Raw genomic sequence first — 72,089 nt, forward strand, 5'->3', positions numbered from 1 at the left:
TACTCCGCAATGAAGAATGATAAATTTATGGCATTTGTAGGCAAATGGTCGAAATTGGAGAATATCATGCTAAGTGAGATAAGCCAATCTCAAAAAACTAAAGGACAAATGATCTCGCTGATAAGCGGATGAGGACATATAATGGGGGTTGGGAGGGGTTAGCATTAGGTTTAGGGTTAGGTTTAGAGTTAGGCTAAGGAGAGCGGTAAGAATGAAGGAAAGAAGGACTGTATAGAGGGAAAGAGGGGTGGGAGGGGTGGGGGGAAGGGAAAAAAAAATAAACATCATTACCCTATGTAAACGTTAAAAATAAATAAATAAACAAGAAAAAAAGTATACGAGAACAAAGACACATCATATCAGAATCTCTGGGACACTATGAAAGCAGTACTTAGAGGAAGATTTATTTCATGGAGCGCATTCAACAAAAGAAGTAGAAATCAACAAATAAACGACTTAACACTACAGCTCAAAGCACTAGAAAAAGAAGAGCAGACCAATACCAAAAGTAGAAGACAGGAAATAGTTAAAATCAGAGCCGAAATCAACGAAATTGAAACAAAAGAAACAATTGGAAAAATTAAGAAAATAAATAGTTGGTTCTTTGAAAAAATAAACAAAATTGATAAACCTTTAGCCACACTAACAAAGAGAAAGAGGGAGAAAACTCAAATTACTAAAATTAGGAATGAACAAGGAAACATCACAACAGACATGAGTGAAATACAAAACATAATTAGAAGCTATTTTGAAAATCTATACTCCAACAAAACAGAAAACCTCGAAGACATCAACAAATTTCTAGAGACATATGAATTACCTAAACTGAACGGGGAGGACATACACAACTTAAATAAACCAATTTCAAGCAATGAAATAGAAGAGGTCATCAAAAGCCTACCAACAAAGAAAAGTCCAGGACCAGATGGGTTCTCAGCGGAGTTCTACAAAATCTTTAAAGAAGAGCTCATTCCAATACTCCTCAAAGTATTCCATGAAGTAGAAGAGGAGGGAACCCTCCCAAACTCGTTCTATGAAGCCAATATCACCCTGATACCTAAACCAGACAGAGACACATCGAGGAAAGAAAATTTCAGACCAATATCCTTAATGAACATCGACGCAAAAATTCTCAACAAAATTTTAGCAAATCACATACAAATATATACAAAAACATATTAAAAAGATTGTGCACCACGATCAAGTGGGTTTTATCCCAGGGATGCAAGGTTGGTTCAACATTCGGAAATCAATAAATGTCATTCACCATATCAACAGACTTAAAGTTAAGAATCACATGATTATTTCAATAGATGCAGAAAAAGCATTCAATAAAATACAGCATCCCTTCATGCTCAAAACACTAGAAAAAATTGGGGTAGTGGGAACATTCCTTAACATTATAAAGGCCATCTACGCTAAGCCCATGGCCAATATCATTCTAAATGGTGAAAAACTGAAAGCGTTCCCCCTAAAAACTGGAACAAGGCAGGGATGCCCTCTTTCACCGCTTCTATTCAATATCGTCCTTGAGACTCTAGCCAGAGCAATTAGACAAACCAAAGAAATTAAAGGGATACGAATTGGAAAAGAAGAACTCAAACTATCCCTATTTGCTGACGACATGATTATATATTTAGAGGAACCTGGAAATTCCACCAGAAAACTTTAGAACTCATAAGTGAATTCAGTAAAGTAGCAGGTTACAAGATCAATGCTCATAAATCCAATGCATTTTATACATAAGTGATGAATCTTCAGAAAGAGAAATTAGGAAGACTACCCCATTCACAATAGCATCGAAAGAAATAAAATACTTGGGAATCAATCTCACAAAAGAGGTGAAAGACCTCTACAATGAGAACTACAGAACACTAAAGAAAGAAATTCAAGAAAACCTTAGAAGATGGAAAGATCTCCCATGTTCTTGGATAGGCAGAATTAATATTGTCAAAATGGCCATACTACCTAAAGTGCTATACAGATTCAATGCAATTCCAATTAAAATCCCAATGATGTACCTTGCAGAAATCGAGCAAGAAATTATGAAATTCATCTGGAAGAATAAAAAACCTAGAATAGCTAAAGCAATCCTAAGTAGCAAGAATGAAACCAGATCTTCAACTCTACTACAAAGCAATAGTAACAAAAACGGCATGGTATTGGTACCAAAATAGACAGGTAGATCAATGGTACAGAATAGAGGACATGGACACAAACACACATAAATACAATTTTCTCATACTAGACAAAGGTGCCAAAAATATGCAATGGAGAAAAGATAGCCTCTTCAACAAATGGTGCTGGGAAAACTGGAAAACCGTATGCAACAGAATGAAATTAAATCTCTATCTCTCACCCTACACAAAACTCAACTCAAAATGGATCAAGGACCTCGGAATCAGACCAGAGACCCTGCATCTTATAGAAGAAAAAGTAGGTCCCAATCTTCAACTTGTTGTCTTAGGATCAGACTTCCTTAACAGGACTCCCATAGCACAAGAAATAAAAGCAAGAATCAACAACTGGGATAGATTCAACTAAAAAGCTTTCTCTCAGCAAAGGAAACTATCAGAAATGTGAAGAGAGAGCCTACACAGTGGGAGAATATCTTTGCCAACCATACTTTAGGTAGAGCGCTAATTTCCAGAATCTATAAAGAACTCAAAAAACTCTACACGAAGAATACAAATAATCCAATCAACATATGGGCTAAGGAAATGAACAGACACTTCACAGAAGATGTACAAGCAATCAACAGATATATGAAAACATGTTCAACATCCCTAATAATAAGGGAAATGCAAATCAAAACTACCCTAAGATTTCATCTCACCCCAATTAGAATGGCGATTATCAAGAACACAAGCAACAATAGGTGTTGGCGAGGATGTGGTGAAAAAGGAACACTCATACATTGCTGGTGGGGTTGCAAATTAGTGCAGCCACTCTGGAAGGCAGTATGGAGATTCCTCAGAAAGCTTGGAATGGAACCACCATTTGACCCAGCTATCCCACTCCTTGGCCTATACCCAAAGGACTTAAAATCAGCATACTACAGAGATACAGCCACATCAATGTTCATTGCTGCTCAATTCACCATAGCCAGATTGTGGAACCAACCTTGATGCCCTTCAGTTGATGAATGGATAAAGAAACTGTGGCATATATATACAATGGAATATTACTCCGCAATGAAGAATGATAAAATTATGGCATTTGCAGGCAAATGGATGAAACTGGAGAATATCATGCTAAATGAGATAAGCCAATCTCAAAAACTTAAAGGACTAATGATCTCGCTGATAAACGGATGAGGACATATAATGGGGTGTGGGAGGGGTTAGCATTAGGTTTAGGGTTAGGTTTAGGGTTAGGGATAAGGAGTGTGGTAAGAATGAAGGAAAGAAAGACTGTAGAGAGGGAAAATAGGGGTGGGAGTGGTGGGGGGGGAGGGAAAAAATAGTGAATCAAACATCATTGCCCTATGTAAACATATGATTACACAAATGGTATGCCTTGACTCCATGTACAAATAGAGAAACAACATGTATCCCATTTGTATACAATAATAATAATAAAAAAAAGGGAACCCAAAAATCAAAAAAAAAAAAAAAAAAAAAGAGGAGATTAGGGGTCTACTCTCAGGAATGGATTAATCTACTTATGGCTTACTGAGTTAATGGATTTTCTCCAGGGTGGGTGTACTATAAAAGCCAGTTTGACAAGGTTTCTGTGAGCCAAAATGAATTTATTTTCATTATACTTATCCAGTTTGTGGTGTTGTTGTTCTTAGCAACAGAAAATGAAACCAGGATACTGGACACCATCATGTCAGGGCATTTCTTTTGAGAACAAGAGCAGCTGTGAAATGTAAGTAGGCAACACTCATGGCATGAATGTGCTAGCCAAAATAGATTGGTCCAAAGCTCTGCAGGAAGTGCTATGGCAATACTTCAGAAGTGAGTTACAAAGAGATGCTCTTCTATAATCAGGAAGTCACTTGCTTCAGAACTGACCTTTCACAGCTGTTATCTATCAGTATAAAAAGAGGGGAAAAAATCCATACGCAAGGAGTTACAACCAATAGAAAGCAACTCTGCTGCTAGCATCACCTGAGTTGCTCTAATCTGCTTTAAAAAAATAAGGTGCTCTCTATACTGTCTCTTAATATCACAGTAATGCACTTCATGGTCCTTGGAGACCCCTGCTGACACAGCAAAGTGAGGAAAGTTCCCCAACTCTGCACACCAAGAGGAGCGATAAAAACAGCAAATCCACATCCTGTGTCAGTGCATCAGATTGTTACTGCTTTGACCTAACTGTAAGGAGCCTTAGCAACAATTTTATACTCCGTTTGCATCCTCATTCAGACAGGTGCACTAGAAGGAGGGAGGGTAGATGGTTAACCTCAGTTCACCAAATACACCTGCATTCACTCTCAATTCTCAGCATCACCAGTATTTATACTTCCAAAGACATTAGCGCCAACAGCTAACCCGAAAATACTCCAACTTCCCATATGAAACATCCTCTCAGCCTTTACATGACTGAAAATATCTTAATTTCACCTTCCGTCTCCAGTTAGCATTTTGTTGTACAGAATTACTAGTAGACAATGATTTTGAATCAACACACTGAAATTGTTCAGTCTTGTTGCATTTATTAGAGCTTGAGAAATCTGCTGCCAATCTAACCACCATTACTTCTGAGTTTTCTATTTTTTTTTCTGTCTAATAAACCTAAATCCCCCACATTCTGTTTGATAGCCTGTAATTTTTCTGTTTTTTTTTTTCCCCTAGGTGTAATTTGTTTTTCTTTTTCTTGTTAGACCTCTTAATGTACTCCTCCAATCTGAGACCCACCTTCAATTTTAGAATGGTCTCAGACATTATCTCTTTTAATACTCCCCTATACTCTATTCTCTTTCTTATTTCCTGGAATTTTATCAGCATTTGTTGGTGGGATCCTTTTACTTTGTCCTCTATGAATCTTTCATAATTTTCTCTATGTTTAATTTCTCTCTGTGTTTTTTCATTAATCTTTTAATTCAGAAATTATTCTCCAATTCATTAATTAGACTCTTCAGTCTTTTAGTTACATCATTAAAACTTCAGTTCAAATTTACTATTTTCAAATTTTTCTTTGTTTGTTTTCTTTCTAAAATTACCTGTTCTTTTATGTGTTGTCTAGTTGTTGCCTCTGCGGTCTCTCCGATATTTGTAGATATGCCATATGTGTTCATCCACGTGCTCTTGTCTATTGCACTGACTCTTGCTCATGTCTTTTGTCTCTTCTTCTTGTTGATCTCATACCCAGAGCCCACTTCTGGTCCTGATTCCCTCATCAGCCCTCACATCTCATCTAATTCATTGCCCTCACTTTAGGTCCTTGTTCATTTATTTACCTGATAATTCCCCTTTCTTTGGAGTTGCAATGTATCCCAAGGTTTGTTGCTTTTGTTGTTATATTTTATTTGTAATTTTTATGCTGAAATTGAGGATTTCCTTCATCTTCTGGGTCTATCATGGCAACCAAAAATATTCTGTCATTCACTTGTTCATCTTCTACATACTGAAGAAGAAAAAGATTCATCTTTCCATCTGTTTGACCAAGAGCTGAGATAATCAGCCAGTGAAGAGGAAAGGTTGATAAGCGTTTGTGGTTTTACAGGTGACAGTTCATGTCCAGGCAAACCCACTGCTTTTAGGTCTCTGGTGGGGGTACCAACTAGCAATGGCAAAGGGTGTGTGGTGGAGTAAAACTGCTCATTTCATGGCCAGGAAGCAAAAGAGAGGAAGAAGAAGGGACCAGCACCCAAATATCCCCTTTATTTTTTTTTTAATCTAATTTTCTTTCTTTTTTTTTATTGTAAACAAATGGGATACATGTTCTTTCTCTGTTTGTACATAGAGTAAAGGCATACCATTTGTGTAATCATAAATTTACATAGGGTGATGTTGGTTGATTCATTCTGTTATTTTTCCCCTCCCCCCACCCCTCCCATCCCTCTTTTCCCTCTAAACAGTCCTTCCTTCCCCCGCTCTTGCCTCCTTCCCTAACCCTCACTCTAACCCTAAAACTAACCCCTCCCACCCCCCATTATGTATCATCATCCACTTATCAGCGAGATCATTCTTCCATTGGTTTTTTGAGATTGGCTTATCTCACTTAGCATGATATTTTCCAGTTTCATCCATTTGCCTCCAAATGCCATAATTTTATCATTCTTTATGGCTAAGTAATATTCCATTGTATATATATGCCACAGTTTCTTTATCCATTCATCAACTGAAGGGCATCTAGGTTGGTTCCACAATCTGGCTATGGTGAATTGAGCAGCAATGAACATTGATGTGGCTGTATCTCTGTAGTATGCTGATTTTAAGTTCTTTGGGTATAGGCCAAGGAGTGGGATACCTGGGTCAAATGGTAGTTCCATTCCAAGTTTTCTAAGGAATCTCCATACTGCCTTCCAGAATGGCTGCACTAATTTGCAACCCCACCAGCAATGTATGAGTGTACCTTTCTCCCCACATCCTCGCCAACACCTGTTGTTGCTTGTATTCTTGATAATCGCCATTCTGATTGGGGTGAGATGGAATCTTAGGGTGGTTTTGATTTGCATTTCTCTTATTACTAGAGATGTTGAACATTTTTCCATATGTTTGTTGATTGTTTGTAGGTCTTCTTCTGTGAAGTGTCTGTTCATTTCCTTAGACCATTTGTCGATTAGGTTATTTGTAGTCTTGGTGTTGAGTTTTTTGAGTTCTTTATAGATTAGTGCTCTATCTGAAGTATGATTGGCAAAGATTTTCTCCCACTCTGTAGGCTCTTTCTTCGCATTGCTGATAGTTTCCTTTGCTGAGAGAAAGCTTTTTAGTTTGAATCTATCCCAGTTATTGATTCTTGCTTTTATTTCTTGTACTATGGGAGACCTGTTGAGAAAGTCTGGTCCTAAGCCGACATGTTGAAGATCTGGACCTACTTTTTCTTCTATAAGATGCAGGGTCTCTGGTCTGATTCCAAGGTCCTTAATCCATTTTGAGTTTAGTTTTGTGCACGGTGAGAGATATGGGTTTAGTTTCATTTTGTTGCATATGGATTTCCAATTTTCCCAGCACCATTTGTTGAAGAGGCTATCTTTTCTCCATTGCATATTTTTGGGCCCTTTGTCTAGTATGAGAAAATTATATTTATTTGGGTTTGTGTCCGTGTCCTCTATTCTGTACCATTGATCTACCTGTCTATTTTGGTACCAATACCATGCCGTTTTTGTTACTATTGCTTTGTAGTACAGTTGAAGTTCTGATATTGCAATACCCCCTGCTTCATTTTTCCTGCGAAGGATTGCTTTAGCAATTCTGGGTTTCTTATTCTTCCAGATGAATTTCATGATTGCTTGTTCTACTTCTGTAAGGTACATCGTTGGGATTTTAATTGGAATTGCATTGAATCTGTATAGCACTTTTGGTAGTATGGTCATTTCGACAATATTAATTCTGCCTCTCCAGGAACATGGGAGATCTTTCCATCTTCTGAGGTTTTCTTTAATTTCTTTCTTTAGTGTTCTGTAGTTCTCATTGTAGAGGTCTTTCACCTCTTTTGTGAGATTGATTCCCAAGTATTTATTTATTTTGAGGCTATTGTGAATGGGGTAGTTTTTCTAACTTCTCTTTCTGAAGATTCATCACTTATGTATAAAAATGCATTAGATTTATGAGCATTGATCTTATATCCCGCTACTTTACTAAATTCATTTATGAGTTTTAAGAGTTTTCTGGTGGAATTTCCTGGTTCCTCTAAGTATATAATCATATCATCAGCAAATAGGGATAGTTTGAGTTCTTCTTTTACAATTCATATCCGTTTAATTTCTTTGGTCTGTCTAATTGCTCTGGCTAGAGTTTCAAGGACGATATTGAATAGGAGTGGTGAGAGAGGGCATCCCTGTCTTGTTCCAGATTTTAGGGTGAATGCTTTCAGTTTTTCACCATTAAGAATGATATTAGCCATGGGCTTGGCGTAGATGGCCCTTATAATGTTAAGGAATGTTCCCACTATCCCTATTTTTTCTAGTGTTTTGAGCATGAAGGGGTGCTGTATTTTATCAAATGCTTTTTGTGCATCTATTGAAATAATCATGTGATTCTTGACTTTAAGTCTGTTGATATGGTGAATTACATTTATTGATTTCCGAATGTTGAACCAACCTTGCATCCCTGGGATGAAACCCACTTGATCATGGTGCACTATCTTTTTAATATGTTTTTGTATGCAATTTGCTAAAATTTTGTTGAGAATTTTTGCGTCGATGTTCATTAAGGATATTGGTCTGAAATTTTCTTTCCTCGATGTGTCTCTGTCTGGTTTAGGTATCAGGGTGATATTGACTTCGTAGAATGAGTTTGGGAGGGTTCCCTCTTCTTCTATTTCATGGAATAGTTTGAGGAGTATTGGAATGAGCTCTTCTTTAAAGATTTTGTAGAACTCCGCTGAGAAACCATCAGGTCCTGGACTTTTCTTTGTTGGTAGGCTTTTGATGACTTCTTCTATTTCATTACTTGAAATTGGTCTATTTAAATTGTGTATGTCCTCCTCGTTCAGTTTAGGCAATTCATAGGTCTCTAGAAACTTGTTGATATCTTCGAAATTTTCTATTTTGTTGGAGTATAGATTTTCAAAATAGCTTCTAATTATGTTTTGTTTTTCAATCGTGTCTGTTGTGATATTTCCTTGTTCATTCCGAATTTTGGTGATTTGGGTTTTCTCTCGTCTTCTCTTTGTTAGTGTGGCTAAAGGTTTATCAATTTTGTTTATTTTTTCAAAGAACCAACTATTTATTTTGTCAATTTTTCCGATTGTTTCTTTTGTTTCAATTTCGTTGATTTCAGCTCTGAGTTTAACTATTTCCTGTCTTCTACTACTTTTGGTGTTGGTCTGTTCTTCTTTTTCTAGGGCTTTGAGCTGTAGTGTTAGGTTGTTTATTTGTTGAGTTTTGCTTCTTTTATTGAATGCGCTACATGAAATAAATTTTCCTCTAAGTACTGCTTTCATAGTGTCCCAGAGATTTTGATACGATGTTTCTTTGTTCTCATTTACCTCTAAGAATTTTTTAATTTCCTTCCTAATATCTTCTGTTATCCATTCATCATATAATAGCATATTGTTTAATCTCCAGGTGTTGGAGTAATTTCTGTTTTTTACTCTTTCATTTATTTCTAGTTTCAATCCATTATGATCTGATAAAATACAAGGAAGTGTCTCTATCTTCTTGTATTTGCTAACATTAGCTTTGTGGCATAATATATGGTCTATTTTAGAGAAGGATCCATGTGCTGCTGAGAAGAAAGTGTATTCACTCTTCGTTGGATGGTATATTCTATAAATGTCTGTAAAGTCTAAATTATTGATTGTGTTATTTAGATCTATGGTTTCTTTGTTCAATTTTTGTTTGGAAGATCTGTCCAGTGGTGAGAGAGGCGTGTTAAAATCACCTAGTATTATTGTATTGTGGTCTATTTGGTTTCTGAGATTGAGAAGGATTTGTTTGACATACATGGGTGAGCCACTGTTTGGGGCATAGATGTTTATGATTGTTAAGTCTTGCTGATTTATGGTTCCCTTAAGCAGTATGAAGTGTCCTTCTTTATCCCCTCTGATTAACTTTGGCTTGAAGTCCACTTTATCTGAAATGAGGATGGATACCCCAGCTTTTTTGCTGGGTCCATATGCATGGTAAGTTTTTTCCCATCCTTTCACCTTTAGTCTATGGGTATCTCTTTCTAAGAGGTGAGTCTCTTGCAGGCAACATATTGTTGGATTTTTCTTTTTTATCCAATCTGCCAGTCTATGTCTTTTGATTGATGAATTCAGGCCATTAATATTCAGGGTTATTATTGAGATATGATTTATATTCCCGGTCATTGGACTCATTTGATTCATTTATTTGTTTATTTTTGACACGACCTGGTTCCTCTTTATTTGAGAGTTCCTTTAGGATAATTCCTCCCTTTGCTGATTTGCTTGTTTGTTTTTCATCTCTTCTTCATGGAATATTTTGCTGAGAATGTTCTGTAATGCTGGCTTTCTTTTTGTATATTCTTTTAGCTTTTGTTTATCATGGAAGGATTTTATTTCGTCGTCAAATCTGAAGGTAAGTTTTGCTGGGTATAAGATTCTTGGTTGGCATCCATTTTCTTTTAGGGCTTGAAAAATGTTATTCCAGGCCCTTCTAGCTTTTAGGGTCTGGATTGAAAAATCTGCTGATATCCGTATTGGTGTCCCCCTGAATGTAATTTGGTTCTTTTCTCTCACAGCCTTTAAGATTCTGTCTTTATTTTGTATGTTAGGTATTTTCATTATAATGTGCCTTGGTGTGGGTCTGTTGTAATTTTGTGTATTTGGAGTCCTATAAGCCTCTTGAACTTGATTTTCCATTTCATTCTTCAGATTTGGGAAATTTTCTGAAATTATGTCATTGAATAGGTTGTTCATTCCTTTGGTTTGTTTCTCTAAGCCTTCCTCAATCCCAATAATTCTCAAATTTGGCCTTTTCATGATATCCCATAGTTCTTGGAGATTCTGTTCATGATTTCTTACCATCTTCTCTGTTTTTTCAACTTTGTTTTCAAAGTTAAATATTTTGTCTTCAATATCTGAGGTTCTGTCTTCCAGGTGTTCTATCCTATTGGTTGTGCTTTCTATGGAGTTCTTAATTTGGTTTATTGTTTCCTTCATTTCAAGGATTTCTGTTTGGTTTTTTTTCAATATCTCTAACTCTTTGTTGAAATGGTCTTTTGCTTCCTGTATTTGCTCTTTTAACTGTCGATTGGTGCGTTCATTCAATGCCTGCATTTGCTCTTTCATTTCATCGTTTCCTTCCCTTATCATGTTGATTATGTACATTCTGATCTCCCTTTCTGACATTTCTTCTGCCATGCTGTCATTGGATTTTATTGATGTAACATCCAGATTTGTTTGAGGCATTTTCTTCCCTTGTTTTCTCATGTCGTTCAGGTATCAGTGGACTGCTGAGATGTTGCAGATTTCCTCTATTGACTTATAATGTCCCTGAAGATTGCTATTGTATCGCCTCTTATCCTTCAGTAGCCTGAAGTCTTAGAAGAAGTTGATAATGTGGTGTTCCCCTAGGAAGCTGCCTCTCTAGGGTTGGTGGTCTTCAGCTGGGGTATATTCCCTGCTAGTGGGCAGAGGTGCCTCTACTTGTTGACCAATGGTCATCCAAAGGGGAACTAGACTGCGGGCTGAGGCAAGGCCTGTTTGGGCCTGTGTCTCTGGTTTTATCATGCTTGTGGGAAAACCTCACCTGGCAGGGAAGACTCACCCAGTGGGGAGGTCTCGCTGGTCAGTTGCCCTCCTAGAGGTTCCCCTCAGTCCACAACTACCGCCTGGGCAGGGCAGCCTTCCCAGGCAACGTTCCCAGGGGCCTGGACCTACCTCCTGGGCCTGAGAGCCCTGCCCTTCGCAGAGGAGTCTCTTTAGGTAGCCCCTCCTCAGAGAAGCTGCCCGCAGTCCTGGAACCTTCGCTCTGCCCCTCGGCTTGTCTCTGTGTAGCTCTTTCAAGAAAAGGTGCCTAGGTCCCCAGACCGGACCGTGCTTTGCACCTAATCGCCTGGCTATGCGACCCCTCCTCTGGGCAGTCACTTGCAGCCTCGTACATATGCTCCAAGCCCCAGTGACCCGTCGCTCGTCTCTTCCTCCAGGCAGCCACCCGGTGTTCTGTGTGGGCGTTTGGAGACCAAGCAACTCTCTGCGCACCTCCACCTCCTCAGGACAGCCCCCTCCCTGTTGTTCAGGTGGTTGCTGAGTCCAAATAGCTCGCCGCCCAACTCTTTCTCTGGCAGCCGCCGGAGCCGCGGCAGATTGCTCCAAAACCAAGCGCTGTGCTGCGCGGCCTCCTCTGCAAAGTTCCCCGCTTTCCGAGTTCACTGCTCCAGCGGGGGGAGGGGTGTCTTGCCGCCTGGGCAAGGCAGCCTTCCCAGGAAAGTTCCCAGGGGCCCGGACCTATCTCCAGGGCCTGGGAGCCTCACCCTTCGCAGACAAGTCTCCTTAGGTTGTCCCTCCTTAGAGAAGCTGCCCGCAGTCCTGGAACCTTCGCTCCGCCGTTTTTTCGCTCCGTTTTTTCGCTCCGCTTCGCTGTCCGTGTTTACCGCTCCAGTGGGGGGAGGGGCGTCTCGCGGAGTCACTCTACTTCACAAAGTTCTCTGCATTCCGGGGCTACCGCCCCATCCGGGACACCTCCCCAATGGGAGAAACTCACCCGGCAGCTTTGAGTTGGTCCCAAGTCACTCACTATCTCCTCTTTTGAATCTTGAGTCCTGGAGCAACATGAAATGCAGCCACCCTCTAGTCTGTCATCTTGAAAACCCCAAATATCCCCTTTAAAAACACTATCCCCAGTGACCTAACGGTCTGCCACCAGCCCCCATCTTATAAAGGTTCCACCACCTCCTAATAACTTCACTCTGGGGATGAAGACTTTAACAGTTGAGACTCTGGGAGACATTCAAGATCCAAACTATGGCAACATCCCTGGTAACTTGAAGGACCAGAATTATCAGCCATAAGACACATTCTACCTGATAGATAATACCCAAAGAAAAGAAGAGAAATCATCATTATACCTTATTTCCATTAACACACCCTCAATTGTTACTGGTAAAAATCTTATTTGGAGGCCAGGTACATGGTGGTGTATACCTGTAATCCCAGCAACTGAAAAGGCTGAGGCAGGAGGATTACAGGTTCAAGGCCAGCCTATGAAAACTCATGAGATCATGTCTCAAAAGTTGAAAAAGGAAAAGAAAAAAGTTCTAGGGTTGTAGCTCGGTGGTAAATCTCTCTTGGTTTAATCCCCAGTGCCAAAAGAAAAAATGGAAATGAGAAAAGGAAAAAAAGAAAGAGGGTTGGGGGAGGGAGAGAGAAAGGAAGAAATCTTACTTGGAAGTAGGAAGAATAAAATATTTATGTCAAACATTTGCAGTTAGAATGCCAGTATTATACTATGGCAAAGTTGTAGTAAGGAAAAATAATTTCTTTTTGTTTCCTAAGCTATGTTGTTCATAAATAAAAAATTAATGAGAATAAGCTCAGTTTCTGGAATTCCCAATAATGTGAATATATTTCTCACATAAAGAATCATTTCATTGTCTTGTCATGCTTTGGCACTACCCCTCAGCCTCTCCTTCCTCCCTGGTCACCCCAAAAGTGACATCATGCAGATCTGCTTCATCTTCACAGAGCCTTGTCCTCCTAGTCCCAAAATAGCTGCTGATTGAGACAAAGCAGGCAATCACATGGTATGACTCATGAGTCTGCTAAGGGCAGGGGCCTCTGGGCTGTCTTGTGTTATTGCACTGAGAGTTCCTCTGATATTAGTTGCCTGAAGCTGGGAATTACAGTCCTCCCAGCTGGGCATAGTCCTTTCTATAGTATAGAAACCGCAGGACAGGGATGAGAGGGAGACTTTTCTCTATATGACATCAAGTCTTAATAATTTGCCCTCTTGAAAAGAGAAAGAAGTAACAAGTTAGCATTCTCATGGGCCTAAGAGTTTCTTCTACCTTTTGAACATATGGGTGCAGTAGGTTAATTATGAAGGTTTTGAAGTGGGGAGGATCTCCTCCTCATTTTCTATTCCTGATCTGGTTTTAATACCATTGTCTTCACTCTTGGCAGTAGTTAATTCACTATCTCTTCTTCAATCTTCTAAACATGCAATACTTGGATGAAGTAAAACTATCAGCATGTAGGAGGACCAGCAAACTACTCTTTCAAAATAAGTCTGTTTCTTTTGACATGAACCAGTTACACGTTTGCTGCAGATGTGCTGGCATTCTAGAAACATTTTAACAAATATGGTTTAGCCACTTTAATATAATACTAAATAAAGAAAAATACCACTAACATAAATGTCTTTGAATTTAAAATGACAACATTGTTGTTGCTTAATAGTGATCATTACATAAAGAATTAAGTAATGTTGGAGGACAACAATATGCCCTGACTCACCATGGAACACCAGGAATTTTTCTTATCCTAAAATGAAGCTTTGAAGCAACTCAGTTCTCTGTTCTAGGGGAAACGCACTAAAATTTGAAAGCCAGCCACGGGTAGTTGCTTTGCAAAGAGATATATATTGTCTTTGAAAAATTACAATTTGAATGTATCACAGCTGAGCTATAACTCTGAGGTATGTTTTAGAAAATACTTTTTCCCTAAGTGAATTTAGCTATGCTAATCCTCCATACTAAAATTTATCTTCTTGAAATGTGTGCATGAGACTGGCCAAGGAGTTTCTCAACAGATACCAATAAAAACCTGAGTCTCTCCTACCTACCTGATCATTGATTGAATATGGAAGACAAACTTCAAGAAAACTGCTTGGTCTGGTTAGGTGTCCTTCAAAGACTCATGGAGTGAAGGCTTGGTCCCCAGTCTAGGGCACTTTTGGGTGGTGGTGGAAAACTTAAGAGGTGGGGCCTACTGGGATGTCTTCTGGTCACTGGGGATGTGCCCTTGAGGGGAATATGGAACCCCAGCCCCTTCCTCTTTCTCTCTTTCATGCCCTGACCACAAGGTGAATGGTTTTGCCCAACAGTCCCTGCCATGATGTGCTGCCTTACCACAGACCAAAAAGCAAGGGGCCAACTAACCCAGGCCTGAAACCTGAAATTGTGAGCCAAAATAAACTTTTAATCTTTTACATTGATTATCTCTGGCATTGTTACAGTAATAGAGAACTGACCAACACAAAAAAACTAAGTTGGGTTTGGCTACACATACCGTATATGACTCAGATATCATTCTAGGTAGAAAAATAAAACATTTCAGGTGCCAAACCCTAGTCTAGATTCTGGGGTCAGTGCTGTGGTCTTACCCTGGGACTCAGACAGTCTACTTTCCAATGGGAGAGACAAAGCACAAGTAAACCAATAAACACACACAACACAGGAATGTCAAAGACAGTGTGAAAAGATAAGTGGAAGTAAGGGGCTATTGAGATTGAATACTGAAGGACAGACTCTTTAAAGAGATGCTTCCAGGCTACGGATGGGCTGTCAAAGAGCAGTCAGCCATGAGAAGATTCAGTAGAACAGTCCAAGCAGAGAACAGAAGCACAGACCAGAAACAAGTTTAGAAAATTGAGTAATAGAAAGAAGATCCATGTGATTAAAAGCTCAGGAGGCTGAGGCAGGAGGATCTCAAGTTCAAAGCTAGCCTCAGCAACGGTGAGGCACTAAGCAACTCAGTGAGACCCTGTCTCTAAAGAAAATACAAAATAGGGCTGGGGGTGTGACTCAGTGGCCGAGTGCCCCTGAGTTCAATCTCCAATACAAAATTAAAAAAAAAAAAAAAAAGTATGGGCAAAGGGGAAGGTGGCCGCTAATGGAGATTGGAAGGTGGACTGCAACTAAACTATGTAGGACCTGGCACATGTTGGGAAGACTTTGAACTTGATTTTAAATGGAACAAGAAGTTGCTTAGAGGTTTTAAACAAGAGATTTCCTTGACCATATTTATATAACCCCAATATAAATTAGGATCTTCAGCTATGATCATTTTTGACACTTGTGTTTTCTTCATAGCATTTTTATAACAGGCTCATTTGTGAGGTTATTCTTTAAAAAACTATCTTCTCCCCATGAGCTCCATGAGAATAGAGAAGAGTCTCTTTAGTTTAAAACTAAATATCCAGAAGCTGCTCAGTGTTTACCAGGTGCATGGTAAGTCCTCAACATGTAATGGTTGAACGAATAACTAAACATTAATTGTGTGTTTACAATTTTTTTTAAGGTCACAGGATAAGGAAATAATCCTTTCTGTATTATGAGAGCTACACTAAGTGAATCAATTCCAGGCATCATCCAAGCTTGCGTTGCACAATTATATCCAATGAGCCCAGAAAAAAAAAAAAATTGTGTGTGTGTCATTCTTAATATTTTAAATCAGCATTCAAATAAAACACAGCCCAAAGAATGTTTTTTAAAATTTCTAACAACAAATGCCTACAGTCCTTCACTCTACCAACTGGGCTACTGAGGGTATAAACATGTACATTTTTTTTTTTCTTGTGGTGCTGGGGATAAAATCGGGGCCTCCTCTGTGCCAGGCAGACACAACTGGAGAATATCATGCTAAGTGAAATAAGCCATTCCCAAAAACCTAAAGGTCAAGAGTTCTCTCTGATTTGTGGATGCCAACCCAAAACAAGGGATGTTGGAAGGGGAATAATAGAAATCCAGTGGATTAGACAAAGGGAATGAAGGGAAGAGAGGTGGGAGAAGAATAGGAAAGACAGTGGAATTAATCAGTCATAACTATCCTAGCCTTGTATTTGAATACAGGACCAGGGTAACTCTGCAACATATATGTCAAGAATGGCATTCTAAAATAGAGAAAGTTATACTCTGTGTATGTATAATTTGCCAAAATACATTCTACTGTCATGTATAACTAAAAATAATAAATAAATTAGTCAATTTAAACAATTTTTTAAAATAATTAAAAGTCATTTAAAAAATTCACACACACACACACACACACACAAACAAAATAGCATTAGGACCTCAGTAGGTAGTATTTTGGTGTCTCTCGTTTTATATGGTAAAAGCTTTAAAATGGCTTTTGTCTGTAATGGCTAAAACTGAAAATAAGGGAACTGAAAGGATTTTATGACCATTTCCTTAAGTAATTCCGTCCTGGATAGAATCATTACAGACTAAATTTTTGGAACAATAAACCCAGTGGCTTTGTTCAAAGCTTCTGCTCTTAAGGTATTCAGAACCACTTCCATGTGTCAAGCCAGAGTCTTCCTAGAAAGCACATTAAAGTGAGCATTTCCATGGCCACTGCCCAGCATCTCTCCTCAGGTGGCACCAAGCTGACTCTAACCAAACCTCCAATCTCTGTGTGTGGGGCTGTATTGCTGAGGTGAAGTCCAGCAGACTGTTTCAATGCCTTATTTTTTTAAGTACCAGCAACTCATGTTTTAAATAACCAAGAGCGACCACTGAAAAATCAATAACAGGTTGTAAGCACATGTACTAAGCATTTACCTTTTGTGATTTCAGGGACATAGGGGGAATGCTTATCACCAAAAATACCATTCAATCAACTAAAGTTCTTTTAACTGAATTGTCCATTAGAGTCAAGATGAGTCCTAGTGGAAAAGGTAGTATTATTTCATATATTCACATAGGCTTGTTAAGGTAGGCTATGGTTTACCAATCAATAAATGGGCAAAGGAACTGAACAGACACTTCACAGAAGAAAGATGAATGGTCAACAAATATATGAAAAAATATTCAACATCTCTAGCAGTTAGAGAAATCTAAATTAAAACTACACTGAGATTCCATCTCATTCCAGTCAGAATGGCAATTATCAAGAATACAGGTAACAACAAATGTCGGCAAGGATATGGGGGAAAAGTTTCACTCATACATTGATGATAAGAATGCAAATTGGTGCAACCATTCTGGAAAACAGTATGGAGATTCCTCAGAAAACTTGGAATGGAGCCACCATTTGACCCAATCCTCAGTATATACCCAAAGGGACTTAAAATCAGCATACTACAGTGACACAGCCCCATCGATGTTTATAGCAGCTCAGTTCACAATAGCCAAGCCATGGAACCACCCTAGGTGCCCTGCAACAGATGAATGGATAAAGAAAATGTGGTATGTGTATATATATATACACACACACAATGGAATATTACTCAGTCATATAGAACAATGAAGTTATGGCATTTTCCAGTAAATGGATAGAACTGGAGACTATTATGCTAAGTAAAATAAGCCAATCCAAAAAAACCAAAGACTGAATGTTCTTCCTGATATGTGGATACTAACACACAATAGTGGGGAGCAGGGGAGGAGGGAGATTAGAAATTCATTGGATTAAACAAAGGGAAATGAAAGAAAGGGAGGAAAGATGGGATTAGGAGAGACAGTAGAATGAGTCGGACACAACTTTCCTGTGTTCATATATGAATACATGATCAGCAAAACTCCACATTATGTTCAACCACAATAATAAGATCCTAATTAGAATAAGTTATTCTCCATGTATGTATGATGTGTCAAAATACATTCTACTGCCATGTATATCTAAAAAGAACAAATAAAAAAACACAAAAAAATAAAATAAATAAAAATTTAGGTAAACTAGACAAATTTTAGGAAAAAAATCAGATGATAGTAAAATATATACAAGACCAAAACAAAGTTATGCTATGGTTTAAATATGAGTAGAGTCCCTAAAAAATCCATGTGTTAAAGGAGTCTGCTGTGAGGTGCTATGAACCTATAGGAGGTGAGGCCTAGTAAGAGGGCCTCAGGTCATTGGGGAATGTGTCCTTGAGAGGAATTGTGGAACCCCATCTCTCCTCTTCCTGTCCATCCTTCTGCTTCCTAGCTTATGAGGTAAACAATTTGTTCTTCCATGTACTACAAACATGATGTGTTCTCTTCACCAGAGACCCAAAGTAATGAAGACAATTGATCTAGAACTGGAACCTCCAGAATCAGGGATCAAAATAAGCCTTTTCTTTTTATAAGTTAATTGCCTCAGGTATTTCATTGTAGTAACATGAAGCTAATGTAAGGTATAAATAATTACCCAATATCATATCAGAGATTCCTTGAAAGGACATCTGACTATTAAGGCAAAGAATACCTTGACTTTATTAAAAGGGCTTGCCTAAGATAAAGAAGAGACTGAAGGCAGGCCAACTGGAATCTATTTCACCACTTTCCTAGGACAACAATCTTTTCTTAGAGCTATTCTTCCTAGATATAACAACATGATTCCTGAAACATTATGAAGAAGAGATAAAATCATATAAATCATTTATTGAACATTTTGTATAGGGAATACAAAGATAATAAATAAGACAAAGACCCTGTTCTCAAGTTATACATCATTAAGTGGGGAAACAAAGGAGATTAGAATTTATAGTACAATTAAGCTCCTCAAGGGGAGGAATTTTTGCATGTTATATTTAATTATTCATCCTTAGTGCCTAAAGTACTGCCAAACATCCAGCAGATGCTCAATAAACATGTGTCGAATGTTGAATTAATATTATAATTGCTAGAATGGAGATAAATTCCAAAGGCTGCAGAAACTCATTAACAGACACATATGCAGAGAAGACCCAGATTCAAATTCCAGCTTTTTGCCTGACCAGAAACATAACCTTTGGCAAATACTTTAGCTCTCTCTGCTTCCATTTCCTCACTAATAAAAACGGGAATGTCATTGGATGCATCATCAAGTGGAGAAAAAGCATGCCCGTCTCCACAAATGGCAGCTCCATCCTCTTTGACTTCCCGGACTTACCATTCAACTCACCACATAGACACAATGCTGGAGGTGGTAATGTCCATACTGCCCTTGCTCTGCTGCATTGCATTCAACCACACAGTGATACAATCAAAGACATTCACCCATGCTTTCTCCAAGGTTTCTGTCACTTATTTGGGACATATTGTTTTGATTCAGTCAACACATGGACTCAATCCCAAATGAGCCAGTTGGCTTTTGTTTTTCTCCCTACTCTCAAATGACAGCAGCTTTCTTTCATGCAAAGGCAGCTGGAGAACTAGGCAAGAGAAACCGAATGGCGAGAAAGTCATTCATGCCTTCTTACCAAAGAGAACCTTTCTCCAAACAAATAAATATTTTTTCTTGGCACTGTTTGACTAGTAATAAAAAGAATGCAGGCCTGACCGCCTTATTGGGTCTTTTATGACTATTTAAATATAAACTAAGGAAAAGTCTGAGTTTTTTTTAACTGATAAATATGACCCAGGATGTATAATTTGTTGGCTCTGCTATTTAATTCAATTAAATTTCAGTCCATTTGTTTTGCCAGAAATTTTATTCAAGGTGACTTAAAGTTTTACAGCTTTTGGAGCTTTCCCCACCCTTTGTGATACCATCACTAAACAACCCTTTTTACAATACGTAAGTATTATAGTTTAAAGGTCCCTAAGCAGCAAGCTCCATTTTATCAAGATCCACCAGACTTTGAAATGTCTTTATCATCTACTTTTCTATATTGAGATATGTAAAAGCTGGTGAATAATTCCTGGCAAATTACTTCAGTTTGATTCCAATACATATGAGTCCATTCATGTGCATATGTGCTTAGACTACTCAAAACCAAGCAATGGTTGACTCATCTGCAGACTTTGTTCTGGGGGGCTGGGAAGGGAGATAGAAGGGATCCCTGGAACTAACCACACTTCTGTTCATTGTTATAGGAGACAACTTTACAGGTAATTGTGGCTGTATTGGTCAGTGTCTCTAACAGATCCCAGCCTTGAATGGTTTCCCTTGGCAGCTGAACTAAGGAAGTCAGGTCAATCCTTTAACCTAATGTTACAGCTTGGATGTGAGGTGTCCCCCAAAAGCTCACATGTGAGACAATGCAAGAAGTTTCAGAGGAGAAATGATTGGGTTGTGAGAGTCTTAATCCAATCAGTGAATCAAGCCCTGATGGGATTAACTAAGTGGTAACTGGAGGCAGGTGGGGTGTGTCCGGAGGGAGAGGTTCATTGGGGGCATGGCAATGGGGTATAAATTTTGTGTCTGGAAAGTGAGCCTCTCCTTCTCCCTCTCCCTTTCCCCTCCCCCTCCGCTTCCCCCTCCCTCTCTCCTTCCTCCCTCCCTCTCTCCCTCTCCCTCTCTTTCTCCTTGATGCGAGCTGCTTCCCCCCGCCACACTCTTCCACCATGATGTTCTTTCTGCCTCACCTCAAGCCCCGATGATTGGAGTCAGCCTTCTATGGACTAAGACCTCTGAAACCATGAGACTTCAAATAAAACTTTCCTCCTTCATAATTTTGCTGATCAGGTCATTTAATCACAGCAGCCAAAAAAAGTTGACTGAAACACTAAATACATATATACTTTGATAACATAGTTGTCGGTGCTGGTCCAGTCTAGAATAGAGATTTTTATGTCCTATTTCCCAAAATAACAAGTGTCAGATGACATTTTGCAGCATTTTTTCCTATTTTGTACATTTTTCTTATTTTATACATTTTAAGGCCATCATCCTACTTAATACTAAACACAGTTCTTTTATATAATTAGGAGTCAATTTCATCAGTTTAGATGCAAGCACACCAGAATAACCTAAGGCATCCTTGAGAGACCTTTGGGGAGATCCACGATGTCTCTAAATTAGCCTCTACTGAACCAGGTAGCATATTGGAATATTACAGAACAGTACATTGCTTCACTCTAGCAGTATTGCATGCTTACTCAGGAAATTTGATACCTGTTTGCAGAATTGGTCAAAGCTTATTCCTTATTTTCATGTTTTGTGTTTCTTCTTAATGTAAACTGTAATGCTCTTACAGGTAAAAGCTGAAACTCCCATCTTTAGTAAAGTTTTAAAGTGATTGTATCCTCTAGTATGGTCCACACTGCAGACTTAGTCATCTGTATTATTGGAAAATATTTACTATCTGGTAAAGTCAGTTTGAGATCAAAACATTTTGCCAACTGGTAAGTATGACTTATTGTAGTTATAAATAAAAAGTCATTAAAGTTTGAGATTTCAAAAATCGCAAAATTTAAATTTTATTCAGGACATTTTTAACATCTCTTTCACTTTAAAAATTATTAATTATACTAAAATTTGGGGAGTATAACAGACTTTCAGAAACAAATGAATATTTATTTGAGCCTTCTACTTTTTTCTTGAATAGATGCATTATTTTTACTAACCTATAAATTTTAGGATTTTCAATACATAGAATAAATATAAAAATTGGAATATAATCACAAGAAAAATGGATTATTTACTTTCTTCTTTTACTTTGAAGGTAATTTCTCTAGTCAATGCAGAGTAAGTAATACAATAGCACACTTGCGAAGTCAGACAATACCAAATGATTGTTTTTTCTTTTTTTCTACAAAAGGGAAATGCTAACTATTAAATTTTAAGCAAAACATTCCCATTCAGGCTTTTTTAGTCACATATGAGTCATTTTTCCTGAAGACAAAGTTATAGAATTTGACCAAGGCAAGGTAGTCAGTTGTAGCTATAGATTAAACACCTCAGAATGTTCTCAGGAGGGAGAAAAAAAGTGTATCAGTGAATCCTAGTGCTTAGATACAATAAAATTTTAAGACCACTAAAGTTTTTATATTTATAAGAAATATTTTGAAATAAGTGGGAACTCTAAAAATGCAAAACACATTATATTGAGAGATTCAACTTGCCTTCTGATAATAAGGGCAGTATGCTAGCTTTCCATTGCTGTGGGAAAATACCTGACATAAACTTAAAGAAGGTAGGGTTTATTTTCACTCTTGGTTTTATAGATATCAATCTAAGGTTTCTTGGCCCTGTTGCTTTTGGGCCTGAAGCAAGGCAGTATTTCATGGTGGGGAGTGTTTGTCAGCAGAAACTGCTCCCTTCATGGAGGAAAATGAGAGAAAAGGATGCTTCAAGGGCACCTCCTCAGTGACCTGAGTTCTTCCCACTAATCTCCCACCTCCAAAAGGTTCTAACACCTCCTAGCAGCACCACAGCTGGGGATCAAGCCTTTAACACAGGACTTTAAGGGGACATCTCAGATCCAAACCCTGACAGACAGTACGTTTACAACTTCATACTTTTACTATCTGTTGTGTGAGCTGATTCTCTGCACTGGAGAGACCAAACAAACTGCCAGCCCACTGTGCTTGTCCCTCCAGGGTAGCAGCCCAACCAGGCTTCATCAGTTCAGCACATGTGACTGGATCACAGGTGATGGGAACAGCATAAAATATACAAACCAAAGGAAACCTGTCCTTAGGGTGACCAGTCACCTGAGGCAATGGATGATACAGCCTAGAGCTCAATCAAGTCTTCTATTATTTTTTTTTTGGTACTAGGAATTAAAAACCCAGGAACACCTAACCAAGGAGCCAAAATACAGCTCATTTTTTAAAATATTTTATTTAAAGACAGGATCTCACTGAGTTGCTTAGGGCCTCAGTAAGTTGCTGAGGTTGGCTTTGAACTTGTGATACTCCTGCCTCAGCTTCCCGAGCCCTGGGATTACAGGCTTGTTCCACCATGCCTGGCCTCGTTTCTCTTTTTACGTGTGCCTCTGTAGCATCAGAGAAACCAACCAACACGAGCATTTTAGGAAAGTCTCACTTACTTGATACAATAGACCTGTTAATTCATGTTAAGAAAAAAATATGCAAAAAGCACCTGATTGGCCTATAAAGTAGTTGCCTCCACATTACACAACAAGGGACTAAGCACTTAACACTTAATAGTATTCCCCCTATTTATCATCATCTACAATAAAAGTTTTGACCTTTTGGTGTATGACTTGGTATAAATAAAGACTATGGACACACAATATATATACATTATGAAACAATAAAATAATGAAAACCTATGAAGCTATAACCCAAGAAACAGATGTCATTTATCTCCACTCATGTATCTCTCCTCATCTTATTGTTCTGCTCCTTGCCCAAGTCAGCACAAATCACTATCCTAAATTTTGTGTTTGTCATTAATTTTATAAGTTTTTTTGTCATAAGTATGTGTATGCACTCCAAATTAAGCATCCACAATTTAACTAATCACTAATGTTATTGTATTTTATTTATTTCCACAGTTGTGTTTTATTGTACTAAACCTCCATAACTTATTAATCCACTCTACTCTTAAAAACTATCATTAAAAAATTATTTTTATAGTAGGAAAAATACCATGACTCCTGGTACATTCATTCAGTTTTCTCCCTGGCATATCTATGAATGAAATTGCTGGACTACATGAAATACAAATGTCAATGCCCAGTGGTTTTCAAGTAAATGCCCAGTGGTTTTCCAATGCGATTATATGAATCTTTTCAATGGAGTGTGATTGTGAAATACACAAAACAACTTGACCAGCTATTCCATGAATGAAGATATACAATGTCCAATAAACATATAAAACACGTACTCAGCTTATTAGACATCAGGAAAACACATATTAAAACCACAATTCAATAAAACCCATCTACTGCAACATCTAAAAATTTTTTAGGTAGAAAATAACAAGACCACAGAGTAAACAGAATTAAATGCTGCTTGTAGGAATGTAAATTGATACAATCATTTTGAGATTTCTTTAGCAGTATTCCCTCAAACTGAACACATGTTATAACCCAGCAATTCCACACACACACATACCCAACAACTATTCATTCACTTACCAAAGCATAAGGGCAAGAATATTTTTAGTAGCATTATTCTTAATTGCACAAAAATTAAAACTACCCAAATGATCATCAATAACAGAGTGTATAAATGAATTCTGCTATTTCTCTATGGTATAACATAAACACAATGAGAAGGATCAAAGTATAGTTGCACACAAGAATGAATCTCACAAACACAATATTGGATGAAAGAAGCCAGGCACAAAACTATGTGCACTATGAAATTTCATTTGCATACAGTTAAAAACCAGGACAAACTAACCTGTGCTGTGAGAAGATAGGAAAGGGATTTCCTCTGGAGAGATACACTGGCTGGGCAGGGTTCAAGGGAGTTCCTGAGTACTGGTAGTGCTTGGTTCCTTGATCTCTGTGCTGGTGACAAACATGGTAGTTTTTGAAAGTAAATCCATCAGTAATGCTTATGATTGATGTGCTTTTCTCTACTATGTTATCTTTTTTTTTTTTTTTTTTTTTTTTTTTTTGCGGTACTGGGGATCGAACTCAGGGCCTTGTGCTTGCAAAGCAAGCACTCTACCAGCTGAGCTATCTCCCCAGCCCCTATGTTATCTTTTGATATTTTTTTAAAGTCATGGAGATTTAATTCAAGAATACTCTTGCAGATTTAATTAAGAAATAATTAGTGATCATTTGGATAGAAACAATTAAGGGAATTTTTACCATGCAGCAAACAGATTTTACTTTTATTTTCTCTGAAGTGAGCTAGCATATTTAATGTAATAGAGTGGTTATTGATGCAAACGCTTATATCTAACAAAACCTTCCCCTCCCTTACATCTTAACTATATTATTAGACAATAAATACTTGACTTTAGGTAAGAAAAACATATTTTCAAGTTGGAAAGAATACAATTTTTCATTGCACCTCCTGTCTGAGGAAACAAAACTCGGGCAGAACAAATAAAAATAAAATTATGGATGAGGAAAATCTTAACACCATTGTGATTATTCAATATATATTTAAATGCACGCTTTTCTAAAGTATGTATCATTAGTTTCAATCATTTATATACTTTTGGGTCCACAAGTGGTATAAGTTGTACAATGAAATATTTAACAATTAGAGGAAATATGCAAGAATATATTCCCAGTTCACAATGCGTAGGAGAAATGTATTTCTTCTTTTTTAAAGAAAAAAGACTATTACTTGAATATCTAAAAACAGAAGCTCAAAGGATCTTGTTAATTTTATTTCATTTATTTATGTCATACAAAATTTCATATCATTAATGAATTTAAATTAATTGGACAGTAAACGGAGAAAGCAAGTATTGAACAAAATTATTCCTTTTGGCAAAATCCTATAATCAGAGTGTTGAGGGTTTTCCTTAGGAAAGGTCTCTATTCCTGTATTATTATTTGCATATTTATGTAAAGTTCTTATATTTTACCTTACAGCATAATTATGTACTAAATAAATTATAACCTACTTAGGAGAACATATTTATTGTCTTATTCCCCATTTTTTCTTGAAGTCTGATTTACAGTGGTAAATGTAAAATAAAGTTCCATCACCACTCAGCTTTCTCTTAAAGTTGTTTGTAGTAGATCCCATTCCACTAATCCAAACCCTGGTGACTACTAATCTGCTTTCTGTTCTACTATGTGCATTTTAAAAAATATCATGCAATGAAATAATAGAGTTTGTAGTCTTCTTTGCTGGCATAGTTCACTTAGCAAAATGTTTTAAAGATTCATGTAGGGGTTATTGGTGTATTGATAGTTTGTTCCTTTTTATTGCAGAGTAGTTTAGGTTTCCTATTCATTATCAGGAGATAGACTTTTGAGTACTTGCCACTTTGGATCAAATATAAATATTATGAATAAATATGCTATTAAATTTGCATACAAATATTTGTGTACACTTGTCACTTAAATAAATACTCAGAAGTAGGCCTGTTGTTCATATGATAAATATATCCTTAACTTTTTAAAATGAAAAATTACTACGATGCGTTGCAAAGTAGACTATATTTTGTTTTCTCACCAGCAAATATGAGTTTTAGTTTTTCATAGACTTTCTAAACCTCAGAATTGCCTGCATGTTAACTTTTACCATTTTTGTGAGTAAAAGTAGTTCATTGTGGTTTAAATTTGCATTTGCTAATGATATTAAACATCTCTGCATGCACTTCTATGTCATTTGTATATCTTCTCTGATAAAATTTCTCTTCAAATCTCATCCATTTTCAAAATGGATTTTTCTGGTTTCTTATTAATGAGTTGTAGAAGTTGTATCTTCTGAACGAAGCCTTTTATCAGATATATGTTTGCAAATATTTTCTCCCAGAACGTAGCTTGTTGTTTACCTTTCTTAACCATGTTTGAAATTCTCTCTTCTTGTAGCTTGCTCATGGCAGGTTATGTAGCCCACATAAAAATAGACTGATATTTGACTCAAAACATTCTATTCAACTTCATTTTTATTGTCTCCGTCACCTGTTGTGAAACACAGAATAAAGTGTGTAAGTGTCACATGCACAGGGTCACCATGACCAGAGTGATTTGATTTATACTCTCTATGAAAACAAAGGGAAAACTGCTTATGGCCAATGTATTTGGAGTCAAGCATAAAATAGAAAAAGTTCCTTAGGCTACATGAAGACCAAGCTTCCCATGTTTGTCTGAGTGGCAGAGAACCGAGGAGCAAGGGATATAGGAGTCCTACTTTTCACTCATTGTGCATATCTTTCCTTTTGGAGGAAAAACTCTCTTTGGTAAAGTATAAATAATGATCAATTAAATCAAATTAAAATCAATATCTTCTTCAAATTGGAAACATTCGGATCATCACCAAATGGAGAACCAAAAAATTCCAATGGCTTCTAACACCAACATTAGCTTTACTGCTTTAGATTCTGTCAATCACATAAATTTTTTTCTTGACAACTTTAACTTTGTTGCTTTAGGTTTTTGTTTTTGTTTGTTTTGTGTTTTGTTTGGTTTGGTTTTCATTTCCCCTCTTTTATTAGCCCCTTTAGACAAGTGTCTAATTGGAAGTTTAAGAACATTAGAGAACATGAACATTTGAAAGATGATTTCCTGCCAGGTGCATGCCTGTAGTCCCAGCAGTTTGGGAGGCTGAGACAGGAGGATAGAGAGTTAAAAGCCAGCCTCAGCAAAAGAGAGGCACTAAGCAACTCAGTGACACCCTATCTCTAAATAAAATACAAATGTGGCTCAGTAGTCAAGTGTCCCTGAGTTCAATCTAGTACCACCCCCCCCAAAAAAGATAATTTCCTACCACATGCAGCAAGTTCAAAATTACAATGACACTTAGTAAAAAAAAAAAAAATGTCATTTTAAAATATAATGTACATATATGGGAAATTTTATGTAGTTTATTTCTATATTGCCAGATTATTTCTGGGGCTACTCTTCTTTGCCAAATTCTTTATATACCTAAGTCAACCTATTACAAAGACTAATATTCCAATAAGTGCCTTACAAAGTCACAAACTGAGTGTAACTAATTTCTCTTTTTTTCTACATCTTTTACCATTGCTAATTCTCCACTATTCTATACATACCTTCATGCGTCTCAACTTCAATCATTACTGTTAGAGGACTAAGAGTTAATTCTTATCATCCTTGCTATATGATAATGTGCAAGTCAAAAGTTGTGGCATAAAGCATTAGAAGTGGGAAGATATTTCATCATAAGTGTGAGAAAGAAGATAAACTAGCTTATCTCCATAACAAGATGAGTTAAATTATTGAGTGATGATGTGTTCGTATTCATTTAGGAATCCTGATGTCAATCATCCACAAGTTGAAGGCATGCCAGTCTTGTTCCTTCTCCTACAGGCTAGAATGCCAAAGATCTTCACATTAGAGGTTCTCATCTTTAAATTGTCCAGTTAATTATCTCAGAGTATCCCTGCTGATATCCTATGTCTCTTTTGTCAATAAAAACTTTTTGCTCCATTATGTTAAAACTGGGCAACAAAAGGTCTACAGAATTGAGATGTTCCATGAGAACTGGTTGTGAAACTGATTTTGGCTTTGCCTTTTTCTTCTAAAAAGTATTCCCCTACCCAACTCCTACTTCCAGATGTTTGTGTGTGAATGTCATGTTCAAATTTTGAAGCTTTTAAAATCTTGTAAAAACCTCTTTCTCTCTCTCTCTCTCTCTCTGAATCAGAATTGGTCCTGGACTTGGCTAGATTCCTGCAGCATGGGCCCTTCAAAAGACAAATAAAATATTATGACCTTCCCATTAAAGAGTCTTGAAGCTACTCAGGAGTTCAAAAAGGGTCACAGATTTGTGCTGGCCAGGTTCTGATTGGCATGATAGGAAACATTTTTCAAATTCTTTTTACCCTGTTTGGCTAGTTTTGTTGAACATTCAGAATAAAAGCACCACCAATAAAAGTTCCTTTCACCCTCTGAAATTACTTTTTATACCCCAAGATGCAAAGGGGAGATTTCTTTGTGAAAAACACATATAAAGGTAAGCCTTTTAAAACCAAATTAATAATTCAGATTTGTGACTAATTTGTTAGTTAGAAATCAAATTTGGTGAATAATATTTGCCCAAAAGTGGGGGAGTCTTCTTTAACAGGCTTTGCATTCAATCCAATGTGTAACTAAAATTTACCCATTTATAGTATTTGGGAAGCAATGTTTTAATACTCATTCTTGGTTTAAAATCTAGTATTAACTCATATATTTCTTGATTATAAAATCAGCTATATTGGGGAACTTAAAGTGCACAGTTGAACTTGTATTAATAATAAGTGTGTGTGTGTGTGTGTGTGTGTGTGTGTGTGTATACATGTAAACTTCAGAAAACATTACCACAATCACATAAAGAGTACATACCTATCAGGACTAGGAGTGTCGCTCAGTAGTAGAGCACCTGCTTAGCATCAGAAAGATTTGAATTTGATCCTCAATACCAAAAAAGACTAAAAAATGAAACACGTCCATCACTTTCAAAAGGTTGCTAGTGTCCCACTGCTTACTTCCCTCTGTTTCCCCACAATGAACTTTCCTCCAACCTCAGATAACCCAGGATCTGCTTTCAGTGATAGATTAATTTGCACTTACTAGAATTCTACATATATATTCTACATGTATATTCTACATATACAATATATCTTCCTTTTTGTCTGTATTCTTTTTGCCCAGAATAATGACCTTGTGACCCAACCTTTTGCTACATGGACAGTAGTTCTTTCCTTTTTATTGCTGAGTATTACTCTACCATGTGGACATTACTCAAGTTGTTCATACATCAAGTTGTTGACCATTGGGGCTGCTTCTTCCTGTTGCCTACTACAATTAAAGTTGATATGAAAACTTGTGTTCAAATACTTGTATAAACATTCACTATCATTACTCTTGGGCAAATACCTAAGAGTGAAATGGCTGGATTATCAGGTAGATGTTTGTGTAACTTTTCAGAAACTGCCAAACTGTTCACTCACCTGGTTGTACCATTTCCCATTTCAACCAGGATTTTATATGAATTCCATTTGTTCCACATCATTTCCAACACATGATATGGATTGCCTTTGTACTACAGCAATTATAGTGGATGTATAATAGTATCTCAATGCTGTTTAGTTTACACAGTGAGCATCTTTCCAAATGCTTACTTGCTTAAATCTTTGAGGAAATGTCTATTGAATCCTTTGCTTAATTTTATTGGAGTGCTTGTTTTCTTGTTACTAAGCATTGAGCATTTTTATATATTATGGGAAAAAGATCTTTCTCAGATATATGTTTTGCAAATATTTACCACAGTCTCCTTCTAACAGACATTTGGAGATCAGAAGTTCTTCATTTTGATGAAGTACAGTTTATTGATTTGTTCTTGAATGGATGGTAGTGTTGGTGTTGTTTCTAAGAAATGTTTGGTAACCATTTTTGGTGTTCTATCTATGAAATCCACAATCACAAAATTTCCCCCTAGAAATTTTTTAGATTTAGGTTTTATATGAATTTTGATATCATGCCAGGTGTGGAGAAAAGTTCGCTCATTTGCATGTGAATAACCAATTTTTCCAGCAACATTTGTTGAAAAGCCAAATTATTTTTCCACTGAAATTTCCTTGGGAACTTAGTCAAAACTCAATAAGTCACATATGCATGAGTCTAATTCTGGACTCTTTATTGTGCTTCATCATTACTATATTTATATATATTTTATATTATGATCATAGTGTCTTGATTACCATAAATTTATGACAAGTCTTGAGGTCAGGCAGCGTATGTTTTCCAACTTGTATGATTCTTTTCCAACATGTTCAAGGTATTTTAAGTCTTTTGCATTTTACTCTGAATTTTGAAATCAACTTGTCAAATTTTATACAAATGTCTATTGTGCTTTTAACTGAAATTGCCTTAAGTCTACATTTGGGAGAGAAATGGCCTCTAAACAATATTGAGTCTCTCATCTATGAGCACAGGATTTCTCTCCATTTACTCAGGTCTTTGTTAGTTTTCCTCAACAATGTTTTCTATTTCCAATACCAGACCAGTGTTGGAGCCCAGTAGTAATTCAGTTATCTTTTGTTGAACTGATATAAACCTACCATAAGATAAATTAAATCTTCAACTTTTAATAAAAACATGAAATGTACACTTGCCCTGCTAAAATCATTCCAATACATATTAGTTAACAACCTTTAGACTGCCAGGTAAATTCCCAAATTTTTTTTTTTTTTTTTTTTTTTACTTTTGGCATCATTACCAAAATTGTTGCCAGTTTGTGTTTTCCATTACCTTTTGGTTTTGTTCCATCTCCCATATTAATTTCTTTGGGGTGGGGGTTGGGGAGTATGTAGAGTTAGCCTTCCTTTTTATAATCTCATTGTTATTTCTCCTTTTTTAGGCTCTGACAACCAATACTCAAATCTTCACTCATTCTTTTCCCTCTGTCCTACATAGTTCCTGCTTAAATAATTCAACAACTGCTTACTATCAGATGATACTATTCTTTGATTCATAAAGCAAAACTTAAATCACTTAAATTACTATGTATTACAATTGAGAACAGAGGAGGTTGGGAAAATTTTATGTCAGAATTATTTAGTTAGCCTCCAAATCCCAAGTCATATATTCTGAATTGAAAATCAGCTAAAAGAAAAAAGACTAAAAAGTGGTTATATTCCTCTTGTAGTTTAAGTTAGGATTCAAGTTTAGAGATAGACCAGAAGAACAGATTATCTAAAATACTTAGCTTCATAAACTAACTTATATTATAAACTACCAATTATATACTATAGTTTATTTTAACCAATTATATGCTGTAATCTTTTTATCCAAGATTTCATAATAAAAAGCAGAAATAGATGAGAATAAACAAATAATTTTGAGACTTAAGTAAAACTAAATCTAATTTTATAGTTATATTCTGTCTTCTTATTCCTTTAATTTTAAAGAATAATTTTATTGTTTCAAATAGTTTTATCTATATTACTGAATGTCTGCTTTTGGAGTTATTTAATTTTACATAAGTCTTTGTCAAATAATAAGACAATTCAGGGAGGGAATAAAGTTAATTTAATATTTGCTTAGCCTGAAAAGAATAAGTGAATTAAAGTATTACATATAGGGAAAAAATTAAAACAACATTTCTCAGAGCATGGTCAATGACCACCATCAACAGAATTGTCTGAGAGGACTCTAAAATCTGCATTAAAAAAATCCCACATGATTTTCTTACCATTATAATCTGGAAATCATTAATTATTCTGAAGGAAACAGGAAAAGTGTGTGGCATTTCTTGTAGAATATACACAGTGCACAAAGAATGAACAGAATCTTCTACAGGACAGGTTGTGGGTCAGTGGCAGTTCATTATGAATCGATGGGGTAAAGTCACATAGATCATGAAGAGCATGGCAAGAGCTAAGCCTTGATATAGCACTTACCTTCTTTTTTTGTTGTTCTAATTAATTATGCAGGACAGTAGAACATACTTTGATACATCACATATAGATGAAGTATAATTTCTCATTCTTCTGGTTGTACATTATATAGAATCCCACTAGTCATATAGTTATATATGTACACAGGGTAATAATGTTCAATTCATTCTACTACCCTTCCTATGCCCATACCCCTCCCCTCCCTTACTCTCCTCTACCTAAAGTAACTCTATTCTTCCATAGCTCCCACTTATTATGAATTAGCATCTGAATATCAGAGAAAATATTCAACCTTTGTTTTTTGGGGTTTGGTTTATTTCACTTAACATGATATTCATTCTCCAGCTCTGTCCATTTACCAGAAAATGCCATAATTTCATTTTTCTTTAAAGCTGAGTAATATTCCATTACATATACCTACCACATTTTCTTTCTCCATTCATCTGTTGAAGGGCACCTAGGTTGGTTCCATAGTTTAGCTATTGTGAGTTGAGCTGCTATAAGCACTTATTTCTGATAGAATATGATAAAAAGCAGTTTAAAGAATTTAATCTGGCAACCATATAATGAATTATATTATGTGATACAAATAATATAATAGTAATTCATATTACTATAATTAATATATCTTAAATAATACAATTTTATTTAATATGTTAGGTGTAATATTATATTGTATCATTATAGCACTATAATTAAGGTGACATAATTTTATATATAAATAGTACATATAATAATAATGGGGGCTGGGGTTGTGGCTTAGTGGTAGAGCACTTGCCTAGCATGTGTGAGGCACGTGGGTTTGATTCTCAGCACCACATATAAATAAATGAATAAAATAAATGCCCATCCACAATTAAAAATAATTTTTTAAATAATAATAATAATAATAATGGGAAAAACAGATGGGAAATTTAGGTAACTAAAAGCTTCAGCAGTAATGCATTATGGGAAGAGATAGATCTAGATTCAGTTGTTTTGATGCTATAGTGTGAGTAGTGGAGTTAAGAGTTTAAACCATATAAGAGGAGAGTTCATGGGGAAAGACCCAAACTTCAAGTTCTAGAAGAACAGGCTCAGGGTTCTCCAAAGGGTTTCTCAGTTTTCCCTGTAGAACCAAGCCTCAGTTGCACACAGGAATAACCTACTCTTGCAGTTTGGATCTTAAATGTTCCCTGAAGACCCCAAGTTTAGTTCCCAGCATGGTACTATTAGGGGTTGTTGAAACTTTAAGAGATGGGGCCCAGCGGGAGGTCTTCTGATCACTGGGGACATACGTGGAACAAGATATCAGGACTCCCAACTCCTCCTCCTCCTCTCTGTGTTGCCTTCTGGCCATGAGGTGAACAGTTTTGCGCTCCTACGCGCTCCTACCATAGTGTGCTGTCTCCTGACCTACCCATAGCAAATGATGCCAACCAACAGTAAACCAAAACCTCCAAGACCATGAACCCCAAACAAACCCTTCCTCTTTATAAGCTGATTATCTCAGGGATATGTTAAGTAGTGGAAAATTTCCTGTTCGCTTGGTTTTTTGTTGCTTTTGTTTTTTGTTTTTGTTTTCATTTTGCTTTCTTCCCTCCTTGTCCCTATCTCCCACTTCATTAGTTTGTGTTCCTCCAAAAGATAATTTTTTTAGCAACATGGTATGAAATGAGGGACATGAAATGAGGGACATTCATAGAAAATATATCTGAGAAATCCTGTAGTTACACAGAATTAAATTGAATCAACTCTCCAAAGTATCTAACATGTAAACCATAATTTATTCAGTACTTCTTTGTCTTTCACAGAATACATGTTATATATAATATATAGCACGTATTATATAAATAATATAATGAATTATTATGATAAATAATATAATGAATAATGTAATTTATGTATTATATATACTATAATATGATATGTTGTATATTATATCTGGGAATTACAATCACCATGCTTATTACCTGTCTCCAGAAATTTATTAGTGTTCTTTACAGTAGTCAAGGCAGTCAGGCCTTGTGCACTAGCCCCTAAGGAAAATGATCCAGATATGTTGTGGGGGAAAAAGTCACCTGTGATAGCTAAAATATTCATGAATAAATATGTCAATAGTAGTATATTTAGGGTCTTCACATTTAAAAATCTTGCTGTATGAGGATTTAGCTTGTAGAATAGAAGCGCTTGGGGAATAATCAGGGCTTAGAGTAGAAAAGTTAAAAAGATGAAAGAGAATATAAATAGAACTGCCTTATTAACTTTTTTAAGATTCTCTATCTTTCCAAAATGAAAGCGTGCTAGGTAAGATTTTATTATTATTATTTCCTGTCTGCAATTGCCCTCTCATCTTGTGCATTGGTCTATTCTTTAAGTCTTTTTTTAATCAAAGCAATGTTAGAAATGGGAAAACAAATGTTCAAGACAGTTGTGAGGACCACAGAGTCAGAAGGATACCAATGGTGAGGGCAAATAGGAAGAGGATGTTTTTGCCCAAATCATCCTCATTTCTTTCACACTTTCCTGTTTAAAAACTTCCACCTTTGCACTCCAGTAATCCCAACAGCTCAGGAGGCTGAGGCAGGAAGATCGTGAATTCAAAGCCAGCCTCGGCAGAATCGAGGTGCTAAGCAACTCAGTGAGATCCTGTCTCTAAATAAAATACAAAATAGGGCTGGGGATGTGGCTCAGTGTTCTAGGGCCCCTGAGTTCAATCCCTGGTTTCTCCCCACAAAAAAATTCCACCTTTAAAACAAATTCCTACTTTATAATTAAAATAGGACATTGTATTGGTGTTTAACAGTAGCATTTAACACAAGCACTAAGTTGCTGAATACTTAAAATATTTTAAAACTTTGATAATCCAAGTCTACTGTTCCAATGTTAAATTGAGAATATGTCAGACATGTCTACCTAGAATGAATAATATGTAACAAATGTGCATTTTTTGCCTTAATGTCTCCTTGTAGTTTTGTAACATTACTTTCAGAGTACTCCAAAAATCTGCATCAGATATCACAACAGCTGAACTTCTTCATAGCTTTTCATGACCTCTAATTTCATTACAAAGCTACCAATTTTAACACTTGTTTTTCAGCATTAAAAATGTACCACCACCTAAATAATGGGATGAATTATGTGTTCTAAAAGTATTTTAAATTATAATAACAGTGACTGGTAAAATAACAGCATACCAATCACCACAGTGTCTCGAAGTTTTAATAAATAGCTGTTGTTTAGATATGAGAAGTCCCCCCAAAAGCTCATGTGGAAGATAATGCAAGAAAATTTAGAGATTAAATAATTGGGTCATAAAGCATTTAATCTTAATGAAAGCATTAATCTGATAGGGGTAAACTGAAAGGAAAATGCAGACAGGTGAGGTATGGTTAGAGAAGGTAGGTCCCTGGGGTGTGTGCCTTTGGGGTATATATTTTGTCCTTATTGAGCTCTCTCTCTCTCTCTCTCTCTCTCTCTCTCTCTCTCTCTCTCTCTCTCCCCCCTTCTCTGCTCCCTAGTATGATGTCTTGAGCTGCTTTCCTCCACCACACTCTTCTACAATGATGTTCTGCTTCATCGTGGTCCCCAAATAATGAAATCAGCCATCTATAGACTTAGACCTCTGAATCTATGAGCCCCCAAATAAACTTTTCCTCCTCTAATTGTTCTTGCCAGGTCTTTTGGTTACACCTGCAAAATAGGTTGACCAATCAATGGCACAGTGCCCTGGATACTGACAGATGGTGGTGGGCATTTTATCTGACTGCTGAAGTGGCATTCCCATGTGACAGTATTGAAAACACAGTTCACAAGTCACTTAACATTCCAGCCTTGAAATAATCCTTTATTTCAACTTTTTTCTATCCTACAGGTAAAACTCATTATTTCATGTATTCATAAAAATGTTTCTTTAGTATATTATGTTATGTGGTTATCAATTTATAGGGTTCAAATTCCCATAAAATACAGCAAACACTCTACTCTTAGATTAACTCTTCAGGAAAAACTAAATTATACTATGTGTCTAGTTTTGAGATTGGCCATAAATAAAAAATATTATCTCTAGTTTTTAAAAAATATGATCTAAATCTTTTAGAATTCTTATAAAAAGAAAACATATAAGGATCCATTATGTTAACATCTTAAGATGATATAAGAAGCAAAGTATGTAATCAAAAAGTTTCTGAAAAGACCTCTGGGTTTCTCAAGATATAGGGAATGGAAACTCCATTCTTGGTGACTTTGCCCAGGAAGTCCATTAGAGATACTGTTGCTCAGTAAAAAGAACAAATAATAATGATAAGAGAACACAATTGCCTGTTATTGTGCTATGAGCTATAATGGTTCTGGCAATAAGTATAATGCAATATAAATCTAGGACCATATTCTGCTGTAATCTTAGATTTAACTAAACAGCAAAATTTTACCTACCCTAAAATTTCCTTCAGTTTAAAAACTATGTATGTTTGTTTGGGGTGTGAACCATAATATTTTAACAAAAAAAAATCATTTCACATTCCTTAGCTAAGCATGGCCTTTGAAATTCTGATAATTTGGCAAAGGTATAAGTAAATTTGGCTGACTTTGTAGTTATTGTTTATTCTCTGAACAAAAATAAATGCAGAGACTGTTTTGACTCTAAAGAGGGTTCATTTCTCTATAATTATAGTCACTTATCTTGCTTGGCTGAGCATGTGTGAAAAAGAAACTATTCTGCATGTTTAAAGATAAGCTAAGTGCACAGACTAATAAGAAGTTGTGGTGGATATTAATAGAAAACCTGGATATGAAAAACTATTCTCCATTTAGTTAAATGTCCTGTGAAATTATAAAATGCTTATAAACCACAAGGATTGAATTTTCAGACATCTTTGGTGTGGTGCACTTTCCATTTACTTGTTGAGTGAAATGAGTTAATATTAGAATCATTGAACTTTGGGTGTTAATATAAAAGAGTATAAAGAATTTAAGCAACTCGATATAATTAAAGAAAATAAACTATTTTTAAAAATGGGCAAAAGACCTAAATAGACATTTATCAAAAGAAGACCTACAAGTGGCCAACTGGTGTATAAAAAGTTCATCACTAATTGCCACCATCATTGATCATCAGGTAAATGCAAATCAAAACCACATGAAATTTTATCTCATACCTGTTAGAATTATAACAATCAAAAAGACAAAAAATAACAAGTGCTGGTGAAAATGTGGCAGAAATCAAGCCCGTGCTCGCTATTGGTGGGGATCACTAAGTAAGAAAATTAGTATAGCCATTACGGAAAATAGGATGCCTTCATTGACCTCACAACTATCTGGACCATTTTTGCTACTCAAAACACTAAAATACCATATGATCTGACAATCTCAAGATAAATATCCAGAGAAAATGAAATCAGTGTGTCGAAGAGATATCTACATTCCTATGTTCATTGTCCCATTATTCTCAATAGTGGATGAATGGATAAAGAAACGTGGTACATGTATACAACAGAATACTACTCAGCTTTAAAAAGAACAAAATTTTATTATTTTTGACTACATGAATGAACCCAGGGGATGCTACATCAAGTAAAATAAGCCAGAGACAGAAAGTTAATGCACGAGCTCACTCATATATTGAACCTAAGAAAGTCAATCTCAGGTAAGTGAAGGATACTAAATTTCAGTTGGAGAGGAGGAATAAGTTCAAGAGATCTGTTGCACAATATGGGGACGGCAGTATATATATTACATTCTTGAGTAGTGCTGACAGTCTATGGAAATTGTTTTCACCACCAAAATATGATAGTTGTTTGAAGCAATGTTAACTAGATATATTTAAGCATTCCACAATGTACATAGTCTTCAGAGCATTGTGTTGTACAGGAAAAATACCCACAATTTTATCTATCACTAAAAAATAGAAATCCTTGAACTTCAAGCTAAGATGCCCATAATGAACCAGGTGCTGCAGGACTCACTGATACATCAAACCGGGTGAGACAGCTGTCCTTCTCTACCAGATAGAGACTGCCTATGTTAAATTGGGCTGCAACAGGTATTGAAGGTACAAGTAAGTGGTAGGTGTAATGACTGATTCCTTGGGTATGACTCTTGTCACTAAGGCCTCAGGATTCTCTTCACACAGTACCACCTACATAGGAAGGAAGGAAGTAAAATAGAAAGCAGCAAAGAAACTCATTATAGGAGTGTCAGATAATATGATTTGTGGAAGGAGCAGAACCATTCATTAGGTAGTCTTCCCCAACAGGTACTCCATGGAATGCTAGATTTGTGGTTGCTAGTAGATATTACACATGCACACACAGAAGTGAATTCTGGAGCCCACTGGCTTTAAGAAATACTAGTTCCGACAAACTGGAGTTTATCTGATATTCTTTCACCTTCATGTGTACTGTGGGGTCTGATCATGTCAACAACTGGATACATTAAAAATACTTATTAGTATATCACAGAATAGTATTTGTTGCTTCTTTCTTAACTAAACAACATGTACTTAGTGGAGTACCAAAATTATTCCTACTTTTTTGCTTTTGGCACTAAAATGACATAGACATAGTACATCCAAGTGCACAGGCTCTCCCAGCTCAGGTAGAGATGCATTTGTATCTCAAATACATCTATGAGTGTATTACACCTGAGAGGCTATTTCTCAAATAGAAGTAATTTAAAAGTCAGAGGCCAAGATTTTGTGCTCCAATTGACAAGAGCCACACTATCCAACACACTAGTAGAAAGTACCCAGAAACCACTCTGGACATGGAAACTCACACAAGAAACTATTAGCAGACAACTCACACATGAAACTTTATTAGCAGACAAACAGAGTGTCTTTTCCTAAGGGCAAAAAAGAGAGAGAAAGAGCAAAAGAGCAAGAGAGTGAGTGAGAGAAAGAATGAAAGTGAGAAAGAGAAAAGAGAGCAAATAGCAGGAGGAATTATCCTTAAATAGTGAATGCCCACGGGCTAATTCAACCAATGACTGACAAGAAAGTTAACAATCTAGATTACAAAATGGTGTGTCGGGAGGGGGCAGAATCCAGGGAGAAATAGCTGCAGTCTATTCCTTACATTCCCCCATTTTTGTTTTCATAAGATCCCTCTTGGGCATACGGGTGAAGATCCATCTCCAGTGACTGCTTCCTGCTGGACATGGACATAGAATTGATTCAGGGGAAGGAGATGTCATTGCAGTACGTGGGGGTTGGGGACTGGGTAGTTCCCCTAGGGAGTGCACTTGTAGCCAGGCTTCAATTCATCCTTTTTAAGGTTCTGATTGTCTTGTAATACAAACTGGTCAGATCTACTAGGAAAAAATCTAATAGTTAGAAAAATAGCAAACAGGGTGAATGGCAAGAAAGGCAAGAATGTAGCTGGCAGTCCAGTCCTCATGGCTGGGTGTGGTTCTCTGGTGCCTTGGTGTTCTGGTCCTCAGCTCCAGAACGGGAATAAGGATAGAGGACTTGATGGCCTTCAGCCTGAGGTGGAGAGGTTCCGCTGGGGTGGCTGAGTATTGGTTGGAAGAAGCCTGAGGGTTAGAAACTGGAGAGGAGTTTGTGAATTGAGAGTGGAGCTTAACTTGAGAAATGTGTAGCCATCTCAGTAAACCTCTCACCTTGACAGCCTTTGGCATAGCCAGAATCACTGTATGGGGTCCCTGCCGTTTGGGAGATAGAGGGGCTGTGGCCTCCTGGGGAGGAGAGATAAGAACTTGGTCTCCTATTTAAAGAGGTTAAGCCAGGAGGCCAGACAAGGGTCTAGGCAGGGAGGAATCAGCATAAACCCATAGGAATACCTGAATGTGGTTTAGGAGAGGAAGGAACATAAGGAAGGAAGAAGAGAAGGAAGGGGCATTACCCCAGGGAGAAGGATGGGATGATGTACATCAGCTCAAAAGGGGAGAGACTGGTAGGTTTCTTTGGAGATGAGCAAAGAAACAAAAGAGCAAGAGACAGGAGTGTAACCCAGTCAAGATGAAGTTCTAAAGAAAGTTTGGTTAAAACACTGTTAAGAGTTTGGTTTCTTCATTCTACTTTACCCAATGACCTTGGGTGAAAGGGAATATGCAAATGCCAAGGGACTCCAAGAACCTTGGCAAGTCTTTGGGAAACTTGGAAAATGAATTCAGGCCTATTATGTGACTGAAAGGAAGTTAGTGCTCTTTTTTGGAAGTGGGGATGACTTCAACCCATCCAGAGAAGGTGTCTACCATAACCAAAAGGTATTTAGATTTTCTTACTGTGGGCAGATGAGTGAAATCAAGTTGCCAGTCTACCCCTAGAATGGCGCCATGGGGCTGGTGAGTCAGAAGATTAGGATGGGGTCTGAAGGCTGTAGAATTGGTTTGTAGACAAACTTCACTTATGGAGGAGAGTTCTTTCAGAAATGAGATGTTGGAAATGAATAGTTTCAAATGAGCCTTAGGGAATTGTGAGAGCAAAGAAAATTTGGAGTGGAATAGATAATGGAGGTAGGAAAGTATCTCCCTGTCGGGAGACAATGGAGGTAAGGGGATCATGAAGAGTCATAGTAGGGCCTGGTGTGGATGATAGGGCTGCTCTTCTAACCTCTTCATCTGCCTTGTTGTTGTCTGAAGAAATGAATGATTGATCTTTCTGATGAACTCAGCAATATAAAAGGCCTATGGTTGCTGAGAGGCAAAGAGCTTCAAGGAGATTTAGGATATAGCTAGAATTGCTGATGGAGTTCCCTTTTGTTGTAAGAAGGGGCCCCTCTCTTTCCAAGTAGTAGCATGGGAAAGGATAATGTGAAAAGTCAGTATAGATTGTGAGGGATTCTCCCTTTGAGAGGGCGAATGCGCGAGTGAGAGTGATTAGTTCTGCCTGCTGGTTGGTAGTGTTATTAGGCAGTGGTCCTGACCCTACAACCTTTTCCAGGGAGACAATGGCATATCCAGTCTGTTGGATCCCTTCATGGAGAAAAGAGCTCCCATCAGTGAACCATATGAAAGTAGAGTTGTGTAAATCCCCCTCCTTAACATTGGAGGGGCAGGAGAGTAACTCTTCCAGAATCTCAAGGCAGGTATGAGTTGCTGAAGCATGTATGTTGGGAGGTGGGGGTAAGAGGGTGGCTGGACATAAAGGAGGGCTTGTCTTAAAGGAAATGGAAGAGTCCTCAATAAGAGCAATTTGCAAAGCTAACACCCAACAGGGTGATAGAGTTTGCAGGCCCTTATAAGTAAGAAGTTTGGACAGATGATGAGGTGAAAGCACTTCAGTGGGAGCCCCAAAAGAAAGGTTTTTTGATTCCTGGGTTAAGACAAATGCTATGGCTAATACCCTAAGACATGGTGGCCAGCCTCTTACAGTGGGGTCTAGCCTTTTTGATAGGTATGCCACTGGGCCAGAGTTAGGACTGAATATGTGTCCTAAGACCCCCCAGAGTGAATTCACTTTCCTCAGAGACCAAGAGGTAGATAGATCTGGTGATGTCAGGGAAGTGTAGGGCTGGAGCTTGAAGAAGGGCTTTCCTTAGGGTCTGGAAAGGGGCTTCCACTGGGTTGAGAAGAAATTCAGTGGGAGAACCCTTAGAAGCCTCATATATGGGGGCCACCAGGATGGAAAAACTGGGGATTCAGGATTGTAAATATCCTGCTAACCCTAAAAAGGAAAGAATTTCTTCCTTGGTAGATGGAGTGGGCATGTTCTGCAACAATGCTTTTCTCTCTACAGTGATGGCCTTAAATCCAGGTGAAAGACTGGTTCCTAAATAAATAACCTGAGATTGGGAAAGCTGTACCTTTGCTGAAGAGACCCTGTACCCTCTGTCAGCCAGAAAATTTAGAAGCTTAATAGTGTCTCCTTGAGAGTTCTCAAGAGAGAGACTACATAAAAGAAGATCATCAACATACTGCAAGAGAGAGGAGAAAAAGAAAGTAACAGAAGCAAGATCATGAGACAGTGTTTGGCTAAAATGGTGAGGGCTGTCCTGAAATCCCTGTGGGAGAACTGTCCAGGTCACCTGAGAAGAAACTTGAGTGAGAGGGTCAGTCCAGATGAAAGCAAAGAGATCCTGAGAGTCAGGATGAAAAGGGATAGTAAAAAAGGCATCCTTCAACTCCAACACAGAAAAGTATGTGGTGGAGGAGGGAATAGAGGAAAGCAAGGTGTAGGGATTGGGTACAATGGGGAAAATGAGGACAACTGCCAAGTTGATGATACAGAGATCTTGCACCAAACAACAAGATACATTAGGCTTTTTAACAGCCAGGATAGGAGTGTTATAAGGTGAATTGGTGAGGCACAGGAAGCCTTTCTGCCTTAAATCCTGAATAACTGGTTGAAGTCCTAAGAGGTTGCTTTGGGGAAGGGGATATTGGGCCTTAGCTGGGTAGGATGTTGGATCCTTCAAGGGAATGAGTAGAGGTTAAGATATAGCTACAGAGGGTCTGTGGGTATCCCAAACCTTGGGATCAACAAGGGAGGGAGGAAGGGGATATGAAGACTCAGGTTGGGTCATATGTTCCTGCAAGGTCATGAGGAGAGGAATAGTAGAGGAGTCTTGGCAGAGGCACATGGTGGGTGAGAAGGAAATAGAGGCACCCAATTTAGTTAGGATGTCCCTTTCCAGAAGGGAAAGGGACACATAGGAATTATAAAAAAAAAAAGAATGAGTGAAGCAAATTTGTCAGATATGGCAACTTATTGGAGGGGTTTCTAGGGGCTGGTATGGTTTTCCTTCTATCCTGACAATAGAGGATCTGGCAGGGGAAGTGGGTCCCCAAAACTCCCACAGCACTGAAAAGGTGGCTCCCGTGTCTATAAGGAAAGGGAGCTGCCTGCCTGCCACTGTAAGGGTCACCCAGGGTTCCTGAGCAGTGGTGGTCATCAGATGTAGAAATTCTAGGCCCCTTCAGTCACATTGCCAATCCCAGTAAGTCACTGGGAAAAGGGGGTGCTTCTGAGAACCAGGGCAATCCACTGCCCAGTGTCCTGATTGATGGCATTTTTGGACAAGGACCTAGGTGCTTCTGGGGTTTAGGGCAGACTCATGCCCAGTGGCCCTCTTTTCCACACTTGAGGTTTGGGCCTGGAGGTCTTCTGGGAGCTAGGGTATCCCTAGTAGTAGTCAGCTGGGCAGATCTAGCTGGCTGAAAGACTTTGGCTAACATTAGGTATTTTAATTTTTGTTTTTTTTTTCCTTCCTTTCCATTATACACTTTGAATGCCACCACTGGAACCTCTGGCTGTGGGGTGAGGGGCCTCCTAACCAACCGCCTCAATTTAGCCTTTATGTCCAGGTAACTTTCAGGGGAAAAAAAAAAGTCATGAGTAGCTGTTGTCCCTCTGGAGCTTCAGGGTCCTGGTTAGTATACTTGAGCATGGCCTCTGTGAGGTGACTGGGGAAGGCAGATGGGTTTTCAGTCTTGTCCTGTATTACTTCCTGAAGTTTACCATAATTAATAGGTTTAATGGTGACCTTTTAGAGACCTGCAAGGACGCAAGTTTGGAACTCATCCCACAGCAGACGTCTGATCCCCATTGGGGCTCCCTGTCTGGTACTTCTTCAACCCCAATGGGATGGGTCTGGGTCAATTGGTGAACCTCATCTGCATAATTGCATGCCTGTTCCCAGACTCTCCTGCACTCCTCAAGGGTCAAGGTGTTTGACATGATCATATAAATATCATGTCAAGTAAGATGTAGTTCATGGAGTTGGAAGTGAAGGGGCCTAGCCACTTCTCTATGTGGGAAAGATTGGAAAATGAAAAAGGAACATGGACTCTGATCAATCCCTCCACAACAACCACTTCCTACAGGGGGACTAGAATATGTGCATGGGACCATGTGATGAGAGGACTAGATAGGCTGGGCAGAGGTGGGGGCGGGAGCAAAAACAGAGCAGGGCAAAGGAGATGGAGGAGCAGGGGCCAGAAAGGCCTCTGCCACGGGAGACCAGTATGGGGTGGTTCATTAGCCAGGTTGAAGTCAGAGAAGGAGGAAGGATTAGGAGTGGGAGAAGAAGCCAAAAGGAGGTGTTCAGGTTTGCAGAAAGAACAAAAATCAAGTTCAGTGTGCAAGAAAGAGAAAGTTTGAATGTAAAAAATTTCTTTCCACTTGCCCACTTGTTCACAGAAGTTGTACAAATCCCTCAAAACATTAGTATCCAAAGTGCCATTAACCAGTCACCTAGACTGATTTTCCAAAGGATACTGTGGCCAAATATCCTTACACAAGCAAATAAGTTTTGGTGTCTCTAGGTTAGGGATCAGGTGAAGGGATTTAAGATTTTCTAGTAAACGTTCCAAGGATGAGTCTGCCAGAAAGGAAGACCTAGATCCCATGGTGGAGACTGAGAAACAGCCAAGTCACTGTCCAAGGCAAAAGGGGTCACACACTAATTGACCTGAGACAAGAAGGCAGCACAATGAGGGGATTCATCACCCCCATCAGTGTGTGCTGGGCAAAAACCAAGAGAGTTGAGGACTTGGCATGAGGATTTTTGAGAGAGAAAGTAAAGAGGAGCTTCAAACCTGAGAGAGAATCTTCACCATAAAGATCGAGAACCCACCCATCAGATAAGGTCAACTAAGGGGGCCAGCCATAACTCTAAAAATCATGGCTGGGGGAACCACCACTCCTCAACTGCTTAGAGGGTGCTGGACAATCAATGGTCATGTCTCAGGTCAGTACAAGAGTGTTTAAGTTGACCTAGGAGAAAACTCACCAATCTGAAGCTAGTGGTGGATGTGCAACGAAGTGTCAGAGCAAATGGAAAGTGAGACCAGTGTCTGTGCATCTGGGGCAACAGATGGGATTCCACCTGCCTAAGTGGTAGTAGAAGAGCCTATCTGAGTCACAGCACCAATGAAAGCACCCAGAAACCACTCCAGACATGGGAACTCACACAAGAAACTTTATTAGCAGACAGAGTGTCTGCTCTTAAGGGCAAAAGAAAGAGAGAGAAAGAGAGAGTGAGTGAGAGTGAGTAAGTGAGAGTGAAAGTGAGAGAAAAAAAGAGAGCAAATAGCAGGGGAATTACCCTTAAATAGTGAACACCTGCAGGCTAATTGGACAAATGACTGGCAAAATGTTAACAGTCTGGATTTCAAAATGGTGTGTGGGGGATGGGGCAGAATCAGGGGAGAAATAGTTGCAGCCTTGCTCCTTACACTAGTTGTATGTGGCTCTTTCAAATTAAATTGAAATGTAGTTTTTCAATCACACTAGCCACATTTCAGATAGTCACAAGCCACATTGGCCAATGGCTACTACATTGGATGAATAAATTTCCACCATCACAGGAAGTTTTACTGAACAGTACTGAATGGTGTTATACACACACACACACACATACACACACACACACACCTCTTGTCTCCAAGTGAAATATAATACACTGATTCATCAAAGGACTCATAGAGTTTAGAACAATCCTACTTCCTGTGTCTTCATTGGTACAATCATTTTTGGTTCTCTACAGATTAGTTTCCTTGGTTCTGACCTTTTCAATAAACTTTAAGAATAAGAAGTAAGAAGTACCTGTGGAGAACTGACCCATATTAATTCCACCTGGAAGTAACAGGGATCAGCTGGACAGGCTCCAAACCACTTGGATTTTCACAATTGACAGATTATGAACCAATTAAGTCAATTTAAAAAGTTTACTTTCTTAGATACTTAGTGTTGTTTCTATGTTTTTTTACAATCTATAAGATCTACCTTTAAGTAGCTTTAATGATCATTGTACTCAATTCTCATTTCTTCTTGTGAAATTTCTGTCATATCTTTTGGAACATTTTTGTATCACAATTGACCTTTCTCTCTTATGTCTTGTAAGTTTTTATATATTAAAAACAGTAGCCTTTTGTCCTTAATAAAAGATGTAAATGTGTTCTTCATAATATGTGATTTAATCTTTTATGGAAAATCATCATAAACAAACTAAAAGAAATTTTTTAACTAGTCAAATACATCAATCCATTCTAAATGAGAGCCATGAAATTTTAGCTATTTTCCAACAATGTGATAAATTTTGTATATTTCATCCTTCGCCCTTGTACTATTACAAACAATGAATAATATCTGGAAAAAAGCTGAATGAAATTTTAAAAGTGTATAACTATAATGAGATACAATTCTACCTAAGGATCAAATCACTCCTTTGACTTCATTAGTTTTTATTCAGTCACACATTATATTTCCAATTGCACATTCCCCTATTTCTACTGTGGGTGCAGTTGAGGCTCAGAAAGTAGCAGTTTAACAGCATTCATCTATTAAATTCCCTTAGGCTGGAATCCAAGCCTCCTAATTCTTCCCTCTTTCCCACACTGACCTAAGTTAGGACACATTGGTTTCTACGTTCAAAAATCCATGGTAATAATAAAGAAATATGGTTTCTTTTTCAACCTCTTAATGATCAATCCTCCCTTCTTATAATGTACCTATTCTTTGGAAGTCTAAATAGGAGATAGACTTTTCTTGTTTAGTACAGACAAGAAAGGGTACATGGGGGATCCAAGTTGGGGAGCATTTGCTTCCATTGCCCATCCATCTCCCCATTTGCAGTGAAGCCCTACTAGGTAAATATGCCCTCCATCTCCCTTACTCCAACCTCTTCAACCAGGGTAGGCTGTGTTTTCCCTATCACTACAACTTTTAATTCAGTCACATAAATACTGTTTTTAATATTTAATTCAATCTCATAAATATTACTTTTATTAATTAACATGACCACTTTTTAGAACATGTTAAAACCTGGAAAAGGTAAAAATGAAGCAGAGAGTAGAATGGTTATGCTTTATCTTTACTAACCAATAATCAATTCAATTGTATTAATGAGATTTACATTACGATAAGGAAGTATCTGAGATATTAACTCAGAGGGAAAAAAGGTTTATGTTGGTTTATAGTTCAGAGAATTCCAATCTATGGGTGACCATAGGACTCTGGGTTTCTGATGAGGCAGCACATCATGACAAGAGTACATAGCAGAGCAAACTACTCACTTCATGAGCCTGGAAGCAAGAAGAAACAGGAAGAGAAAGAGTTCAGGGTCCCACAATCTGTTCCAAGTCACGCCACCAATTATCTAAGTACCTCTCACCAGGTCCCACCTTCCACAGTTTCCACCACCTCCCAATAGTGCCACACTGGGTCAAATCTTTGACACATAGACCTTTGGGGAACATTTAACTTTCAAACTATAGAATCAATTATCCACCTTATACACACACACACACACACACACACACACACAGCTATACTCCTCTTTAACTTTTCGATTGCCGGTTACTCATCCTACTTTTTTCTCTATGGCAATTTTTTCGGTCCTACTTTCTCTAATTTCACTTTTTCTCATCTCTCCTAGGCCAAAACTGGCCAGATGTATTAAGAAACCCAATGTGTCAACTGCACCAAGGATTTATTTATAATGCACTAAATATTCCACATGTTTGGTGACTAAAAAGGACAAAAGCTGCTTAACGTGATCTTTTTTATCACTTTGGTCTTTAATAGTTTAAATCTTTTCCTATTCATCACTTTCACAAATAACAGATCTATTCAAACAATGACTCATTATTGTACAATTTCCTTAACTAACAATTACACAACATTATTTTTTAATCTTAGAACTCAACTGCGTATTTTGTTGAATACCAGTTGTTTTATTTATTTCAAAACCCGGAAAAACATACTTAGAAGATTTCATCAAGTCATTCACAGTATGGAAAAAGAATCAAAGAGTGCTACATTTAAGAAAATATAAATCAATTTTCCATTGCTATTGAAAATTCACTGTTGTAATCCATCATCACAGACCAAGTAAATTGTAAAAAGGAATCAAGATTAAGGCAATGAAAGCTGTATTCAGTCACATAAACAAAACTAACCAAAGGAAGCTAGTAAGGAGGAGAAAAATTGGTCTACTGAATAATTCGTAATTGAACAGTTAGTGTTCAGTAAATCTAGTTAACCAACTAACTCCAAATAACTATTAAATTATAAAATTACAAATAAAACCCAAATTCTAGGTTGTAAAAAATAAAAAATTTCTTGTGCTGGAAGCTCGATCCCTAGTGTGGTGGTTTTGAAGTGATAAACCTTTAAGAGGTGGGTCTCAATGGACAGAAAGTAGGTTGTGGGGGCCCTACTACCCTGAATGGGTTCACGCTCTCATAGAAGATGAGTTCCTTCTTGTTGTAAAAAGAGCAAGCCTGATGCTTCCTGGGTCTCGTGCTTTCTTGCTCATACATGTGCCCTTTCTATTCGTCAGTTTCCTTTCTGCTCTTTTACCATGCTGTGATGCAGGTAGGACCCTCTCCAAGACCAGAACCACTCTGTTTGGACCCTCCACCCAGCAAAATTGTGAGCCAAATAAGACTTTTTACTTTATATGTTACTCATTCTCAAGTATTTTGTAATAGCAACACAAAACAGATTAAGACAAGATTCATAGTAAAGAAATTCTGAAATTGTGAGATATTTATCAAAGTCACTGAACCTTCAGAATATTTTTGAACCTAAAAAGTTTAACTTCCTCTATGTTCTCAAATTATAACTCCCCATCCCAGAGCTATTATTTATCCTTTTTTCAATCCTGTATCTTCTAAGGCTAATTTGTCTATACCATCACACAAATTTTCAAAACAAACTAGATTTTGACTTATATATTAACTACTTGAATCAAAGTTGACTGTTTCCTGGAATTTTCCATACAATTAAATCGTTCACTTTTCTTTGTTCCTGTAATCACATCCTTAATATATACAAAATCTAAAGTATGTTTTGTATATAATGAAAAAAACTTTAAAAACAATAGGTGGTATGCTGGGTTGAACTGAGTCCTTCAAAAAGATATGTCTAATTCCTAACCCTGGAACCTAGAATGTAAACTTATTTCATAGTTAGGTCTTTGTAGTAGTAATTAAGTTAAGAATCTTAGATGACATCATTCCAGATTTAAAGTGGACCCAACACTCAACAACGAATGTCCTTATAAGAGAAAGGAGAGATTTGAAAGACATACAGAGAAGAATGTGATGTAAAAATGGAGCACAGATCAGACTTGTAAGTCTACAAGTCAAGAAACATCAAGAATTTCCAATAGCCACCAGAAGCTAGGAAAGAGTCATAGAGAAGATTCTCTTTCAGAACTTCCAGAAGGAAACAACCCTGCCAACACCTCCATTTTGAATGTGACCTCGGAACTGTGAGAAAGTAAATGTCCATTGTTTTAAACCACCAAGTATGTGGTTACTTGATATAGTAGCCCTAGGGACACTAATACAAATAGTTAAACAATAAGATAAATATTAGTTGCAAAGAATCTAAAAACTAGTAATTCACATACACGGGTATATCAGGGATATCAGTTTCCAACTCCCATCTTATTTACATGATCTTACAAATCAATTCTTTTCATGCTATTTAGTTTTCAAGCTGGATGGTTAGAACAATCCTCCAAATTTTAGAGGCTATTTAGAAAATATCCTCTACTCCTCTTATCTACCAAGTACTTCATTTTTCAGATTATTTCCATTTGCTCTGTCTCCAAAGAAAAGTTTAACTCAGTTAGTTTCTCAGGGCAAAGGTAAAAAAATTTCACCCTGTCCTCTGATTGGTAGTACACAAAGGGTATTTCTTACATTGCCCAGAATGGAAAAGGAAAAAATACTCAGATAATTCCTCTCTTCTTTCAATCTCAATTGCAGAAGAAAAGTTATGCATCTCTGGAGAACAAATCTCTCAAGACCATAAAACGCTTGTGTCTGGGTTCTCTGATAGTCTATGGATAGTTTTGGTCACAGATAATTATTGTCTCAAGTATAACATATCCTGGGCTCCAGGAAAGAAGAGTATAAACTACAGAATGTTCCCAATACCACCATCTTAGAATTTTTTCATTTGCTTGTTCAAAAAATTTATGCTGAACCTCTTTTTTGATGCAGACACCAAGTTAAGAACACAAAATAACTTAAGAAATGATCCTTCCTCTCAGGGAGATAAAGGAATCAATGAGTAAAGAAATAAGTGACAGTGTGTTATCAGAAAAAAAAGCATTGCAAAGATATGGACAAAATGTTAAGAAAACAAAAAGAATGGAAAACTAACCATCTGGAAGGACTTAGAAAGATGTCTCTGTTCCAGAAAGTCTACTAAAGAGGTTCTTGCTATGTGGAAGATGAAGAAGGCAGGGGAGGGGATATAAGGACAAGGGATGGGGAAGGTAAATTTTTCAAGTATTCTCACACCTGCCACACATTGCAAATGAGGAATTCAGGTTTAGTATTCCTTATACAAAATGCTTAGAACCAGAAGTGTTTTGGATTTCAGATATTTTCCATTTTGGGATATTTGCATAAATATTTGCATAAACATAATGAGATGGCTTGGAGATGGAACCCAAGTCTAAGCATGAAATTCATTTATGTTTCATATACACCTACTACACCTAGCCTGAAGGTAACTTTATATATATATTGTTAGGGCACCTGCCTCGCTGTGACTCTTCACACCAGATCAAGTGTGTAATTTTCCACCTGTGGCATCCATGTTGGTACTCAAAAGCTTTTGAATTTGGATGGATTTCAGAATTTGGATTTCAGATTAAGAATTCTCAACCTGTATACGTTCTCTAGCATAAAAGGGAGAATTTGATTTATTTAATTCCATATTTCTGATGGTGAGGATTAAACAATTAAAAGCTGAAATAATGATCCCATAAAAGAGCAGAATCAGCCAGAAATGGCTGAGTCAGAGAAGCCACCAGTCTCAGACTCACTCTTGGCGTGGGTGGCCACTCTGCAGTCTTCAAGTCGTCCTCCACACACCTAAAGAAAGCCTGGGACCACATATGCACGATATGATGCGTAGCTTCACACCACTGAAGAACATGTTCTGGAAGAGGAGAGGAGCCAAAGTTGTCTGGCACACGCAGGAGGAGAAAAATCAAGCTCATCATTAAAGAGAGATACATTCTAAATTAAACATATTCACATTTCTTCATTCTGAATACAATGAAATTTTTTGTCTACTCTCTTTAAATAGCTGTCACTAGCTCTGCACTTTTATATGCCTGTAAGGAAAGTGTAGGGGCATTTCTATAAAACAATGATGTTCTTAAGCAAACCTGTCTGAATCTTCAGCTTTCAATAAGGGTTCCCTTTCAAAATCACCCAGCAAACATGCACTATTGTGATGAGATGCCCAGCTATAAATGAAACTTGTGCTTCCATTCTGTCTTCTTTTCTTCTCTGGCTAGAAGTGTGCCAGCTGTTCTTCTGGAAATCACTGGAGGAGGTCCCAACCCAAAGGGTAGAGGATGTCTTAGAATAAAGAAGGCTGATGCCAAAACCAGTAAGTCACTTTTGAGTCATAGGGTCTTCAGGATGGCAGAGGGAGTGTGCGTTCAAAATGAAAGCTGTGGAGAGATCCTTTAAAGAAAGTGTTTAATCTCCACTTTGAAGTAAAGGGAGTTTATTCAAACTTTTTTTGCTTCAAATGTTTGAGAGAAGAAAATTACTTGTCTCCTAGCCTACTGCTAGATTCCTGAGATGTTTAAATCAATCCTGATTAGTGTCCCTGAGCAGCCAGGATCCTGAAAAGAACTAAGCACCAAGCCACAGACCCAACAGATGTGACAACATAGGTACCCAAGGAGGGCTGAGGAAGTAGCTCAATGGCTGAATCCTCGGCTATCATAACAGGAAGGTCTAAAATTGGTCAAGAAAATTACTGTAAGTACATATCATTGAGAAACACTGAAATAAACATCAGAAGAAATAAAGGAGATAAAAATGGTTGTCATTGGATACCTGGCCTGAAGGACAGAGAAGGTAGTCCAAAGGTCATCCAATTTTTTAAAGACATACTTCGGTTATAAATAATGAATATGAATTCTTCTGAAAAAAATGTTTAAGGAAACAAAAGAAAAATACCATATTACCTTTGAAAAATCCAAAACTAATATTTCATTTTAACTAATGAAGATAAGTGTCATTTTAAGTAATGTATTTTCACCCATTTTTTAAGAATCTAGTGATTTTTTTGTTTTGGTTTATACATAGCTACTCACTAACTGGTTAGAAATCTAAAAACCTTTGTGACTCACACTTATAACTAAGTGTTGTAAGTGTTATAAGGCCAACTTTAAGAAAGGATGATATAATATTTTTCATTATTTGAGGTAATTGAAAATATGGCAAGAGACTGGGGTTGCAGCTCGGTGGTAGAGCACTTGCCTAGCATATGTGAGGCACTGGGTTTGATTCCTAGCACCCACATATAAATAAATAAATAAAATAATGGCCCATCAACAACTAAAAAATTTTTTAAAGAAACAAAAAGAAAATATGGCAAGAGAAAAAAAATATTTCCTTTAAAGTATGTGAAGATTAGAGGAACTACTGGATTTCACATTTAAAGTGGAAAATAAATAGCATAAATTCAGAGAAAAAAATATTTGTGTTAACAAGATTTGGAAATATGGTTGTAACCACGGTTCCAGCCTCAATTTCCCTGTGTGTGTCCATGTGTCTGTGTGTTGAGGGCAAGGAGAGGGAATAGAGAGAAAAGATGTTCCATTAGGATGGAAAAGTAGGGAAATAGAAGGTGAAAATGTGGTTGGGGTTACAGATGGTACAGGTGGTAGCTTTGGGGAGGTAGAAAAGGGAATATTTATAGAAAGAGAATATTTATAGAAATTCCAAAATGCACAGGGAAATAAAACTTGGATAGGAAATCCTCACTTAGGCATGTGTTCTAGGATATGTGCCAGGAAAAAAAGAGCATCAACTCCAGCAAATCTAAAGAGAGTTGAGGTCAAACAAGTTTCATCTAGCTCTTTGGGAACCTTAAGAAGGGACTAAGACTAGAGTAGACCTTGCATTTTTAAATGTCAAGAGGTCCTACCTTGGTCCAAAGATAAAAATCAAAAGTAGAGTTGTTACTGGAAAAATAACTCAAGTGAAATAATTTTTAAATGACAGTGGTACAACTTCACGTTCTCTCTAATTGGGTCTATTTAAGTTCCTTGTTTCTATGAATGACCTTGGCTGTTACTTTTAGATCTGTGCTTAGATCCAAAAATTGACCAAATAACTGATTTGGCACTGCGTCTTCTAGTGAGAATCCTTGTTGACTCTGTCAGCATCCCAATAGAACCTTCAGGTGGCCACCTCAAAACATTCAGTTGCCATTTTCATGACTAATTCCAGAAGTTTACAATTTGATCCCTTTTACTTCATTTCTTTGTGGATACTGAAATCTATCTGACTTCTATCTCCCTCATTGGGCAATGTAATTGTCCTTCCATACCTGGATTCTACCTCATTATCTCAACTAGCTACGGAGAACTAGTTCACTTAGGAGCCTTCAAAAATTCCACCACAAATAAGTAACTAGGAGCAGGACCCAGGCTTTGGTATCTTTTAAGCCTCTCTGGTGATTCCGGCAGCCCACAAGGCTTGCTAACCCATGCTGTGGACATTTGTTCCCTCTGTGACCCTCTTGTCTTGGGATTATGTCAAGATACAGAGACCGAGGATCTGGAAGAATATTTCCATCCTTGTTCCATCCTTCCTTTTACCAGGTTTTGGAAACATGTCTGCTCCCATAATGAAACCTACCTTTATGTATCTTTTATTACCAAGACTTTTTTTTCCTTCCTTTTTCTCCTTTTGTTTCATTATGCCCAAAATGTTTGACTGAACTCAGTAAAACAATTAGAAGGTATAGAAACATCTAAGTAACAGAATAATGAAAATGTACACCTGATTTGTGGGGCGAATAGTAGGAAAAATCAACTCCTTCCTTGAAACTTGTGGAAAAAGCTTCAGTTCTTTAATTTATAAGGTCACAGGAGAGGTGACTTGACGTTTTAACAGGACATATGGTTTTATTTTAGCTGGTGTGCAAAAAGCTATGTAAGATGTTTTTCTAAATAAATTCCCTGATTTTTGCCTTCTTAGAAATAGGAATTTTATTGTGCCAAAAGTACAACGACTTCAGTTTTATTTAGGAAATTTTCCTAGTAAAGGGAAATTTTATAGGCTTCTAAGAAAAACATAATTTGTTACACCTGGTTTTCTGAAAACCAAATGACATACATGGATATCTATGTGTGTATATGTGTATGTGTGTGCATGTATGTGTGTGTATATATATATACATATACAAATGTGTGTACATATATATATGTGTAAGTGTATATATGTATATAAATAAATATACAATGTGCCTACCTCCTGTTTTTAATAATTACTTTAAATGATACTCTTTTTTTCATAATCATTTGACTATTTTAAAAAGACGAAATTTTAGGTGATTTTACATTTCACCTGTCTTATAATAATTCTCTTCAATTTTAGTTTGAACTATACACATCAACATATAGTTATTAAATTTCACCAGCTCAATATCTACTTTTCAAATTCTAAAAATCCATATTTAGTTGTAATGATGAAATAAGACCTAACCCAGAGTAAATGCCTGAACTTCAATTTTATGAAGTTTATCTCATAAGACAATTTAAAATAATTTATCTCATCTTAGGAAAAATATATAATTCAGCAGAGCTACAAAGAGAAGACAAAACAGATTCATTTTTTTTTCACCAATTTTCTTTCCTTTGCCCATTTCCCAACACAGATAGCAATAAATGCCAACATTATAAGATTAAGACTAGTGATATAAGAAAAATTAAAATACCACTGTCTGAGCCTTTTAACATTGGCAGTAGGCTTCTATTTCATGTAACATGTTAAAAAAAAAAAGAAAGAAAGAAAGAAAGAGAAATACCCACCAACCCATGAAAGACTATTAAGGCCAACTTCAACATAATAATAAGAATATGTTCCTGTGTGGAATTGAGCCATCTAGAAATAAGATATATTTCTTATCTATACTCAGAAACTTAACTGTGTTGTTTATCCCAAAGAAAGTGCTAAAATGAAAAACTTTACCTGGAAGTGTGATTTGTCTATCACCTTTAGAAATTAAAAATAGATTATAACAATCAATATAAATCATAATGCTTAAAGAATTATACATTTATATTTTTAAAAGATGATTTTAGCCTCTAGAAGGAAAAGTTTACTGGAAATAAGCTTAATTATATTAGTAAAATTAAACATTAGCAACTGAAAAAAAGATGTATTTGTTTTAATATTGCTTTTCTTTTTATTCTCTGTGAACCTAATCAGGCCTCCACTCTTTAAACTAAAAGTATAAATTATTTTCATGATGATGGGCTCAATAGAGATCCTATTTGGGTCACGTCATATATTTTAACCACATGACACATCAACATAATAGGTAACTTACAAAATGACTGACTTCATACAGTTTTTAAAAATATCAGGTCATTTCTACCACATATCTTCCATTTTTATGAAGGGAAAAAATTTTCCCCTTAAAAATGTACTATGCCAGAATTCTTAGGAAAACCATTTTTCTCTTTTCTAATCCTTCTATGTTTGGCAATCTATTGTATTGGAAAAAATACGGATCTTAATCTCTGAAACTTCAAGTCCCAGCTCGAGTCTCACATCCTCTGATAAGATTCATTATAAATTTCATCTCCAGTAATTTCTTGTCGTTTTGGTGGAAAATGTGATGAACTGAGCTGCAATTCCAGGAACCAGGGATGGAGATGGTGAAGGAGGTATGGTACTTGTCCACTGATTGCGAAGAGTGGAACAAAGAAACATCTTCCAGACAGTAGCCAGGGTAGGGTGGGCTCAGTTGGTGCGCTAACTAACCTCCTTCCCTGCTTTCTCTTTCCTAAGCCTCATTCTAATTACCTATGCCATTCCTAATTCTAGGTCCTGAATAGCAAGCCAAACTGCACGTAGTCTTTTAGTTCAACTCTTACTGGTCAAGGTTTGGATGTGCTTTAAGCTTAAGAATGAAAAAAAGGATGCATCTCATGATTTGGGGAATGGGTAAGAGTTTTTTCCATTTCCTGTGTTGTATGTGAGCAATGAAGATGGTTGCCCCATTTGCTGCTGATTGCATCTTGCAATCATCAAGGATGCCAACCTATAGATCATGCTAACAACGGAGAAAGGGAAAGCAGAGTTCATTAACCACAGGGGGGAGAAAAAAAAAATCTTAACTTTCTTCTGATCATACTTCTACCGATTCCTATCCTATCTGTACACTCCTGTTCATGAGTGATAATGAATTTCCTTATTGTTTAAGCCCATTTGAGCCATCATTCCTGTTATCCATAGCTACTAGCATTCTAACTTTGCAAAATCATATTTGAGCCAAAGTTGACAGTCCAATGAAGCAGCCATCTTAAGGGTTTCCATAAAGAGAGAGAAAGAAAAAAACAGGAGACAGAAATTAGAGAAAAAGAGAAAGTAGATTCAGACTAGAGAGCAAGAGAGAGTCTAGAGCAGGAGTTCCAACCTCAGCACTAGTGATATTTGGGTCACATTGTTCTTTGTTGTGAAGGTTGTCCTATATGCTACAATGTTTAGTAGCATCCCTGGCCTTCACCCACTAGATGTCAGTAACAGCCCCACACACAAGTATGGCAATCAGAGATGTCTCCAAACATTACCAAATGTCCTATGGATGGCAAAAAAGTTCCTCATGAGAACCACTGTTCTAGAGAGATTCTCTGAGACTGTGAAAATATCATAGAGTGAGTACAGAAATCTGCAGGTTCCCTGGAGCAACAACAGAGAAAATCAATCGCCAGGAACACTAAATTTTTGTGTCACTTATTTTGAACCTCAACTTTCACAATCCATTGTCAATTAAATAACTTCTCTGCACTTCGTGGTTTTCGTAAAGAAAAGGGGCATGATAATGCCAATAAATAATTCATAGAGTTGTTGGATAAAATAAGAAAATGCATGTAAAATATTTCTAACAGTGTTGACACATAGTAAGTTAAAGTAAATTTTAGTTACTATTATTAATGTTGTTATTATTATTAACAAGTATTATTAACATTGTTATTATTATTATCAAAACCTTCCCATTAGGAGCCAGGACCTCTCTAGGACCCTCAGTAATTAGGCAGAGGCTGCTATGGATTGCAGAACACTGGGAAAATTTATTGATTTCATAGTGCATGACAGTAAGCAAAAGAGACATTCAAGTTCAAGGTAAAGGAATAAGATTTCCCTGAGGGTAAAAAAGGCAGGACAACTTCCTCATGACAAAATTTTTCATCATCCTGTCCAAGTTTACTTCTCCTCTTCCAATTGCCATGACAATCCACATCCATAATAGGTTGTGAATGACATGGACAAATTCTGCAAATATGACCAGCATTTTCAATATAAATGTTTCTACCTGAGAAGGGCTTGTGGAGAAGGAGACTGGGGGCTCAGCTTTATCTTCTTTAGAGCTCTGTCTTTCAATTCTGTCACATTTCTTTCTGCTCTGCTAAATATAACTCATATTCATTCAATACTCATATGTGGAAAATCTAAGATGTACCAGGCATCTTATAGGTATCAGAACATAGCAGGAGCAAATTTCCTTTAAGAAACTAGTATCAGGGTGGAGCAGACAACCCAAGAACACATATTTTGCCATATGTAATAGGCACTATGGAGAAACAAGGTAAGGAAGGATGGGAAGGGAGGTGTTTATTATATCACATAGAAAAAAGACTCACTGACAAGAAGGAAAGGAGTGAGACATGTAGATTCTAAAGGAAGAAAGTCCAAGACAGAAGGAGAAGAAAATGAAAAAGACCCTGAGGGGAGTTGTGAGCTTTGCATTTGGAGAAACAGCAGAGGTAGTACAGTTACAGCAGAGGGAACAATGAATGTAGAGTAGGAAATACAATCAGAGGAGGAGAGACATGTGCTATAACTTAGATTTGGAATATTTCCAAAAGTCCACATATTGAAGGCATGGACCCCAGTTTACTCCATGGAGTCCAGTTTGCTGCTACTGGGAGGTGCTGGGACTTTTCGGAGGTAGGGCATAGAGGAAGGAAGTTAAGTCGTTGTGGGTCGTTGTGGGAAGGAAGTTAGGTCGTTGTGGCTTGGAAGGTTATAGTGGGACCCTCACCTCTTCCTGCCTCTCTTTCTGCTTCCTGGTCATGAAATGAGAAAGCCTCCTTCACATGCACACTCCTTCTATGATGTACCAACCTGCTGTAGGCCCAAAGAAATAGGGCCAAGTGACCATGTACTGAATCCACTGAAACCAGGAACCAAAATAAATCTTTCTCCCTTATAAGTTGATTATCTCAGACATTTTGTCATAGCAACAGGAAGCTGACTGACATAAAATAGGAAAAAGATGCAAGTCATGTGGACCTCATAGAGCCCCAAAAGGGCACTTTACTTAGAAAGATAAGGTAGGTTTAATAGAATTTAAATACTCATAATATAGAATTATTAGCCAGTGTTTAATGATAATTAAATAAATGTTTATGACTGTGCCAACTGAAAACCTAACATCCTTGGATCAACTTCTGATGTGTGGGCATGAAGAGGTCAATGATTTCTCTCACCAAAGAATAATATAAAATTTGAGAAATCTTTAAAACAATTAATTTAGGATATTAGAAGTTGCCAAAGGCAGGCAATAAATTTGAAAGCATTTATACTTGACAAACTGCTAGAGCAGAGGGAGTTAAGTCAGAAGACTTGCTACGAGACTTGCCTAGAGCACGTCCCTTCTCTCCAAGTGTAGTGCACAAGGTTAAAACCTTGGAATGGTGGATTACATTTGAGGCAGAGTAGAAACCTGTGTCTTTGTGATTTAAAAGTTGTGAAATTGGTTGAGAATGAACAGGAAGAAACTTACAGCTCTTGCAAGTTCAAGGGTATAGGTTTTTTTTTTGTTTTTTTTTTTTGTTTTTTTTTAATTGTATACAAATGGGATACATGTTGTTTCTCTATTTGTACATAGAGTCAAGGCATACCATTTGTGTAATCATACGTTTACATAGGGCAATGATGTTTATTTTTTTTCCCTTCCCCCCCACCACTCCCACCCCTCTTTTCCCTCTATACAGTCCTTCTTTCCTTCATTCTTACCACACTCCTTATCCCTAACCCTAAACCTAACCCTAAACCTAATGCTAACCCCTCCCACCCCCCATTATATGTCCTCATCCGCTTATCAGCGAGATCAATCATCCTTTAGTTTTTTGAGATTGACTTATCTCACTTAGCATGATATTCTCCAATTTCGACCATTTGCCTACAAATGCCATAATTTTATCATTCTTCATTGCAGAGTAATATTCCATTGTATAAATATGCCACAGTTTCTTTATCCATTCATCAACTGAAGGGCATCTAGGTTGGTTCCACAATCTGGCTATGGTGAATTGAGCAGCAATGAACATTGATGTGGCTGTATCTCTGTAGTATGCTGATTTTAAGTCCTTTGTGTATAGGCCAAGGAGTGGGATAGCTGGGTCAAATGGTGTTTCCATTCCAAGCTTTCTGAGGAATCTCCACACTGCTTTCCAGAGTGGCTGCACTAATTTGCAACCCAACCAGCAATGAATGAGTGTTCCTTTTTCACCACATCCTCGCCAACACCTATTGTTGCTTGTATTCTTGATAATCGCCATTCTAATTGGGGTGAGATGAAATCTTAGGGTAGTTTTGATTTGCATTTCCCTCATTACTAGGGATGTTGAACATTTTTTCATATATCTGTTGATTGCTTGTAGATCTTCTTCTGTGAAGTGTCTGTTCATTTCCTTAGCCCATTTGTTGATTGGATTATTTGTATTCTTCGTGTAGAGTTTTTTGAGTTCTTTATAGATTCTGGAAATTAGCGCTCTATCTGAGGTATGGTTGGCAAAGATATTCTCCCACTCTGTAGGCTCTCTCTTCACATTTCTGATAGTTTCCTTTGCTGAGAGAAAGCTTTTAAGTTTGAATCTATCCCAGTTGTTGATTCTTGCTTTTATTTCTTGTGCTATGGGAGTCCTGTTAAGGAAGTCTGATCCTGAGCCAACAAGTTGAAGATTTGGACCTACTTTTTCTTCTATAAGATGCAGGGTCTCTGGTCTGATTCCGAGGTCCTTGATCCATTTTGAGTTGAGTTTTGTGTAGGGTGAGAGATAGGGGTTTAATTTCATTCTATTGCATATGGTTTTCCAGTTTTCCCAGCACCATTTGTTGAAGAGGCTATCTTTTCTCCATTGCATATTGTTGGAACCTTTGTCTAGTATGAGAAATTGTATTTATTTGGGTTTGTGTCCATGTCCTCTATTATGTACCATTGATCTACCTGTCTATTTTGGTACCAATACCATGCCGTTTTTCTTACTATTGCTTTGTAGTAGAGTTGAAGATCTGGTATTGCAATACCCCCTGCTTCGCTCTTGCTACTGAGGATTGCTTTAGCTATTCTAGGTTTTTTATTCTTCCAGATGAATTTCATAATTGCTTGCTCTATTTCTGCAAGGTACATCATTGGGATTTTAATTGGAATTGCATTGAATCTGTATAGCACTTTAGGTAGTATGGCCATTTTGACAATATTAATTCTGCCTATCCAGGAACATGGGAGATCTTTCCATCTTCTAAGGTTTTCTTGAATTTCTTTCTTTAGTGTTCTGTAGTTCTCATTGTAGAGGTCTTTCACCTCTTTTGTGAGATTGATTCCCAAGTATTTTATTTTTTTGATGCTATTGTGAATGGGGTAGTTTTCCTAATTTCTCTTTCTGAAGATTCAACACTTATGTATAAAAATGCATTGGATTTATGAGCATTGATCTTGTAACCTGCTACTTTACTGAATTCACTTATGAGTTCTAAAAGTTTTCTGGTGGAATTTCCAGGTTCCTCTAAATATATAATCATGTCATCAGCGAACAGGGATAGTTTGAGTTCTTCTTTTCCTATTCGTATCCCTTTAATTTCTTTGGTTTGTCTGATTGCTCTGGCTAGAGTCTCAAGGACGATGTTGAATAGAAGCAGTGAAAGAGGGCATCCCTGCCTTGTTCCAGTTTTTAGGGGGAACGCTTTCAGTTTTTCACCATTTAGAATGATATTAGCCATGGGCTTAGCGTAGATGGCCTTTATAATGTTTCGGAATGTTCCCACTACCCCAATTTTTTCTAGTGTTTTGAGCATGAAGGGATGCTGTATTTTATCAAATGCTTTTTCTGCATCTATTGAAATAATCATGTGATTCTTAACTTTAAGTCTGTTGATATGGTGAATGACATTTATTGATTTCCGAATGTTGAACCAACCTTGCATCCCTGGGATAAAACCCACTTGATCATGGTGCACTATCTTTTTAATATATATTTGTATGCGATTTGCTAAAATTTAGTTGAGAATTTTTGCATTGATGTTCATTAAGGATATTGGTCTGAAATTTTCTTTCCTCGATGTGTCTCTGTCTGGTTTAGGTATCAGGGTGATATTGGCTTCATAGAACGAGTTTGGGAGGGTTCCCTCGTCTTCTATTTCATGGAATACTTTGAGGAGTATTGGAATGAGCTCTTCTTTAAAGGTTTTGTAGAACTCGGCTGAGAACCCATCTGGTCCTGGACTTTTCTTTGTTGATAGGCTTTTGATGACCTCTTCTATTTCATTGCTTGAAATTGGTTTATTTAAGTTGTGTATGTCCTCCTCATTCAGTTTAGGTAGTTCATATGTCTCTAGAAATTTGTTGATGTCTTCGAGGTTTTCTGTTTTGTTGGAGTATAGATTTTCGAAATAGCTTCTAATTATGTTTTGTATTTCACTCGTGTCTGTTGTGATGTTTCCTTGTTCATTCCGAATTTTAGTAATTTGAGTTTTCTCCCTCTTTCTCTTTGTTAGTGTGGCTAAGGGTTTATCAATTTTATTTATTTTTTCAAAGAACCAACTATTTATTTTGTTAATTTTTCCAATTGTTTCTTTTGTTTCAATTTCGTTGATTTCGGCTCTGATTTTAACTATTTCCTGTCTTCTACTACTTTTGGTATTGGTCTGCTCTTCTTTTTCTAGTGCTTTGAGCTGTAGTGTTAAGTCGTTTATTTGTTGATTTCTACTTCTTTTTTTGAATGCACCCCATGAAATAAATCTTCCTCTAAGTACTGCTTTCATAGTGTCCCAGAGATTTTGATATGATGTGTCTTTGTTCTCGTTTACTTGTAAGAAATTTTTTATTTCCCTCCTGATGTCTTCTGTTATCCATTCATCATATAATAGTGTATTATTTAGTCTCCAGGTATTGGAGAATTTTCTGTTTTTTATTCTGTCATTTATTTCTAATTTCAATCCATTATGATCTGATAGAGTACAAGGTAGTATCTCTATCTTCTTGTATTTGCTAACAGTAGCTTTGTGGCATAAAATATGGTCTATTTTAGAGAAGGATCCATGTGCTGCTGAGAAGAAAGTGTATTCGTTCTTTGTTGGATGGTATATTCTATATATGTCCGTTAAGTCTAAATTGCTGATTGTGTTGTTGAGATCTATAGTTTCTTTATTCAATTTTTGTTTGGACGATCTATCCAGTGGTGAGAGAGGTGTGTTAAAATCGCCTAGTATTATTGTGTTGTGGTCTATTTGAATTCTGTAATTGAGAAGGGTTTGTTTGACGTACGTGGATGAGCCAATGTTCGGGGCATAGATATTTATGATTGTTATGTCTTGCTGATTTATGCTTCCCTTAAGCAGCATGTAATGTCCTTCTTTATCCCTTCTGATTAGTTTTGGTTTGAAGTCCACAGTATCTGAGATGAGGATGGATATCCAGCTTTTTTGCTGTGTCCGTGTGCATGGTATGTTTTTCCCCATCCTTTCACCTTTAGTCTATGGGTGTCTCTTTCTATGAGGTGAGTCTCTTGCAGGCAGCATATTGTTGGATTTTTCTTTTTAATCCAATCTGCCAGTCTGTGTCTTTTGATTGATGAATTCAGGCCATTAACATTCAGGGTTATTATTGTGATATGATTTGTATTCCCAGTCAATTGACTCATATTTGTTTTTGACATGATTTGGTTTCTCCTTTATTTGGCTATTCCTTTAGGCTAGCGCCTCCTGTTGCTGATTTGCATCGTTGTTTTTCATCTCTTCCTCATGGAATATTTTGCTGAGAATGTTCTGTAATGCTGGCTTTCTTTTTGTAAATTCCTTTAGCTTTTGTTTATCATGGAAGGATCTTATTTCATCATCAAATTTGAAGGTAAGTTTTGCTGGGTATAAGATTCTTGGTTGGCATCCGTTTTCTTTCAGGGCTTGGTATATGTTGTTCCAGGCCCTTCTAGCTTTCAGGGTCTGGATTGAAAAATCTGCTGATATTCTTATTGGTTTCCCTCTGAATGTAATTTGATTCTTTTCTCTCGCGGCCTTTAAAATTCTGTCTTTATTTTGTATGTTAGGTATTTTCATAATAATGTGCCTTGGTGTGGGTCTGTTGTAATTTTGTATGTTTGGAGTTCTATAAGCCTCTTGTACTTGGTTTTCCATTTCATTCTTCAGATTTGGGAAATTTTCTGTTATTATTTCATTGAATAGATTGTTCATTCCTTTGGTTTGTTTCTCTAAGCCTTCCTCTATCCCAATAATTCTTAAATTTGGCCTTTTCATGATATCCCATAATTCTTGTAGATTCTGTTCATGATTTCTTACCATCTTTTCTGTTTGGCCAACTTTGCTTTCAAGATTAAATAATTTGTCTTTAATGTCTGAGGTTCTGTCTTCCAGGTGTTCTATCCTATTGGTTATGCTTTCTATGGAGTTTTTAACTTGGTTTATTGTTTCCTTCATTTCAAGGATTTCAGTTTGTTTTTTTTTCAGTATCTCTAACTCTTTATTGAAATGATCTCTTGCTTCCCGTATTTGGTCTTTTAACTGTTGATTGGTGCGATCATTTAATGCCTGCATTTGCTCTTTCATCTCCTCCTTCAATGCCTGCATTTGCTCTTTCATCTCCTCATTAGCTTCCCTGATCGTTTTAATTACGTACATTCTGAACTCCCTTTCTGACATTTCTTCTGCTGTGCTGTCATTGGGTTTTATTGATGTAGTATCTAGGTTTGTTTGGGACATTTTCTTCCCTTGTTTTCTCATATTGGTCAGTTGTCAGTGGGACCCTGAGATATTGCAGTTTTCCGCTATTGGCTTATAGTGTCCCGGTAGATTTCCAGTGTATCACCTCCCAGCCTTCAGTAGCCTGATGTCTTGGAGGAATCTGATAAAGCAGCTCATTCAAAGAAAACTGCCCCTAGCCCCCTACTGGTTCCACGGTTTGGAACTGGCTCTGTGTGGAAATGCTCTCACTGTGGGCCTGCACCGTGCAGCTGGCCGTGTGGGAGGAGCCCACTGCCAGAGTGTGGAAGGCTACCTTGGGAAGACTCTAGCTGCCCTGCCCGGCTCCAATAAGCCACCTCTATCTGGGCCTGCCACCCGGGCTGAGCTTTACCCAGTGGGCAGACTCACCCGTGGCTCTATTTCAGTCCGAGTCTCTCAATGCCTCCCCTTCTTAACTCCTGGGTTCTGGAGCAACTTGGGGTGCAGTCTCCCTCTAGGCCGCCATCTTGTATCGCCCCGTGAAGAGAGCCTGCAGCCGGAGAGGGCAGAGCCGCCTGAAGAGGTCTCTGGCTGCCCTGCCCTGATCCCAGAGGCTGCTTGCGGATCGAGGCTCTCCGCTGGTTCGTTGCCGGAGTACGCTGCGCTGCAGGGGCTCCGGGACTCAGAGCTTGTTCTGGTCAGAAAGGCTCTCACTAGCGGGCCAGTTCCGTTCCGAGAAACTGGAGAAGCTGACTGTGTGGGCGGGGCCCACCGCCGGAGTGCGCAGGGCTGCCTGTGGATGACTCTAGCTGCCCTGCCCGGCTCCGATAAGCCACCTCTATCTGGGCCTGCCACCCGAGCTGAGCTTTACCCAGTGGGCAGACTCACCCGTGGCTCTATTTCAGTCTGAGTCTCTCAATGCCTCCCCTTCTTAACTCCTGGGTTCTGGAGCGACTTGGGGTGCAGTCTCCCTCTAGGCCGCCATCTTGGATTGCCCCGTGAAGAGAGCCTGCAGCCAGAGTGGGCAGAGCCGCCTGAAGAGGTCTCTGGCTGCCCTTCCCTGATCCCAGAGGCTGCTTGCGGATCGAGGCTCTCCGCTGGTTCGTTGCCGGAGTACGCTGCGCTGCAGGGACTCCGAGACTCGGAGCTTGTTCTGGTCAGAAAGGCTCTCACTAGCGGGCCAGTTCCGTTCCGAGAACCTGGAGAAGCTGGCTGTGTCAAGGGTATAGTTTTTGATAGTATATTCATAGAGAGATTCTGAAAATCAGTGATTCTGAAAAAGTGGCTATTGTAATTGAAGAACAGAACTGATTATTTGATTCAGTTAAACTTTAAGAGCCATATGTGGCTACCATGTACGTGGCTACCATATTGGACAATGCAGATGTATATAGTCAAAATCAAGGGCTGACAATCAGGAAAATGAGGAGGCCTGCCCCCATCAAAAGTCACTATTCATTACCCAGTTTCTTAGCCTGATTCAATTTTTATATGTAGAACTCTTTGAAAAAGAGGTTAAATCCCCATGAGCAAGGAGCAAGGGCCCTCAACACTACTGCTCAGATCTATGGTAATGATTCTTCCAATCCTTCCCAGCCATTACTCAATCAAGTAAACCCACCAAGGAAATGAGAACAGCCAGACATTGATGGTTGTAAGATACAGAGTTTGAGTTAACATTAATGCAAATAAACAGTCTTTCGAGATCATATCATGTGCTACACATGTAAACCACAGTAGATTTATATCATGTAAAAATATTTTTGTATTTAATGCATTTCTTGTCATCAGTAATTGAGATTATTTCTAAATTACTTTAGAATTTGAAAATCCAATTAATGCATTAACACATCAAGTCAGAAGTTCCTAAGAATAAATGTGTTAAACATAAAACTAATCTTATATGCCACTTTCTGTAGGAAAGCTCAAAACTCAGTTATTCCAAGTTTTATTAACAAAATCAAAAACATAATCTTAAAAAGATCTTACAATGGTTGATTTGCACATTTTTTTTTCCTAAGAGAAAGTTTTATTTGCTTTATCTGTATGTGAATCTCGTGACTCTTCTGTTTTTCTCTTTGCTCTGGTCCAAACATAATCTCACCCCTTTTCAGGCATCTAGGTTGGGTTCATAGTTTAGCTATTGTGAATTGAGCTGCTATAAACATTGATGTGGCTGTGTCACTGTAGAATGTTGGTTTTAAGTCCTTTGAGTATAAACCAACTTGCATATATTTAAACTCTTAACTATTTTTTCTAACTGACCCTCACACAAATATTTCACATTGTTACCATATATTTGAAGATGAAGTTCTTTACACTAATTTATGTAAGAGATATGAATTGTTTATCCTCAATACACAATGAACAAAAGTCTTATGGCAGAAGAGTTATTCCTGATTCATACTTCATATCTTTATACCAACTAGCATCCCTTGACCAGAGTAGATGTTAAGGACATCTAATATTGAAATGTGACAGAAACAAACCAACAGAGAGCAAAAATTAAAATCACAATTTACCCTATCCCCTCTTAGCTGACAAAATCTTAATAATGTCAGATAGTTTTGAATTTTCAGCCCTTTGTTTTCATTTCTAGGTCATGCACCAGGACTTCTGTGCTAAAGTGCACACGTCTGCAGACCTGAGGTCAGTTTGAGCACCATGGGGACAAAAGTAAAAAAAATGGAAAGGTATGAATATACATCTCTGTATATGGCATACAAAAACCTGGCCAATTTAGGACTCTTATTTTTGGCATCAGGCATGGAGGGCTCCATCACATTAAAAATTACTTTGGGTACCATTTAAGATATTCATAGACAATATTGTCTTTGTACCAACAAGCTCTCAAAGGCAGGTTTTTGCTATTCAGTCCCATATATACTTAGAACATAATGGAGAACATATCTTTTCTCCAAAATTTCTTAAGCTTACAGTGAAGGACATCTTAGGATGCACTTTAACTATAATTAACAAAATACTTTCTATGAATATCTTAAACGGTAAGGAAATATATTACTTCACATAAGAATTCCAACCTATAGAAGTCCAACCCATGGGGTTGGTTAGGCACAGCAGCCCCACCAGTGACCTCAGAGACGTTCCTTGTTTCCTCCTCTCTGTTGTCTGTGTCGCCTTAGCCCTCACACTGGTCCCACATGGCCCCAAAGTAACCCAAGGTAACAAGAGTTACCCAACATAGTGAGTTCCTAGTGCATCTAGATATGGTAGTGTTTAAAGAATTAATCATCTGTTAACTACACCTACTTAAAAGAAATCTTTTTCTGAAAACTTTACTTACATTTCCCTGAGTCATCCTGGGTCATGTGCTTTTCCCAAAATCAATGTCTAGCAAGGGATTTTCATATTTAGACATCTGTTTGAAGGCATTAACCACAGATAATGGCCGACGACAGTATTAGGAGTTGTCTCAAAGAAGTGTCATCCCATCTAATGTACATAGACTTTCTTTCCTTAAGATTTTGAACCAGTGATTTTTTTAACCTGACTAGCTTATTAGCACAAAGAAAAATATTAGTAGAGTCAATCCAATAAACATCAATTGTATATGAGTAGGGTGAAAAATACTGTCCTAGGTTTTACAAGAAATAAAAATCAAAACAAGACATAGTCTCTTTCTTTGAGATTCTTTACAGCTAGATCAGGCACAATAATACTAAGTATCATAAAAGGTAGACTTTAATTGACATGTTGGGAACAGATGCAGTCAAAGATTGGTTCCAGGTGAGGTATTTTTTCTGCAGAGATCATTACACTTAGTATCTGATTAATGACTACATAAACTCACAGACAGATGGTACCCCACAGGTTCAAAGCTGAATACTTCCCCGTTCTTCACAGGAGAACAGCACTTGTCCAAATGGCTGCCCTCATATTCCCACTTTTTACACATCAGTTGGACACCATCCACAAGCCCAGGAATGTTTTATTTGGGGAAATCAAACCTTTTAAATGTTCCAGAGGATATACCCAGAATTATTTACGACTTCTGGAAAATGATGACACACATGTTTTTAAAGTGACTCTATTCTAGAAATGGAAGTTTCAGGTTTCGATGCCAGTCATCACACAAAGTGGAAGCAGAGAATTATAATACTCTGATGCTTTAAAAGAATTGGAAGGAAGTTAAAAAGAATAAAAGGCTTCACCAGGTATCTTTGGAGAACTACCTTTACCCAAGGCAACAACTGTCCTGATATGTGACTAGGCACTGAGTTATATTTTTCTAAGCTACTATTAAATTTTTGTATTTGTAAATTCATCAGTGATTATATTTTAAAAAGAGAGAGCTTTTATAGATTTAATTAAATTATTTGTGCTAGACCTTCTCTCTGGAAATGTCTCAGGAAGATCAATAAGCATTGAAAATAGACTTTAATGGATCATATCTATAAAAATCCCTTTATTTCCATTCTGATAAATCAAAGGGTCTTTACTGAGGAGGTAGGTGTCTCATCTCATCATCTTAACAGCAGACACTAAACGATTCCCAAGAGGAAGCTAAATTGAAGATCAAAGGACCACTGAGGGCTCATCTGTAAGCTGCTTTTTGAAGTTTCTTTCTGGGCCCAATTTTCCTCTAACAGATTGGCAATAGATTCTTATCCTCATCATTCATGTTGCTCTGTCATCAAATATACATACAACAAAAATCTTTAACTATTGACTGGTTTTTAATTTTTAAGTCTATTGGCATTTATTATAATGTTGGTTAATTATAAAAATAGCAAAAATACAAATAAGAAAAAATTAAAAACTATCTTAAACAGTTATAATTCCAATTATCCAGAGGCAATTATTGTGAACTTCTTGGCATATATGGTTCCAGATTTTTCTGTGCAATTAAAAAATATATAAATATTGCTTTGTGGGCAGGGGTTATATGTCAGTGGTAGAGTGTTTGTCTAATGTGCATGAAGCCCTGAGTTGAATACCCAGCACCACAAAATAATAATTATAATAATAATAATAATACATATTGTTTTTACTATTAATTTTTTTATTTGTACTAATAGTGTTTTGATCAAAACATCCTAAACAAACTTTGATTGAATAAGCACACTTCTACAGCAGCATCATTTAAATAGCTGCATAATATTCTGTATATGGATATACATTAACAAATTATGACAGCTTTAATAGCTATAGATAGATCTATCCATTTTCTTATTAAAATAATATTTCAAAGAATATATCTAATGTTAATTATTTGTAAATCTCTTTACTGTATAAGAAAATCTATATTTTAAAACACCATACTTTTCCATATTTCTCTTTGTTTAAGGGAAAGAGAATTGAGTCAGAGAATCTTAAAAGTCATTTGGGGAGAAAGGGGAAGATGGCAGAAGCAAGCCAGGCAACAGTCCTGATTTCCTCACAATACAGAAGGAAGCAGTGAAAGAAAAGCAGAATTTAGAAGGCTCTTAAGAAAAAGAAGCTCACAAAATAGTCCTTCATTTAAAATAAGTCAGAACCATACTGATAGATGGGTAGACATACAAACAATATGAAAAAACAAGGGAACAAACAACCCAAAATGCCTCAACAATAGACTTGATGGACCCCACAGTGGAGGAAATGTCAGGGAACTTAGGAAACAGTTAACTGTTCTCTAAATTAAAAGGCAATATAAGAAGTGAAATCAGAGAGAAAATACAGGAAGTAAAAATCACAATAAAGAGACAGAGAATCTCTAAAAAAGAACAAAACATAAATCCTTGAAATTAAAGAATAAATAAATCAAATTCAAAATTCAATGGAAAGCATTACTAATAGATTCAGCCACTTGGAAGACAGAGTTTCAGGCATCAAAGACTAAGTATACAACTTTTTTTTTTAAAGTATACCATCTTGAAAATAAAGTTGACTGTAGAGAAAAGAGTTAAGAGACCATGAAGAGAATATTCAAGAAATATGGGATAACATTAAAAGACCAAATTTGAGATTCATTGGAATAGATGAAGGCTCTGAAATACAAACAAAAGGAATGCACAGGATTTTTTTTTTAATTTACTATTATTTATTGCCATTTCCCCTTGGATCTTCCACAGGATTGTTAAACTCAACATATTCAATAGTGACAACATACTCTTCTCTTTGCATACCAACTCTTCTTTCATTATTCCTTAATTTAGCATACAATGATGCACTCAATCGCTCTCAACTCAGAAATTTGGGCACCACATTTGATTCCTTGTTCTCCTCAACTCCCTATATTCAAACCAGTGCCAATTTTTTTCTTTTCATCTCTAAATAGGCGACAGACTAGCCCATTTATCCCCATCCAGATTTCTCCCCCTGAGATGTTTTGTTCATGGATGACTTAAATGGCTTCTTAACTGGCCTTACTGAATCTACTTCTGCTACCCTGACAATCCTTTTAAATTATAATTTTTGTATTTGTTCTTTTTAGATATGACAGTACAGTGTATTTTGGTATATTATACATACATGGAGTATAACTTATTCTAATTAGGATCCCATTCATTGTGTATAAACACCATGTGGAGTTTCACTGGTGGTGTATTCACATATGAACATAGAAAAGTTATGTCTAATTAGGAGTTCACAATCTTTTCAATGAAATAATAATATCAGAAAATTCTCCAACCCTTAAGAATGAAATGGAAAATCAAAAACAGGAGGCTGACAAAACCCAATATATACAAAATCATAACAGATCCACACCAAGACGCATTGTTATGAAAATGCCTAACATACATAATAAGGATAGAATTTTAAAAACTGCAAGAGAAAAACAACTGGTCACATTTAGAGGTAAACCAATCCAGTTTTCAACCGATTTTTCAATCCTGACCCTAAAAGCTAGGAGCTCTTGGAATAAAATATACCAAGTTCTGAAAAATAAGGGAAGACACCCAAGAGTACTATACCCAGCAAAATTAAGTTTCAGAATTGAATATGAGATTTAAAACCTTCCACAGTATAAAATAGTTAAAAGAATCACACTAGAAAGCTTGCTCTGCAAAACATACTCAAGAAAATAGCTCATGAAGAAATGAAAAATAAAAATGAAAACTGGCAGAGAGAGGAATTACACTAGAAGAATAGCCAATTAAAGGAAAATTGAATTTGATTTAAACACTATAAGTAAATCAAAATGATAGGAAATAAAAATCATCTCTCAATAATAACACTGAATGTAAATAGTATAAACTCTTTAGTCAAAAGACATCGGTTGGACTGAGGATATAGCTCAGTTGTTAGAGTGTTGCCTTGCAAGCAAAAGACCCTGGGTTCAATCTCCAGCACTGCAAAATAAATAAATAAATAAAAGAGAGAGAGAGACATAGTTTGGCAGATTGGATTAAAAAAACATGACCCAGGGACAGGGGTTGTGACTCAGTGATAGAGCACTTGCCTAGTATGTGTTAGGCATTGGGTTCCATTTTCAGCTCCACATATAGATAAATGAATAAAATAAAAGTCTATCAACAGCTAAAAAATTAAAAAAAAAAAAAGACCCAACAATATGCTGTCTCCAAGAGACTCACCTCACAGGCAAAGATATCCACAGACTAAAGGAGAAAAGATGAGAAAAAAAATATCATTTATATGGATCTCGTAAGCAAGCAGGGGTTACAATTCTCATGTCAGACAAACCAGACTTCAAGCCAAAGTTAATCAGAAGGGACAAAGAAGGTCATTTCACACTGCTTAAGGGAAGCATACTAAAATAAGAAATAATGTCCATAAATATTTATGTCTCAAACAATGGAGCACCTACTTACATCAAACGAACCCTTCTCAATATCAAGAATCAAATAGACCACAGCACAATAATACTGGGTGAATTTAACATGCCTATCTCATCACTGGATAGATCGTTCAAACAAAAAACTAAATAAAGAAGCTATAGAACTAATAAATGAAATGAATAATTTAGACTTAACCAACATATATAGAATATTTTATTCACCAATGACTGAATACAATTTCTTCTCAGCAGCACATGGATCCTTCTCTAAAATGGACCACATTTT

This window comes from Sciurus carolinensis, chromosome 10 (assembly GCF_902686445.1).
Source record: "Sciurus carolinensis chromosome 10, mSciCar1.2, whole genome shotgun sequence".
NCBI classification, from domain to species: domain Eukaryota; kingdom Metazoa; phylum Chordata; class Mammalia; order Rodentia; family Sciuridae; genus Sciurus; species Sciurus carolinensis.